Genomic DNA, 72,089 nt, shown 5'->3' on the forward strand with positions numbered 1-72,089 from the left:
AAAGTTGTTCAAACATTAAAAGTTACGCGTATTACATTTGATTTACTTCACGTTCGCAAGTGACACCTGTTAATTTAATTTGATTGTTGTCACACTCATCGTCTTTACAGTCTAGAAGCAAACCCTAATCGATCTAACCTTCCATTTTGATTGTGTGTAAGGCTAAAGTGTATGTGTTTAGTGCACTTCATTGAGAACTCAAAGATTAAATAGCTTGGAACGAGAAGGAGCTTATATATCTAGCATCTACTCAGTTGTAGCAACCATTTGAGGGTAAAAAGTTGTTACCTTGATCATCCTCTTGCTAGCTCTCTCCATTCATTAGTTTAGGGTTCCTTTTAGCCCACCGTGGACCCATTTTTGAAAGTTGGGCCGTAGTTGAATTTGTAACTTCAGATCTGGACTTCTATAGGCCCCCATGGTTATAAAGTTATCGACTTTATGAAGCTTTGTCCCTTCTCCATACCCTAAACCTATTATCAAGCTTGGTTTAGCATTTTAGTCTCTTGAAGCCTTGCATGCACGTAAATTTGGCATTTTTACCTGGTAACTACACCCTAGGGGACTAGATCTGTAGTTTGGAGTTTTGGATTCAATTGGAAGGGACTGAATATGAAAAGGGTGAAGGAACTCAATGAGTTGCTTAGCCAACTTGACGAGTCGAGTAAGATTTTCCTGCTTTTTGAATCCTGGATAAACTTGACAAGTTTATGAGATAACTTAATGAGTTAGTTAGGGTTTTTCCCAGTTTTTTGAATATTGAAGAAAATCGACGAGCTGTAGTATGCACTCGATGACTTGGGGGTCAACATGGGTTGTTAACCTTGACTTTGACCATGGTTGACAAGGTTTGAATTTCAGAGTATTTTGGTATTTTGGCATTTTGACAAATAAGTCACTTGGTGATTGTAGGTCGTTGAGTTGGAGTTGTGGATTGGGATTGATCTTATCGGTTCAGCATTTCTTGAGAGGTGAGTCTCCTCACCATACCAATGGGTCGAAGGCACCAAGCCCGACCCATTATGTGTTATATGGAATGATAATTGTTTACGTGATATGTGATATGATAGTTATCATTATGATACCTTCATGTAAGACCTCAAGGCCTTAATCCATTAAGACCTTCTAAATGATACATGGGGAAAAACTAAACACTTGGAATCCATTTTTATAACTCAAGAGCCTTCCAAGGGTCTGAATGGAGAGCTTAATGGGTCAAGAACATGCACCATTTTGGGACCACACACTAACTTAATAGGGAAAAAAGCTAGATGTACAAGATAAAGGGGAAAGATACTAGCTTTATACCTTCAAGATGTTCCCAACCAAGTAACAATCCTAGATCCAAGATGCACTTCAACTCCAAGATCTGCTCACCACCTGCTTCTTTCTTCCAAATCTCATTTAAGGCTCGAAGTTTCTTATCCTTTTCTCTATGGTTGCTTGAGGGTCGATATTACTGATGGAGGCAGAGTAAGAAGAGGGTTTGAGTCTATAATGTTATTTAAATATGAACCAAAGCCCTAAAATTAGCGTTTGCATGTGTCCCTTGTACTCCCAACATATGAAGTGTATGCACAGCATACTAAGGTGCGCCTTAGTACGCTTAGTGTACTCACACATACGCATGGCGTACTTATTCGGGCAAATTTCCACCAAAAGCCACTTTGGGCCCCTTTTTACCATTTCTCAACTTATGGACAAAAATGCAACATACTAAAATCATAAAGCCCAAGATTAGATGTACCTTAACATTGGTATGTTACATTGTAGTTGCAATCTATTGAGAGTGAGCCCTGGTTTTGAGCATTTTCGATTTGGGCTTCTATAATAATGCTTATAATTGACCAAAATTTCTCCTCGGATAACAAAATCAAGAATAGGTGTGCAATAAAAGAAAGAAAAACTACATGTTGTAAGAAATGATAAATAATTTATGCGTAAAAATCGAAAGAGTGAGAATAACTTAAAGATGAGGAAAATGAGTAGAAGGAGAAACTTTATCGATGAGCTTCGATGATGAATGTAGAAGATCCGTCCAGCTACTCATATCTATGTTGCGCATTATTGCTACTCTCTTGGAATGTTGGTGTTGTGAGGAAGAAATCTTGTATGAAGCGATGCGTCGAAGGGGGGGGGGGTAAAAACTTTATTTTGGGATTTTTGAGCTCAAAACACATGAGCCCTAACTTTTGAAAAGAAAATCTGTTGTTTGTCAATATTCGTGTGAATAAAATAGATAGTTTATATTATGTTGGCAACATAACTACAGTGTTTACTAAATTTTATATATGTAAACGACTATTTTAACGGTAAATTGTTATAACGATTATGTAACTAAATTATAAGTGATATAAACAATTTAGGATTAAATAAGTAAATATTATAAAAACTTGTATCCTCCCCCGTTAAATGACAAAAAGTTTAAAATGGGGCCGTGAAACTCACCCTTGTAACGTATTTTTATTTGACGATTAAATCTGTGTGAAAGTGATCAAAGATTGGGGGTGAAACCTTGAAGTGAGGAAAACTCCAAGAAATAGAGAGAGTTGGTGAATATTTATTCGAAAATGAGCCGAATTTTAAATGTAAAAGAAGATTGTTCCTATTTATAGTAATTTTTATGCTTACCTTTATTGTGACGTAGTCTTCGTAGAATGCCACATACATGCCACCTTATGCCACTAAGTTACGTACACGATAATTCTTATCCACATGATACGTATGTTTGTTTTTAATAACACCTCCATCATATATATCTTGCTTTAATATTCTTATTAATACAATATTGATTTTAAAGTATATGAATCTCTATAATCCTTACAATATTTGTAACAGTTAAATTAAACTATCAATTTGAATATTATCAATACGTAATTAGATAAAATTGATTGAAAGGTTATTTTATGAAATATATATATATATATATATATATATATATATATATATATATATATATATATATATATATATATATATATATATATATATTATCAAGTGTTATATGTCGATTTGTCATTATATAAGAATAAAATTTTACCAATTATATATTAAATATTATTTAATGACTAGTCTAACTTTCGATAATCGATAATTTACAACGTAAAATATAACTAGTTAAACTTTTTTTTGTTGAAATTACGAGGGTTATAACTTTTTTTGTAAACAGAATTTGTATTTTTATTAAAAGTTGTTCAAACATTACAAGTTAAGCCTATTACATTTGATTTACTTCACGTTCGCAAGTGACACCTGTTAACTTAATTTGACTTTTGTCACACTCATCGTCTTTACAGTATAGAAGCAAACCCTAATCTATCTAAGCTTCCATTTTGAGTGTGTGTAACGCTAAAGTGTATGTGTGTAGTGCACTTCTTTGAGAACTCAAAGATTAAATAGCTTGGAACGAGAAGGGGCTTATAGATCTAGCATCTACTCAGTTGTAGCAACCATTTGAAGGTAAAAAGTTGTTACCTTGATCATCCTCTTGCTGGCTCTCTCCATTCAATAGTTTAGGGTTCCTTTTAGCCCACCGTGGACCCATTTTTGGAAGTTGCGCATGAGTTGAATTTGTAACTTCTGATGTGGACTTCTCTAGACCCCCATGGTTATAATGTTATCGACTTTATGAAGCTTTGTCCCTTCTCCATACCCTAAACCTATTATCAAGCTTAGTTTAGCATTTTAGTCTCTTGAAGCCTTGCATACACGTAAGTTTGGCATCTTTACATGGTTACTACACCCTAGGGGACTAGATCTGTAGTTTGGAGCTTTGGATTTGATTGGAAGGGACTAAATATGAAAAGGGTGAAGGAACACAATGAGTTGCTTAGCCAACTTGATGAGTCGAGTAAGATTTTCCTGCTTTTTGAATCCTGGATAAACTCGACGAGTTGATGAGATAACTCAATGAGTTAGTTAGGGTTTTTCCTAGTTTTTTGAACATTGAAGAAAATCGATGAGCTGTTGGATGCACTCGACGACTTGGGAGTCAACATGGGTTGTTAACCTTGACTTTGACCATGGTTGACAAGGTTTGAATTTAAGAGTATTTTGGTATTTTGGCATTTTGACAAATAAGTCACTTGGTGATTGTAGGTCGTTAAGTTGGAGTTGTGGATTGGGATTGATCTTATCGGTTCAACATTTCTTGAGAGGAGAGTCTCCTCACCATACCAATGGGTCGAAGGCACCAATGCCGACCTATTATATGTTATATGGAATGATAGTTGTTTGCGTGATATGTGATATGATAGTTATCATTATGATACTTGCATGTAAGACCTCGGGGGTTCCTAGGGCACGTAGGTGTAAGACCTTGGAGGGTTTCCACGTCATCCTAGGTAATGATCTTGGGGGTTCCCAATGCATGTAGGTGTAAGACCTTGGAGGTTTTCTACGGCATCCTAGCTAAAGACCTCGAGGGGGTTCCCGAGGCATTAGGGTATAAGAACATGGAGGGTTTCCAATGCATCCTTAGTCAAGTCCTCGGGGGGTTCCCGAGGCATTGGGCTAGGATCATGCGGGGGTTCCCATGCCACCTAGAGTAAGACCCTAGAGGGTTTCCAAGACATCCTTATATGTTACATGAATGGCTTATGTGGTTTACGTAGTTGATATAGCTAATATGGATTATATGATTATGTGGATTGTGTGGGGTATGCTCTGGGGAACTCACTAAGCATTATCTTACAATTTGTTGGTTGTTTTAGGTACTTCAGAGCCTAAGGGTAAGGGCCCAACATGATGGCACAACATACACTCTCCGACGTTTTGTTGGGACACCCTGATGTTTTTGGATAATTTATTTGATATTATATATTTTTGAAAAACAAATGTGGTTGAATTATTATGTCTTTAGAATGATTTTTGTTAATTAAAAATCAAAAATTTTTATTGAAAATTTGTGATCTTACAAGTTGGTATCAGAGCCTTGGTTTAAGGGATTCGGGTGTCAGGACTCAAACTAATGAAATGGTAAATTTGTTTTCAAAAATCAAAGTTAAAACTTCTTAAACTAGAAAAGGGAGAGGGCAATGCGCATAATCGGCTGAGGTCATGTAAGTGGTTCCTGAATATGATTAGGCGTGCTATATTGATATTTGGATTATGATAGTCAGATGGATTTGCTATGTGTATGCTTTAAAAATTGGATACGGTTAGGATCTTATAGCCTTAGAATGATTGATTTGGCCTTATTTCCTGTTCCTTGTCTGGTTGTGGTCGTAGGGTAGAGTTTGCTATTTGGAAGTCTATTTGATCCTATTTTGTGTATAATTTGCATGCATAGGGTAGCCTGTTATGTCTGTTGTGATTCTGGTTTGATGGGGTTGACCAAATCTTATGATAGCCTACGATTTGAGTTATGTAGTAGCCTTTGAGATATGTTTTGTGCTGGGACGAATTAGAGTTATCAGGTAGAGCCTTGGGGAAGGTACAAATAGGTGTGGAAGGTAGTATTAGGCATGTACTACTGAAAGCACATGACTTGTACCCAAACTAATGCTAGATCTAGAAGCTCTATGGAGAACCGAGGTGGAAGGATCCTCATTTTGGATATCTTGATCATTTTATTTTTTGGTATTTTGGATCAGGATGGTGGTGATGCGTCATGGAGCGGGGGGATCAAGATCAGGATCCGAGTTGGGCTACGATACCGAGCCCATTGATGAGAGGTTGTGTGAGGTTATGAGAGGCATCCTTGACGCTACCCAAGTGATTTTTGGGACAGTCAAGGAAGGGATGATGGAGATCATGGAGGAGTGGCTCAGTTCCTTCCAAGCTGAGATTGTTGCAAGCTAGGTCAGGGCCCGGACTCCCTCGTTCAGGGAGTTCAAGGCATACGGAGCACCTGAGTAATTCGGGGTCAGGGACCCCATAGCTAGTTGACGTTGGGTGTGGCAGACATAGAGAATGCCCAATGCACGATTTTTTGCCATGATGCGGCAAAATTGGGGTTTGTCGCGTGTATGTTGAAGGACAAAGCCAGGGATTGGTGGGAAGAGGTGACTAGCCAGGTGGGAGCAGACGGTGAGGCTGAGATGACATGGGCAGAGTTTTTCAGACGCTTTGATTTGGAGTTTGCACCACCTATCGAGGTGCAACGGTTAGTTAGGGAGTTGTAGGAGCTCCAGCAGACCACTGAGACTATGGCAGAGATTACCGTCAAGTTTCGGGAACGAGCACTGTTGATCCCGCAGTATGCTGCGGATAAGGATATAAGGAGGACGAGGTATCATTCCATGCTGAGGGATGATATCCACGAGTTCTTAAGCATTACATGGTGCAAAACCCTGAATGAGATGGTGGAGAAGACCCGAGAGCGGGAGATGGAGTTGGAGCTTCGCACCAAGCAAAATCCAGAGTTGGTTCAGACAATTGTAGGTCAGGCTAAAAAGCCTAAGACCTCTTATTCTTCTGGTAAGGGTCGGCAGCGCCGTGGCCGGTGTGCCAAGTTCGGGAGGTCACATGGAGGATTTTTTCAGGTAACGAACATAGTACATTATACCTGTGGTCAGCCCGTCCACGTGAGCAGAGACCCCAAGAAGGGCTTGATTTGTTTCCGCTGCAACCAGACTGACCATAAAACGACCGCTTGTCTGAGGTTGCAGGGAGTGAGAGGAGCGGTGACGATGCATGCGCCGACCACATTGAGGATCACTGATGGTCGCCTTTCCAAGGCGGATGCACCTGCGGTGAAGAGCTGCGCTTTTCAGCTAACTGTCGAGGAGGCTCGGGCAACACCAGAGGTCGTGGCTGGTATGTAATCTAAACTTTTTCATGTTGATATTTAATTTTTATGCTTATATATATATATATATATATATATATGTGTGTGTGTGTGTGTGTGTGTGTGTGTGTGTGTGTGTGTGCACGCGTGCGCGTGCGCGCTTGTGTAGGGACCTTTTTGGTCAACTGTATGTCAGCTCATGTTCTTTTCAAATTAGGAGCCATCCGATCATTTGTGTCTCTTGCGCTCAACAAGAAGTTAAGGGATGCTCCGGGAACCTTGGATTCCTCGTTGGAGGTCAAGATTGTTGATGACTACACCGTGAGTGCTACGAGGAGGGTTATGTCCAGAATGTGTTTGGGGAGAGGTTTTCGGTTGATTTAGTTCTGATTCTGTTGTGGGGCCTGAAGGTGATTATCGGGATGGATTGGTTGGGGGCTAATGGGGTCATGATAGACTGCGAGCGCAAGTTGGTGAGACTTCAAACCCAAAGTGGGGGAGAACTAGTTATTCATAGGGAGAGGACCTCACAGAGGCTAACTCTCTGTTCAGCTGTGACGGCTAGGAGACTTCTCCATCAGTGTTATTCGAGATTTTTGGCATACATCTCGGATACAAGGGTTAAGCCCATGACAGAGTTGGGTAGTATATCGGTTTTACGAGATTTTCGGGGTGTCTTTCCTAAGCAGTTGCTAGGGGTGCCTCCTGAGAGGCAGATAGAGTTTCGCACTGATTTGGTGTCAGGTGCTGCTCCGATATCCAAAGCACTGTACCGGTTAGCTCCAATCGAGATGTAGGAGTTGTCTACGTAGCTTCAGGAGCTGCTTGATTGAGGGTTTATCCGTAGGAGCAGCTCCCCGTGGGGAGCATCGATCTTGCTCGAGAAGAAAAAGGACTGGTCGCATAGGATGTGCATCAATTATCGAGAGCTGAAAAAGCTAACGGTGAAAAACCGTTATCCGCTTCCGAGGATCGATGATATGTTTGATCAGCTACATGGTGCATCTTGGTTTTACAAGATTGATCTTCGGTCGGGGTACCATCAGATGAGGATTAAGGATGAGGATATACCGAAGATAGCTTTCAGAACTCGGTACAGTCACTACGAGTTTGTGGTGATGCCCATTTGGGCTCACCAATACCCCAACAGTGTTCATGGATCTCCTGAACAGGGTATGTAGGCCGATGTTGGATCGGTTTGTGATTGTTTTTATTGATGATATCTTGGTCTACTCTAAGACCGAGGAGCAGCATGGGCAGCATCTGACGGAGGTGTTGGATACACTGAGGATGGAAAGGCTTTATGCCAAGTTCTCAAAGTGTGATTTCTAGTTGCGAGAGGTGCAAATTTTGGGGCACATCATCAACCAAGAGGGTATTTCAGTTGATCCAGCCAAGGTTGAGGCAGTGATGAGGTGGGAAGTATCGAAGAATGCATCAGAGATTCGTAGCTTCTTGGGTCTAGCGAGGTATTATTAGAGAACCATTTAGGATTTCTCCAAGATCATCTTGCCATTGACCCACTTGAACAAGAAGAATGTGACCTTTTGGTGGGGTCTTGGACCAGCAGTTGGCTTTCCAAACATTGAGACAGAGATTATGTGAGGCCCCGATCCTAGTACTACCTAAGGGTTTGGATGATGTAGTAGTGTATTATGATGCATCGATCTCAAGGTTAGGGGCAGTGTTAATGCAGAGGGGGCATGTGATCACGTACGCCTCAAGGCAGCTGAAGCCTCATGAGGCGAACTATCCCACTCACGACCTGGAACTGGGGGCGGTGATGTTTGCCCTCAAAATCTAGAGGCATTACTTGTATGGGGTTTGGTGCACCACTTTTACTGACCACAAAAGTTTGAAGTATTTGATGGATCAGCATAACCTCAACATGCGACAGAGGAGGTGGTTGGATGTACTGAAAGATTATGACTGTGAGATCTTATACCATCTCGCGAAGGACAATGTGGTGGCTAATGCTTTGAGCTGCAACGTGGCAAGTGCTCTGATCGGGAACTTTTGTTTGAGGATGATGGTGATCTCTCAATTGTTGTATATGATCAAAGAGGCTCAGTTGGAGGGTTTGAAGAGAGAAAATTGGAAGTTAGAGTGGATTCGTGGTCAGATTCCCTTATTTGTTCAGGATGGTCAGGGTCTTTTGACACAGTGTGGTGGGGTGTAGGTTCCGATATGTGGGGGAGTAAGATAGAAGATATTGGAAGAGGCACATAATTCCAAGTTCTATATACATCCAGGGGCTACAAATATGTATAGAGTTCCAAGGTTCAGTTACTGGTGGCCTTGCATGAAGAGGGAGATCATCTGGTTTGTGGAGCGGTGCTTGGCCTGCAGGAAGGTTAAGGCCGAATATCAGTGGCCTCATGGCATGGTTCAGCCGCTATCCATTCCTATGTGGAAGTGGGAATTGGTCTCCATCGACTTCATCATGAAGTTACCGAGGACAACGAATGGTGTAGATGTCATTGATAGGTTTTTATACAAACAATCCTATGTGTGCATGCAACCCTAGAGTTGGATCTATGTTTTCACTATTAGTTATACAACTTTATGAACACAAAAAGAAACCTGGCATGCTAGTACTATTTTCGAAATCCACATAAAAGAATAGAATACATACCTTTTTTTGTTATATAGCAATAACAACTAGTTCCTTGAATCTCCTTAGCTCTTGAAAGCAAGTACCACAAGTGTAGTACCTCTAATGGCTCACAAACACACTAGGTGAAAGGATGAATATGGGAGAGAGGAGAGAAGGGTATCTTACCCTAGATTTTGTCCCTTTTAGGGTTCCCTAAGTCTTGGACTAAATCTTAGTGCCTTAGGGTGCTATTTATACTTAAGGCTAACTAGGGTTTCAAGGTGTAAACCCTAATCCCTTAACTTAGGGCCTAAGCAAGTCCATGGACTCATTTCCTTAAGACCTTGGATCAAAACTCCTATATCCTTCTAGAATTTTCGTTCAAGCCTTAATAAAGGTGATCCAATGGCCCAAAGCCTTAACTATTGAATAATTACAAAATAGCCCCTGCACTTTCAATCAGTTCCTTTAATCCCAAAATTAATTCTAAATTAATTTCTGATTAAATACTAATTAATGATATGATTCCAAATTAATATATTATTCATATAATATATTAATAAATCATATTCATACCTTAATTTATTATTCTTAATAATAAACCAGCCTCTCTCCTCAACAATCATTATGTCTAGTCACCAGTGTGAAGGCAACCCAAAAGGACCATGCACAATCGGGTCAAGTACATACCAAAATAGTTATGGACTTAGACACTAATCTAATAGTCTCCCACTTGGATAAGTCTAATAACTATTCTGCATATAACCTTAGATCCTGATTAGCAATCGTAGCTTTCAAAAGCTGTTGTCAACTCTGATCTTATCAGAAGCATTTCCTTTATATAAGGGATCATATATTCATCCATTCTTGATATCGTATAGACTTGAGACATGGATTTAAATCATTCTCTCTGTCTATGTGTTGTTTCCCGATTTCCGATTTACGACGACTGACAATAGACTACAATTTGAAAACATCAAATTAGTCCCGGCTTGGTCAAGTGCTTAGGGTGTCATCACTAAATCATCGAGGGGCCCACAAATATCACTTTCATCCTACTATGGATAAAAGGAACGGATAAACTTTGATTCAATGCTTGCTTGCACTCACTCACCGAATCACACACACCAATATGTTTTATGACACCAAGTTACTAGTGTGTTTACATATTATCAATGTCTTTACCTTGGATGTTGTGGAAACCCTCCGGGGACTTATACCCTAATGCCTCGGGAACGCCCCCTGAGGTCTTTACCTAGGATGTCGTGGAAACCTTCTGAGGTCTTACACCTAAATGCCTCAGGAACCCCCCTCCCCTCCCCGAGGTGTAAGACCTTGGAGGGTTTCCACAACATCCTAGGTAAAGACCTCGGGGAGAGGGGGGATTCCTGAGGCATTTAGGTGTAAGACCTCGGAAGGTTTCCACGACATCCTAGGTAAAGACCTCAGGGGGCGTTCCCGAGGCATTAGGGTATAAGTCCCCGGAGGGTTTCCAAGGCATCCTTAGTCAAGACCTTGGGTGGTTCCTGAGGCATTGGGGAAAGACCATGTGGGGGTTCCCATGCCACCCAGAGTAAGACCCTGTAGGGTTTCCAGGGCATCCTTATATCTTATATGCATAACTTATGTTGCTTGCGTAGATGATATAGCTAATATGGATTATATGATTATGTGGATTGTGTGGGGTATGCTATGGGGAACTCACTAAGCATTATCTTACAGTTTGTTGGTTGTTTCAGGTACTTCAGAGCCTGAGGGCAAGGGTCCGGCGTGATGGTGCGGCATGCACCCTCCGGTGTTTTGTTTGGACACCCTAATGTTTTTGGATAATTTTTTGATATTATGGATTTTTGAAAAACAAATGCGGTTGAATTATTTTGTCTTGAGAATGATTTTTGTTAATTAAAAATGAAAAAAATTATTGAAAAGTTGGGATGTTATTAATTTTATGGGCGTTAGAAGTTGGTATCAAAGCCTTGGTTTGAGTGAATTGGAAGAAACCTCATGTGAATCTAGTCTCAAACTAAGGAAAACATTTTTAAAATGATTTTCAAATGGTTTTAAAAATACTTAAGGAGGATGCGATGTGTATGATCAACCGAAGCCAGTAAGTAGACCCCAAAATATCTTACTGTTATTGGATATTATGATATTTTAGAACAACATGCTAGTGATAGGCTAGGGATCTTTAGGAATTGCATGACAGAATTGTCTGATTATATGATGCATGATAGCCTAAGATTCTCCTTTATATGAAATTGACATCATTATTGTAGTTTCTTAGTGTATGTATCATAGTTGTACATAACTAAGATTCTATATCCTGAGAATATTTGGTTTGGATTTATTTTCTGTTCCACGTCTGGTTGTGGGCTTAGAGTAGGACATAGTATTCGACTGTTTATAGGATCCAATGTTATGTATGGCTAGGATATGCGAGTACTACAGGGTTGGTGGAAGTTTCATGAGCAGGTGCAGTGTTTAGTGGGTCAATGCAAGGAATGGTTTGCCACTCTTGAGAGAGTGAGGTCAGGGCGAAGGTGTACCTATTGTGCTAGGAGTTGGAGATCGAGGAGTTTGCACGAGGATGTGTTTGATTTTATTGCCATTTATTGCTAGTCGGCTTCTCTACTCGAATGATGCTTGATTTGTGCTTTGTGGAACTCATGAGTGTTGTGAGTTAGCCATTAAGTGAATATGTCAAGTCATATGTGGAAAAGGTTGGATAATATCATACTGACAAACTTAACCCTGCTTCACAGCTCTTGTCTGAGTCCAACCGTTGTAGGGATCGGTCTATTACTTGAAGGATGATATGAGCTCTATTGCATGTGATTATATTCATGGAATGGCTAATTGCTATTGTTAGGAGTTTTCAGCATTTGATGGCAGAGGGGTATGGGTGAATTCTAGGATAGCCTAGAGAGTATTCTGGATGTTGAGCAGGTTTCAGGGGTATTTTGTGACTAGGTCTTAGAGGACCCGAGATGATTCTTAAGGAGAGTATGGATAGGTGTGGAAGGTAGTATTAGGCCCGTACTACTGGAAGCATAGGATCCATACTCAAATCGAGAAGCACTTCAGAGATTCTAAGGACTGGTCAGGGTAGATAGAATGGTTGGATACCATGGTTCGAGTCAGTGGTTATGTATCTGTTGATCTTTTGACTTGGGCTGCTCAGGCGATGATGGGTTTTGTGTTGTTCAGGCCCATGTGGTGATTTGGGTGTGGGTTGAATGGTTCATACCCGAATGAGTATGTTGATTGGAAGTTTGGATGGTTTTGTTAGAGGTCATGCCTCGAACCTCGAGACACGAAGAGGAAGTGGTGGATATGACTGGCTCAGAGTTTGCATCTAGGCTTTAAGTGCCAGATTGTTGGTTTAGTTTGTCGTCATCTGTGGCAGGGATTTTTTTTCCTTCATGTTTCCAAGTTAGAGGGAGTAGGTAAGATTTTGACCTCCTGAGTTAGATGGGATTCCCAGCTTGAGGTATGTTGGTCGCGGTGGTTGGGAATAGCATGTCCATGCTGGTGTGCGAAAGTTTTTGATGTGGCATGAGTATCTTAGCAATGCGATAAAGGGTCATATTCTTGGGAAATGGGAAAGCCAGGTGCCAGATTATCATATGGGTTGCAAATAAGGCGTGTATGTTTGGATGGTAAATCAGTAGTTGCTTATGCTTTCTAAGTGGATATTATAGGAAGTTCTGAGGTTTTCAATTGTACTTCAAGTTTCTCGTGGGGTTTGTTTGATACATATCTAGAGGAACATTCTACGAATGATATTTATTTCATGGTCAAGTATAGTTTTACCTGGTTGGGCTGTTTGGGTTATGTTTTGATTTTGCCAACCAGTAGGCGTCGTTCGAGTTCTAAGTGGGGTAGAATTTGGAATTCTCAGGTTAAGCATCGGTTATTTAGGGTTATCTCAGTTTGCTGGCTGGTTTGTTGCTTTCAGATCTATTGAGCAGATGTTGGTTGGTGGACCATTTTTAGAAGCAAGTTGTTCAGCTCCAAGTGGGTTGTGGTTTCTTTGGTTTAGGTGTCAAGGTATTCGAGGCTATTTTTCATTGAGTTCATTAGTCAGTGGGAATTCTCTGAAGGATTTAAATGGTGCTAGTTAAAGGTCAAGGAATACATCAGCTACCCTACTATTCGATATATTCTAAGTCAATTCAGTCTTCAGGTGTGCTTACCCTCAATGGTAGAGGGGAAGCTTGGTTCATAGCAGAATCAGGCGTTGGTAACCTTCATGATCATCTTGAAGGTTTTCTTGAGCTAGTGGGGTAGTGATGGAATTTGTTCGGTCCAATATGGGGTCTTGTTTTTGATGGGTTTTAGCCATAAGAACTTTCCTATGTGCGCATGCAAAACCCTAATGCTCGGATCTAGGCTTTCTAATTAAACATGCTTTGAATCCAAGACTTCTAATGGCTAATTAGGTTAAGTAACAACATTGAAACAGATCTAGAATCATACCTTTGGATTCCTTGTTGATCTTGTTGTCTTGGAGCTTCTAGAGTCACAAATATCACTCCTCTAATGGCTTACAAACACCAATAGCAAGCAAGATGATTTAGGAGAGAGGAGAGGGGAGGAATTCGGCCAGAGTATCTCTACTTTTGATGGTGTGTCGAATTCCCTCACCCCTAGGGTCTATTTATACTTGTAGACTCCTTAAGGATTACAGCTTTAACCCTAATTGGATAACTTAGACTTTAATTTGATCCATATCCTTTCCTTGATAACCCTATGGACGATTTTGGCTTATCCAAGCCCTAGAAATCGTCCATCCTATCATGGATAAGGATTTATAGTCTAAAGTGTAACTATCAAACAATTGATAGTTTATACCCTCTTATTTAATTAATCTCTTTAAGTCACCAAATTAATTCCAATTAATCTATGACTTATATTAATCAAATAACCATATATTATTCCTTATAATATTTACTCTCTCTTAACAAATCATCCATCAAGTTGCTATGGTGAAGGCAACCCAAAAGGACTATGCACAACCGGATCAAATACTTGCCTAATATAGTTGCAGCCTTAGACACTATTCCAACAGTCTCCCACTTGGATAAGTCTAGTAACTATACAAGTACAATTCGGTTTGCAATCGTAGCTCTCAAAGACGCTATCAAACTCTGATCTAATCAATCTTGTCCTTTAGATAAGGGATCGTACAGTCCTCTGTTAGATATCATGCTGACAATCCTATGGAATGGTTAGTCTAGCATTTGATTTCTCGATCTCTGATTTATTCGACAAAGAACTTAATCAAACACATCAATTCAGTTCTAACCGGGCCCGACACATAAGTCAAATCAAATCATCGAGTGGCCAAGATATCTCTTCTAGCCTCTTAGGATAAAATTTACAGATAAACTTCGACTTATATGCATTTACTTATTCATTAACCAACTATACACAACAATGCGTTTTATAACACCAAGTTACTGATGCGTTTTCGCATTATCAATGTACAATCAATTAACAAATAATAAACCATATATCTAGGTTTTAAGACTCTATGATATTATCGTCTTGCGATCACCTTTTATATCATATTCCATAAAGTGATTCCAGCAAGCGCGGGTTTATTCCAATGCTCAAAACCAGTTCATAAGCACTCATGAACGTTGCAGCAACCCTTGCTATGTCTAACACCATTTAGACAATCTACACACCAATTCATGACAATCTTCATTCATATCTACTTCCAACATATGAACGATTTTGGAAAATTTGAATAATTTGATTATTCCTAATAAACTCAATTATTCTGGAAGTCAAAACATGCAAAGTGAAACAATAGTTAAACAATTAACATATGACAGTAACTTTACTTATAAATAAAACTCCCTTATTTAATCATCAAATGTTAATTACATTTATCTATTATACGTTTCTAAATACTATCTAATCTATACTAATATCATCCTTCAGCCCAATACTCCTAGCATGCTGCAAGTGCTTAACCCTACTCAGTCCCTTCGTAAGCGGATCTGCTAGGTTATCCTCTGATGATATCCTCTTAACTATGAGTTGTCCTTCTTCTACACGATGTCTAATGAAGTGATATTTTCTGTCGATATGTCGAGATCTACCATGATCCCTTGGTTCCTTGGTCAAGGCAACCGCACCTTCGTTATCACAGAAAATCTCCATGGGCTCCTTTATGGCAGGCACAACTCCAAGATCACCAATGAAGTTCTTTAGCCATATCGCCTCCTTCGACGCTTCGCTCGCTGCGATGTACTCTGATTCGCACATTGAATCAGCTACGGTTTCTTGCTTGGAACTCTTCCAAGTTACTGCTCCTCCGTTTAGGGTAAAGACCCAGCCCGACTGCGAACGGTAGTTGTCCCTATCAGTCTGAAAACTGGCATCACTATACCCTCGCACCTTCAAGTCATCACTCCCTCCAAGGACTAAGAACCATTCTTTCGTCCTCCGAAGGTACTTAAGGATGTTCTTCACCGCAATCCGATGTGCTTTGCCAGGGTTCCCTTGATATCTGCTAACCATGCTCAAAGCGAAGGCTACATCAGGGCGAGTACAAGTCATAGCGTACATGATTGAGCCAACTGCGGAAGCATATGGTATTCGGCTCATTTCTGCTATTTCAGCTTTGGTACTCGGACTTTGAGTCTTACTCAACTTGGCATTTCCTTGTATCGGTAGTTCTCCCTTCTTTGAGTTTTCCATACTAAAACGTTTTAGTACCTTCTCTAAGTAAGTATTCTGACTAAGTCCAATTAGTCTCTTACTTCTTTCTCTTACTATCCTTATTCCCAAAATGTAAGAAGCCTCTCCGAGGTCCTTCATAGCGAAACACTTCCCGAGCCAGGACTTGACTTCTTGCAGAGTCGGGACGTCGTTTCCTATGAGTAATATGTCATCGACATATAGAACGAGGAAGCTTACTATACTCTCACTGGCTTTGACATATACACAAGATTCGTCTTCGCTTCGTACAAATCCAAACTCTTTGACTTTCTCATCGAAGCAAAGATTCCATCTGCGAGATGCTTGCTTAAGTCCATAAATGGACTTCTCAAGCTTACACACTCTATTTGGATGCTTCGGATCCACAAACCCCTCTGGCTGAGCCATGTAAACATCCTCAGCCAACTTTCCGTTAAGGAAGGCGGTCTTGACATCCATTTGCCAAATCTCATAATCATTAAATGCGGCAATTGCTAGCATCACTCTAATAGATTTAATCTTCGCAACTGGTGAGAAGGTCTCATCATAGTCAACTCCTGGAATTTGAGTAAAGCCCTTCGCAACCAATCGCGCTTTATACGTGTGTACGTTTCCATCCACGTCGGTCTTCTTCTTGAAGATCCACTTGCACCCAACGGTCTTACGTCCGGGCACATAATCAACCAAATTCCAAACTTGGTTATCGTACATGGATTGGATCTCGCTATCCATTGCCTCTTTCCATTTCACAGACTCCGGGCCTGCCATGGCTTCCTTATAGCTATTAGGTTCATTAAGATTTATTAGTGTACCATCACTAATATACGTGTCCCCTTCGGTAGTAATATGAAAACCATAAAACTGGGGATGAACTCTAACTCTATCAGAACGTCTAAGAGGTAAGGATTCGTCAATCAGTTCAACCGGAGTTTCCTCCTCGGGTTGAATGCCAGCGGTAGAGGTTCCTTCATCTATCGACTCTTGAATCTCTTCAAGTTCGATTTGCCTCCCACTGTCTCCTTGGCTTATGAGTTCTCACTCTTGGAAAACTCCTCTCCTCGCAACAAAGACAACATTATCTTTCGGTCTATAGAAGAGATATCCAAAGGATGTCTGCGGGTAGCCGATGAAAATACATCGCTCACTTTGAGGTTCAAGCTTGTCGTGAGTATCTCGTCTTACGAAAGCCTCGCAACCCCAAACCTTGATATGTGCCAACGAGGGAGCTTTCCCCGTCCACATCTCGTGAGGTGTTTTGGCAACCTTCTTAGTAGGAATCGGTTAAGGATATGGGCGGCAGTCTCTAAGGCATACCCCCAAAAGAATATAGGTAGTGAAGCATGACTCATCATAGAGCGAACCATATCCAATAAGGTTCGATTACGCCTTTCTGCCACACCATTCAACTGCGGTGTCCTAGGAGGCGTCAATTGCGAAACTATTCTCACTCCTTGAGATAATCGTGGAATTCAAGACTTAGGTACTCTCCTCCTCGATCGGATCGAAGCATCTTGATTTTCCTGCCCAATTGATTCTCCACTTCATTCTTGAAGTCTTTGAACTTTTCAAAGGTTTCTGACTTTTGCTTGATTAAATAGATATACCCATATCTACTATAATCATCGGTAAAAGTCACATAGAAGCGGTTCCCATCCTTCGTGGTTGATCTAAACGGTCCACATACATCGGTATGTATTAGGTCAAATAGCCCCTCACCCCTTTCACAAGTATTCGTGAAGGGTGACTTAGTCATCTTTCCAAGTAAACAAGACTCGCATGTGTCATCTTCCCTAAGGTCGAATGACTCCAACACTCCATCCTTTTGGAGTTGGGCTATGCGTTTCTTGTTGACATGTCCAAGACGGCAATGCCACAAGGATGCTTTATCCAAACTAGTGGAAGAATCAATATTCAAAACATCATTTCCTAAGATATCAACAATCATAACAGTTTCATATTCCATTACATGGTATAGCTTCAAAGTAAAAGACACTATTTAGATAAGCCAAAATAGAACCATTCTCATTATTAAAAGAAAATCTAAATCCTTGTCTATATAAACCATGAAATGAAATGATGTTTCTAGCCATTTCTGGCGAATAGCAACAATTGTTCAAATCTAAACACAAATTATTCCTAAGCACTAAAGAATACACTCCAATCTTGGTAACAGGCGACGATCTTCTGTTCCCCATGATTAGATTGATCCTTCCTTGCTCCACATCCCTACTTCTTCTTAGTCCCTGCACATTTGAACAAATGTGATAACCACAACCGGTGTCAAGAACCCAAGAAACAGCATGATTAGAATCGTTAGATTTAATTGTGTATATACCTGCGAAAGATGGCTTGATCTTTCCTTCTTTGATTGCTTGCAGGTATTCTGGGCAGCTTCTCTTCCAATGTCCTATCTTGTGGCAGTGGTGGCACTTTGCCTCCTTCGGGTTAGGATAGGGCTTAGAGGGATCAACTTTGGTCCCACTAGAAGAGGCACCATCTCGGGCTTTAACCTTGCGATAGTTCTTTGATGAAGCCTTCCTCTTCTTTCCCTTTCCTTGACCAATTGCCAAGACAGGAGCAGCAGACGGATTGGGAGTAGTTGCAACAGACTTGTCTTTGAAGTTGCTTTCAGCGACTCTCAAAAGACCTTGGAGTTTGCTTAGGGTGACCTCCTCTTTGTTCATGTGGTAGGTCATCCTAAATTGGTTGTACATCGGAGGAAAAGAGTGAAGCACCATGTCGATCGCCAAGTCTTCCCCATAGTCAACATTTAACTTGCGAAGGCGATCGACATACCTTTGCATCTTTTGCAGGTGCACGGTAAGAGATTCTCCATTACCCATCTTAGCGGAGATCATGTTAGTGAAAATCTCATAACGCTCTTGTCTCGCGTTTTGGTGATATCTCTCCAACAAGTCTTGATGCATCTCGTATGGATACATGTCCTCGTAGGACTTTTGGAATCCGGAGTTCATGGTGGCAATCATGATGCAATATACCTTCGTTGCATCTCGCTCATGAGTCTCAAAAGCGGTGATTTCAGCCGGAGTAGCGATTTCGGGGTTGATTTTCTCAAGCTTTTCATCGAGGACATACTCCTTATCCTCGTAGCGAGCAATGGTGCGAATGTATCTTATCTATTCGCTAAAGTTCGTTCCATCGAAGGTGACCTTTTGGCAAAGGCTCATCAACGTGAAAGAACTCGCAGCAGCGTTGTTTGTGTTTGATATCTATAGAAAGGACAAAGATAGATTAGAATAAGAATCCCTAATTATCACCCAATAAGAAAAAATTAGGGTTAGGATCCAACAATAACATTTACATATTAGAAAAGGGATGTCGTAATCTAACATGAAAATAAATTGAAGGTAAGTGAATGACGATTCACTAATTCTCCATAACAAAACCTAGACTATTAGTCCTAAGTGTATTGAGAATTCCTAGGTTCGGATGAGATTCATTGAACTATTCAATGGCATGTTTAAATCTCGATATGCCCCTCTTGTTTGTGACTGGGATGCCGAGGATCACAAAGCGGGCGTGAATTACAATGCAAATTCACATGGTGCCTTCATTGTAACGATCACCTATTCGATGTGCCGGTAAACCACACACGCTCCATCGAACTATGATAAACAATGAATCACCCTTTGCCACCTTTGCTTAGAACCAATTAGTGTGCCGGTAAACCACACACGCTCCACTAACTTCTTAGCAGGGATGCAAAGTGTAATTTCATGGGATTGCATCAATTCACTTTTCCTAAAGTAACTAAGATTGGGAAATTTTTAAAACGTGTAGTTACTTTGTATTTCTTATTATACTTTTAATGAGAAGATGAGGTTGCCCTATCCTACCCGTTCGGCTAACGACCCTCCACCAATCAAGCAAGCGGTGGGTGTGAGTGTACACCCATTAAGCGCCATTTTATAGGCCGCAACCTTATACCCACCTTATAGATCGGCTTCGTGAATGAGGCCTACTAACGGTAAGACTAGCATTTAGTTATACATATATACATTATTCTAGTAATATCATATTAGTATAAGGTTGTGTTTTAAACCTTTTAAAACGTAGGGTTTGAAATTTAAGTTGTCTAAATTAAAACCTTTTAATCACAAATATAAATTTCAAAACTTTAGGGCAAGTTTTAAACATTTTAAAACATGGAGGATCAAATAAAAAATAATTCCAATTAACAATTAATATCCTAATTATCTTTATTTGATTTATCCAAGATTTCTTTTAAGATAATTATCAAAATAATTAATCAATTATCATATAAGTAAATTAAATATTTTATTAGATGATAAATATCTTTAATTAGATCAAGATTATAGTCATATATATCAAAAAAATGGATTAGGGTTGATCTAATATGATTAAGGTAAGTTTCCATAAGATAAACATGAAAAAATCCCGGTTTTGCCTAATCCTGACGCCCGGACTCGCCGAGTACACAAAGGGACTCGCCGAGTCAGACCTACTCGCCGAGTCCACTTTGGAACTCGCCGAGTCCATGACTCATAAACCCAAAAAACGAATTTTGCAGGTTTGTTTCAGTTAATCAAGCAACAATTTAAAGAAAACGAAACCAGTCTCTGATACCACTGATGGGTTTTAGCCATAAGAACTTTCCTATGTGCGCATGCAAAACCCTAATGCTCGGATCTAGGCTTTCTAATTAAACATGCTTTGAATCCAAGACTTCTAATGGCTAATTAGGTTAAATAACAACATTGAAATAGATCTAGAATCATACCTTTGGATTCCTTGTTGATCTTGTTGTCTTGGAGCTTCTAGAGTCACAAATGTCACTCCTCTAATGGCTTACAAACACCAATAGCAAGCAAGATGATTTAGGAGAGAGGAGAGGGGAGGAATTCGGCCAGAGTATCTCTACTTTTGATGGTGTATCGAATTCCCTCACCCCTAGGGTCTATTTATACTTGTAGACTCCTTAAGGATTACAGCTTTCACCCTAATTGGATAACTTAGACTTTAAGTTGATCCATATCCTTTCCTTGATAACCCTATGGACGATTTTGGCTTATCCAAGCCGTAGAAATCTTCCATCCTATCGTGGATAAGGATTTATAGTCTAAAGTGTAACTATCAAACAATTGACAGTTTATACCCTCTTATTTAATTAATCTCTTTAAGTCACCAAATTAATTCCAATTAATCTATGACTTATATTAATCAAATAACCATATATTATTCCTTATAATATTTACTCTCTCTTAACAAATCATCCATCAAGTTGCTATGGTGAAGGCAACCAAAAAGGACCATGCACAACCGGATCAAATACTTGCCTAATATAGTTGCAGCCTTAGACACTATTCCAACAGTTTTGACCAATCACGAAGATGTTTTCTGTTTTTATTAAGGTGGCGTGACGATTATCTCTGGTGTTTCTTTTCTCTTCGGATGAGATTATGGGTCTCTTAAGTATATGTATGGGGGTGATCCATGTGAGCTAGGCAAGATGGCTTTGGAGATCTTGTTTCGAGTTATGTGCATGGTTCTCTTGGGTTGTAGTTTCCGATTTAGATCAAGAGTTTGAGCATTATCCTTTCGGTGAATCGTGTGTGACTGTGTTTTCATAAAGATTTCTTGGGTAGCATATATGTGGTGCTCAGTGGCGCTGTGAGAGTGTCGTCAAGGCCTTCATGATCAGAAGCGTTCCAGTCATAGTCTGTGGGCCTAGAGATCATATGGTTCATTTCTTATACTTGTGGTGTTTTTGGGGTTGACGCGTTAATGGGTTTCGGGCGAGTCGTAAATATGTTTATTGGATAAGGGAAGTAGCAAGGACTGAGGGAAGTATCAGTCAGGTATCAGAAGGTCTCGGCAGATTTTATGCAATAATTCCAGTTGTTCGCAAGCGTTAGTTAGATTTGTGATTATCGAGATGGAAATTCCTTATGTCATCATAAGTCTTAAAATTCTTGGTGATTGTATCGAGTGGGTGCCCAGGTGGGGGTGCATCAGGTTCGGTAAGGGTTTGGATCTTGAGTTACAGGTTCATGTGGATAATCAGTATGTGACACAGCAGGGTTTAAGCTAAGTAGCCTTGTTGTGTGGTCTCCTGGGAACCTAGTGTTTGGGCCAGTTGCGAGACTGGTAGTCTCAGGGATGGTTTGGGAATATTATTATATCTCGTTCTAGTGATGGGATGTTAGGAATCAGAAGGTTTTGAGTGTACTACAAGTGCAGCTTCGTGAATCTCGGGTTATAAGCAAAGTATCTGATTGGATTTGGTTAAGAACTTGAGTCGGGATTTTTTTTCTTCTGGAAGTCACAAGGGGCGATTGTATGGGAGTATTTTGGCTTAGCAACCGGGCAGGAACCCGATATTTCAGAAAATTGGCAGAGGAGTTGGACCAGGGAGGTCTCGATAGATTTGGAAAGCGGTATCAGTGTTTCGGGCAGTATCAATGCATTGGGCAATATTAGCAATTTGGATTTTCGTGTGTATGTGAAGTATCTGGGAGTTTAGGAAATGCTAAGTCACTCACAGCGGGATTATATAATCTCATAGTAATTGATTTGACCATGTTGCATAGCTCTTGTCTGAGTCTAACCGTTAAAGGGACGAATTTTCTACTCGAAGGATTATTTGAGCCTCTTGTCGAATATCAATGTTATGTAGCAGTATATGGTAAGTGACTTTATTCCCTTTAAAGCATTGGTTGGTTCAAAACTCTATGGGGTTGGCTTGGTGGTGGTTCGGTGTGTGAGGTTTGACAGGTAGTTAGACCATTTAGACGGTAGGTTTCAGAATTCAGGCGAGATTAAGGATTCGTTCTTAACCAGGCTTGAAGAAATATTTTTAGGATGGCTTCATTAGACCTAGATAGGCCTTTGTATGATCAGAGTTGGATGTTATCATTGGTATGTTGTTTGTTGAAAGCCTGGCATGGAGTTGCTTCGGTGCGGGCGGTCTGTCAGGGTTTCAGACCCGTTTTGAGTCTTGAGGTTTCGGATAAAGTAGGGTTGGTAACTGCATGGGATTTTGGGTTGTTTTTCTGTAGGTTGGTAGTTTCTATTGGGTTTGATTGTTTTGGATATGTTCTTTTGCGCAGAATTTGTGGTAGCATTCATTGGGATGTTGTTATGATATGAGGGTTAATGAGGAGTGATTTCGCGGACGAAATCTAATTTAAGTGGAGGAGAGTTGTAACACCCAGAATCTAGAAGGTCATTTATGAAAATAAATCCTCTTTTATAAGGTCCAACTCGTCGAGTTCTTGGAGGAGAACTCGACGTGTTGGTAGTCTTTGGCACGTGCATTCCTAAGGACCAACTCAACGAGTTGGTGGAGGCAACTCGATAAGTTGGACGCTGTTTGAGAAACCCTAAATTTTAGGGTCTTACACCATATTTAAAGGCCTTAAGTCTTTCTTTTGGTGTCCTTATGAACCTCCACTGTTCCTAAAAAACCCTAAATCGAATTTTAGCCTCTACTATCAAGCATTTTGGAGAATAGTTTGGTGTCCATTTTGTGTCTTGTGAAAGGGAGTAGAAGATCTTGAAGTTTTAAGCTTGGAGAAGGAAGCCTTAGATCCATAATCACTCCATTTTTTTGCAGCCATTTCGAGGTATCAAGTTCAAACCTTGATTGGTAGATGATTAGATCTTCTCATTTGGGTTTTATTGTGATTTTGCCATCCTTTTTGAGTTTATGGATAAGATAGGTGGTGTAAAGGTTCATCCTTTCATATCTGAGTTTATTTTGCTACCTTTAGCTTAAAGGTGCAAACTTTAGGAGGATCTTGATGTCATGCATGCATTAATTCGAGTGTTAAGTTCATTTGAAGCTTAAGAACTTCATCTAGACATGCATGGATGTAATGTTAGCAACTTTACGTGGTTTTCCAACTCAAGGAAGTCAAATTTATGCTTTATGGCCATGCCTTTATGGATTAGATGCTTAATGAATTAAGTTGTTGGGCTTTGAGTGAACTCAACGAGTTTATGGATAAACTCGACAAATTGGATTAGTTTTCCTCGATATTTTCAGATTAATAGAGGAACTCGACGAGTTGGTGGGTAAACTCAGCAAGTTGACTTGGGTTTACTCGATCTGTGCAGATTGATGGAGAAACTCGACGAGTTGAAGAACAACTCGGTGAGTTGGGTCAACTTGGGCCGCTGAGTTTGACTTTTGACTTATGTCTTTGACTAAGTTTGTCTAAAGGGGTGTTTGTGATAACCTGATTTGGATTTAATGAAATTATGGGCTTAGAATAAGACCCATATGGGGTTGGGCCTAATTCGGAAAATTGAGCCATTAGTGGGCCTTTATGGATCTTTAGGTTTTGGCCTCAGTTTTGGTGTATGTTAGGTCAGGGGTAAAATAGTAATTTTACCCCATGTATGGATTATGGATTATAGCATGGAACCTAATTGTTAATTGGGTGAGTTATGGGTATTGATAGCTCGGGAAGCCAGCAGGGCAACAGTTAGGGATTTTCTTTCGGGGAGCATCTGCATTTGAGGTGAGTTTTCCTCACTGTACTTATGGGTCGAAGGCACCAATGCCAACCCTTTTGGATTTTTATCCTGGTTGATCTTAGGACTGAGTGCTGTTATGATCTATTAGATTAGTATCCTGGCAGATAGGATGATGCTATGCTTATTGATATGTATGATCTATACTTGACTGCTGATTGATTATGTGTTTATGAGTTATGTATATGTCAACATGTGTGTATGTGTGGTTGGGTTGAGGCGGTCCTGCTTTGTGCTAAAGGCCAACAAACCCATGGCAGCCCAGATAGACTGAAGGCCTGCGAGGCTGTCCAATCAGGTCGAAGGCCCGACGAGCGGTCTGGATAGGTTGTAGGCCCTGTGAGGCGGTCCAGTCATGTCGAAGGCTTGGGATCGGTCCAGATAGGCTGAAGGCCCTGCGAGGCGGTCCAGTCAGGCTAAAGGCTCATTTATGCATGTTGTTGTCTGTTATGTTTATATGGTGTTATTTTGGGGAAGACTCACTACGCTATGGGCTTATAGTTTTGATTATGTATCATGTACTTCACTGGATCGTGGCAAGGTGAAGGCGAGACCGTACACATCCTCGTGTTTTGGACTTATGATTTCTGGGAAACTTTGATAATGTAAATGTTTTGAAACTATGTTGAAAGAAATTTTGATTTTTAAATATGTTTTGGGAATAAGGTTTTTTGTAAACACTTCTATAAAAAAAGGAGTTGTTTAGAAAAGTTTAAATTTTATTGAAATTTTATGGGTGTTACAGGCATAAGGCCCAATAATGGCCCAAACGTCCTAAAACCCAAAAAGGGTTCTTCGTGAGTACGTTTAGTGTACCTCCAGTACGCCCCGCGTACTAACTTTCGCCAAAGGAAATTGGGGACTCGGGTAAGTATGCTCAGAGTATGCTTATGTACGCTTGATGTACGACCCGGATAGCCAAAACAACATTAAGCACTTAATGTATTAAGTCCAAACATCCATTTTGTAGATCTGGCTCTTACGGGATGTCTTAAATGATAAATTAAGTCACTAACTTGATGCCTTTGCATGGCTCAGAGAGACTAAAACCATAGATTTAGCATTCTACTTACATCAAATGATCATTAACTCATGCATGGTTGATCTACAACTATCAATATCAAACTTTATGGACTATGAACCTCATAAACATCAAAAGGAACATCTCATAACTTTCGGAGTAACATTTACTCACAAGAACTCATTCATGGGACCAAAATATGCTAAAATCTCAACTAGTTCTAGATCTAAGCATATAACAACCAAGGTTAAGACTTTATAACTCTAGGAAGCTGAGGAAGATGAGTAAACCATGGATCTACAAGCTCCTACTTGATCAGTGCTCCTTCACCAAGCTTCTTCTTCTTCAAGATACACCAAACAAATACAAGGATCAACTCTATCTAGAAATGGGTTAGGGTTTCGATATATTGCTTAAAGGGGCAATGGAGGTTGATAATGAGAGAGCCTTAGGACATAAGGTGTTTAAATAGGGTGAAAACCTTAAAATCCTGGCTCACGTACGCCTAGCTTACCAAAGGTATGCCCAACATACCAGGTGGTAACCCCATGTCTAATATCCTTCGAGGTACATCTAGCGTACCTCATGTACGCCCAACGTACGAGGTCTTCATGCAAAATAAATAAACATTTAATAAAAAAGAAATTTACTTGAAATACCGGACATTACATTGTTACATTGAATTATGATCTTTCTAACTTTCGTGTATCACATTGATATCCTCTTTTGGGTTAAAAATATACAGTTTGGGCTTGTTGCCAAGATACTCATCGTGACAGACATACTTTTTCAATCTTCTTAGGTCTAACATATGGACTTATGGAGCGCTAAGAAGAATCCTATAGTTTTACACTCTGTCCCAAAATCTGAATATCGTGCACGGGTGAATGTCGCAACAAAATTCCTTTGGTCACAACATCTTATTCGGGATCTTGATTTTTGCATCTCTAGTCATCCCATCCTCCTCGTTCTTAACATCTTTTCTTTTGTCACAAGTTGTGGATTTTAACTAGTTCACCGATTACCTTGGGAGGGGGTGTCAAACTTGTGTGACTAACCTATCATTTTCCTCTACATTAGTCACCTGCTACTTTGTGATGATCACAACATCATTTTCTTTGTGCAAAATCATTTTGCCTACAAATGAGCCTCTCCTCATTCTCAATTTCGTTTCTTTCGTCACAAGATTTTTGTATTAATCAATTCATTGCTTTGGGAGAAGAAGAGGGGGGGGGGGGGGGGGGGGGTCAAGCGTGCTTGACTAACCTATAGTTAATTTTACTTAATTCATTTATTTACTGCATTTAGTTCTATTCCCCCTATTATTTACAATATCTATAATGATGACTTCAATGAGAGTTAAATGATGGCACATGTATATGTATCATTCAATTAATAAAACTTTATCATTGTGGGATGTCAAATTGAAATTCAATGAATTCATAGTTCAATGATCATTGAACTTTTCAATGGAAAAAATAAAAGTTTTTAATTCTTAAATATATACTACAAATTACCTTTTGAAATATTCTATTGAACTTTATAGAGTTTAATATATTGTAAGAAAGAAAATAATATAATTTTATAGATTGTAGAAAAATGATATGATAATCCATTGAAATCTATATAGTTCAATGTACTATAGATACCCTTAGTTAAGTTATTTTAGTGTTTCAAACTTTGTGTTCAATGATGACTAATTAGTTATTTTTAGTGTTTCAAACTTTATATATCTCATTTATCTATAAATACTAGATACTCGCATGTATTCCTGGTTGTGAAAAAATAACTTTCCTGTCAATTTCATTAGGATGAAATTTGTTGTTCTCTACATTACTTTACGGAACTGGCATAATAAATTATCAACAATATATCACTTCGCTTTAAATACCTTTAAATTTCAATATATATAATTAATTAATATATACATAGATAAATAAACATTACAAAGAAAAGGAAATAACAAGGAGTTAAAGTTATAAACTAAAGCAAGAGATTATAACAAAAACCATTTAAACTTTCTATTGCTATATATTATATATGTTTATGCTACAAGGGTACATCTCGTACAATCAAAATCCTAATCTTGATTATGAAAGAAAGGTATATACAAAAATAAACCTTACTTGTATGTTTTTACACTAACTGGCTCATGCATGCATATTTTGCTATTTCTTGTCTGTAATTTATTAGTTTGTTTGTTTATTTGGTCATTTGGTATTTAAAGGAAGGAAGTTGTTGATGGACACCTTGGTCGAACGTTAAGAATAAGTGGGTTAGCCATCTCACATGATAGCTTCAACACCTCCGTCAAGTCAACGTCGTTTCCATCCAATTCAAACTCCTGCAACAATGACGCCACCCAAAAACTTACCGTCGTCAATCCAAGAGTCTTCCCTGGGCAGCTCCGCCTACCCGACCCAAACGGAGCCACCCTCAAGTCCGAACCCATCACCGAAAAATCCTTGTCAAACCTTTCTGGACGAAACTCCGACGGCTCCTTCCAGAGATGTTGGTCTCGACAGATGGCCCACATGTTGACCATTGCGGTGGTTCCCGCTGCCACGTGATGACCGTCAACGGTGGTGTCGGAAACGGCCAGACGAGCCCAAGAGAGGAGTGGCCCTGGTGGGTGTAGCCTGAGAACCTCTTTGACAACCGCAGGTAGATAGATCAAGTTGGCAATGTCAGATTCCGTCACGGGACGACACCTCCCCACCACCCTGTCCAGTTCTTCTTGTACCTTTAACTGAACATCAGGATGCAGTACCAACCTCGCTAGAATCCACTCCATCATTACAGCCACCGTGTCTGTTCCTCTGAATATCATCTCCTGCATGCATGTCCATATTCATTACATATATATACATGTACAATATATATATATATATATATATATATATATATATATATATATATATATATATATATATATATATATATATATATATATATATATATATATATATATATATATATATATAAAAGAAAATTCAAATTGGCTTAATTAATTACCCACCCAGAGAACGGCAATCATGTCTGAATCCGATAATCTCTCTGACCCTTGAAGCGAAAGCAAGACGTGGGTGAAGTCGGCGTTAGAGTAATTAGGCGTGGTTTGCGATCGGTGTTCTTGGATCATCCGGTTGACAAAGTGTTTGACTTTAGGAAGAAGATTGGAGCACCTGAACCGGATCCCTTGCGGGTCAAAGTCCGTCAGCCATGGGAGGTGGTCGGTCCAGTTAAACATTCCCAACACCTCGTAACCTTCATCCACAAGCTCCCTCAGCTCCACCAGTTGGACGTCGTCTGAATCGGCCAACCGGTGCTTTCTTCCAAAAACAGACCACATCATGTTGCAGAGAGAGGCTCGCCTAATCAAATCTCGGACGCATATCGATTCTCTCTTTTGATGATGCATCATCTCCACCATCTCTTGGGAAATCACCTTCCTCTGCCATTCGGAAGCTCTCATCTGTTTGGGGCAGAAAAGATGCATGGCGGCGATCCGTCGTAGAGTCCGCCAGTAAGCTCCATAAGGTGCAAACCCGATGGCCCGGTCGAACATCAAAGTGCGAGCCGACTCCTTGACTGGACGATCAACAAAGGCGGATCCGTTGAGTATCTCCTTGGCTACGTCCGGATGACAGGTGACGATAACCCTCGTTTGGCCAAGACTGAAGGCCATGAGACGCTTAGCTCCGCAGGATTGAGCTGCAGCGTAAATCTTCCGGTGAGCCAAGCCGGTCATGAGGAACATGCTACCGATGAAAGGAAAGCCCCTCGGACCAGGTATTACGCTGTGGTTAGCCCAGGCTGGACCACCTGGATGAGCCCAGTGAAATATGGATTTGAGAAGGAAAAGAAGAAAGAAAACAAGCGATGTGCACTTCGAGAGGAGAGGGAAAAGGATAAGCCAGAGGGATTCAATGTCACTTGTAATGTTGTTATGTTCTTTCATTTTGTGTATTATGTGTTGTGTATTGGTTTGAGATGAAAACCAGAGGCGTAGTTGGTATTTATAAGGAACAAACAAGCTAAGGTAGCTAGGCAGTAACCGCCATACTAAGTTTTCTGTTTTTGTTTTTAGTTTTGTTTTCTGTCTTGAGCAGAAGTGTATTGGGTCCCACAGTTTTATCTAACGATATTTTAAATTAATACCAAATCCTAATAAATGGTATTCCTACTTTTAGTAAGGAAGGATTTGGAGAGTGGAGGGCACGCTCCTTCAAAATTCCATACTAAAATATTGTACTAAGTTATAACTGAGGCATGTTGTGTCTACGAGGTTGAAGGGCGAGTGGACTATGATAGAATGGTAGGACACGTGAGGAAAGGGGTGTAGCACATGAACGCCCACACTCTATCCTCCATCCGGTTCACCGCTTATTGCCAAAAATGTAGCATGCCTCTCACCTGCATCCAATCTTATGAGTCTTCTTCTGTATCGATTATTATGGATGTTTATATGTATTTTTTTAAATCAAGAGTCGAGGCATGTGGGTATAAAAAGACAAGCGAACCGTGATACGTGAATCGAACCTTGCATTCGCGACTTCCAATGAAGCACAGGCCATGGTTTTTCCTTTATAACTCTATATATTAACTCATATCAAGAGTTGAAAAGTGAAAGATTTTTATAAATAAACGAGAATCACATAGTTTTTAACGTGATGCATTCCATATTGTATAGGTTTATGTGTGATTCATAAGCTTGAAAAAGATAGTAGTAAAACACAATTCAAAACACTACCTATATATCAACCTTAAATATAGACCATACTAAAAAACAAAGCTTTAAAAAGTTTTTTATGGTTTTGTTAAAACCCGTCATTAAGGGTTGTATTTCCCATAAAACTTTAAAAAAAAATTATTTAAGTTATATATAATATCATAAAATATATATATATAAAATTATTAATTATTTATAAATTATCATCTTAAATCACACATTACAAATGATATAACTTGTGAGAACTTGAAAAAACTTAAAGTTTAACATTGTCTTCAAGTCATGTCTACGTTATGTTGAACATTGCTAAAAACATACGGACATAACCCAACTACACATATCAACTTGCTAAAGATATATATCGATATAATTTTTTTTGACAAAAAAGGGTGGAACATTCAAAAAAATTTATTAATTAGAAAAAAAAAAAAAAAAAAAAAAAAAAAAAAAAAAAAAAAAAAACTAATACAATTATAGGTTGGAGACTCTTCATCTATAGGAAAAAAAAAAGAAAAAAAAATTGAGAGACCCAAAAAGCCAAACAATCTAAAACAATTAATGCAAAACAACAAAATAAAAAAACCTATAATGTGCTTTCAACCCTATTACATAAACGTAAACTAGGAAAAAAAAATTCTAATTATGAGTTATTTTAGAAGCAAAGTAATCATAATTAGAGTATATTACTGAAATCGTCCCTGTGGTTTAGTTAAAATTGCATATTTGGTACCTAATTTTTATTTTACATTCGGATCGTTCCTATGGTTTGATTTTGTTACATTTTTCGTCTCTATGGTTTGGTCAAAATTGCACGTTTGGTCCCTAATTTTATGTATGTAAGAGACGAAAAACACAACAAAATCAAACTATAGGGACGATCCAAGTGCAAAAGAAAAGTTAGGGACCAAACGTGTAATTTTAACCAAACCATAGGGACAATTTCAATAATTTACTCTCATAATTAATATAATGTCAATTTTTTCCAACATATTTTTCTGAAGCAACGCATAACAAACCATTCAATCTTTCTTATGAAATAAATTATCTTAAATAGTTTTTTAATAACTTTAATTTTGATTTTTTTTTTCTGTTGATATTGCGGTAACATGTATAGTTAATAATATTCGATATGTAATGAAAACATTTTAATAACAATCTTACGTTTTAACAAACTCTATAATTTCAAAAATGAACATAAAATTTGTTTTGCAAAGTCATTTGTAATACTTTAAGTTTAGAAAACATATTTTAAATCTATCTCACACATGTCATGAGAAAATTGTTTTGTGAAATTAATACAACTTTTTTAAAGTTCAATGTCATCCAATGATTTTTAACTTTTTAAAATCATATAAAAATCCAAAAATATTTTCAAAAAGTATTAATTGTTTAAAAGTACTCATGAATGAAACAATTGAAACATCAATAACAACTATAAAATATTAAATTCTAAACGATTCTTCAGTGAGTGTAATTATTATGCATTATTAGTTTCATCAAAATGCCTTTTTATAATAACTTGATGTCATATGATGGGTTTTGATAACTAAAAATGATAGTTTTCTCAAAAACGGCAACGAAAACATTAATAAAAGAATTAGTTTATTTTTGACCATTTAAAAAAAATCATTAAGAATCCATTTACATTGGTTACAATGATATTAAAGCAACCATAAAGCATTTTATAAGGAAAAACTCTAGAGCCTTTAATCTCACTTAATTTGTTAATCCACATCCCCTCCCCCAGACAACTGTTGCAACGTCTTGTATGTTATACTTCAATGCCATCGAAAGCTTATTATGTTGTAAATATAACAAACTATATCATCTAATTCTACTCGTTGACTCAACAAAAGCATCCATCACTCCCAAACTTATGACCTATCTCAGTGACATCAACGAGAACAAGATGGTTATTGTTATATGAGTAGCATCCCTAACATATATGATATCTTTAAACAAATATAAAACAGCTGGAAGCAATAGCAAAACATACCAATAGGTCTTTATCGTTTTTTGTGTAGTAATATGGTTCGAATTTATATAAGTAAGCTTCTAAATCGTCTAAGGTGTAAGGTGATAATCCTTCGTTTAAAACAAATGAATTTGAACCATAAGAAATCTTCTATGGTGGTGAAAAGTGTGGAGTGTTCTCGTTCTCTGAGCAGGCGATCTGCAGGACCAGGATATGAACGTGTATACAAGTAATTTTTTTGTCAAATGGTCCTTGGTCTGCTCGATCGCCCATACGCAACATTTTTTCACAATCTTATGTAAGAATGGAAGTGGTTCCTACTATGTTTGAGATCCATTATGTAAGGTGTTAAAAAAGAGTGAGATAACTAATGTGCTTTTTTATTTGATGAATTTAATGAGGATAAAACTTAATCTAGAAAGATAGAGAGTTGTATTTCTTTTTTACTTGATACAGATTGATATGCTTAATGGGCTAAGTGAGAGGAGTGTGTCTTTACTCTTTACCTATTAAGACCTCATTTTTTACACCAACATATCTTCTTTTTACATTTCTTTTAAAAATATTATTTATATATGTAACGTCCCAAATTTTAAGGTTAAAAATTTCAAATTTTAAATTAATAAAACCATTATTCAAAATAATATCGTAAAAACCATAGTGAATCAGTGTGTATCAATAAACATCCAAGTACATCAGAATCATGTAAAATGTGGAAACAACGTGGTGTGTGTAATGCAGTCATCCCGAGCTCTTACCCTTCGAACCAGAAATACCTGAAACATAAATTAAAAACCATAAGCACAAATCTTAGTGAGTTCCCTAGATTACCACATACCATACATATCAACATATAATGGGTCATGTCCGGTATCGATCCCCGCTCAGAACAGAATTGTCAGTCATCAGGGCCCGCTTGGCATAGGGCCCCGCCTGGTATACATACAAACACAAAAACACATGCAAAATCACAAAGATAAATAGCATACAATATAATCATCAGGCCGTGCCCGACATTGGGCCCCACCCGGTAAACATATCAGAAAACATACATGTAAAGTCACGTAGAAAACTAGCATCATAATCATAAATAACCATGGTCGGCATTGATGCCTTCAACCCACTAAACATAGTGAGGAAATTCACCTCAAGCTGCTGAATCTATCAAATAAAATCTCGGTCTGCTGATCATGAAAATCCTCATACTAGCACCATCAAATAATATTCAATTAATAATTGGACATTGATCCATAATCAAGAATCTAAATTACATGTTCATCATCTAGGGTAAAAGACCATTTTACCCTTTTCTTACTTGGCCCAAAACCAAGTCCCAACCCATTTGCTCAAAAGGCCCATATTCCTAAGTGACATCCCAAGGCCCAATATGGCACAACTTTCTAATTAGGCCCAAAAATAATCTTGGGCCTAATTCCAAGAAAGCCTATAGTCTATCCATGGACTAAAGTCAGAAGTTCAATGTCCCAAAAAGGTCTAAATCCTAAAAGCACAAAATATGGCCCAAACCAATCAAAGTTATCCGATGCTCAAACCGTTGAGTACGTTGGGCGTACTCAGGATTACACTTGGCGTACTCCTTATGGGGACAATACGCCCAACATATGTGCTAGGTACGCCCCACGTACTCTACAGAAAACCAAATCAACCCATTAAGCACTTAATTGGTTAAGCCATCATACTAAAATCTCAGATCTGATCCTAAATGGTGACTTACCACATAAAGTTGGCAACTTTACTCTCATGCATGTCCTAATAAGACCCAAAACAAAAAGACAACCATAACAATGAACCTAACACATGCGTGGACCAAAATAACTCATGCATTTTATGGACAAGGGACCTTAAATGTGCAAAGATCTAACATCCATGGCTTCTGGAGTAGACCATAATCTTAAATATGGCTTAAAAGACCCAAAAATGCACAAATAACACCCTGATTTGGATCTAGCATAAAGAACCATCAAGATGAGAGCTTTTTACCTCAAACGTGGCACACCCTCGAACCGTCAGAACAGACGACGGAAACGTCCGGGGGCGGGTGACGTCATGCGTAGTATCACAACAATCGTATCATAGCAATCAAAGTAAACACAACCAATACATTGTAATATGAATATTTACATCTGTTTGAAAACATAGTTTGTATACATCAAAAGTAGCAAAAGATAAAGACGAGACTCCAAAATGCTCCGTCTTCTCCAAAAGCTGGCAAAGGTACCTGTCTATCATTGTCCTGAGAATACAAGTGGTTTTGAAAACGTATCAGCATAAAGCTGGTGAGTTCATAAGCATGTTTTTGTATTGAAAACTAGTCACTGAATTTGTACAAATGATTTCTTTTCATTATAAGTAAAATATTGTTTGTATCAAAACCCTGGTCAATCACCAGTAAGTAAGATGTGTTACGTTGGAAACCCTGGCTACCACCAGTAAGTGATGTATGTTCTGTTGAAAACCCTGGCTATCACCAGTTTGTAAGGTAGTTTTATTACTTAAAATAAAACCAAAGGTTGTGTCCCTGGAATACCCTCCAATATAGTATGTAGGTAGTCTTATTAATTATAATAAAACTATTGAAGAAGGAAAATCCCGTAAATAAAGGTTAGTTACACTATTGTGAGTTTGTATAGCCATGCTAATGTGACTGATGACCTCCGCGACGTTTCTTCAAGCGTCGTATGTTACAAAATTTGTCACCCCACGCATGACTGCCTAACTGTAGCTAATAGTTTAGGTGTGGGATTGTCGATCCCAAATAGATCTATTCACAAATTTCACGCTCTCCCTCCAGGAGACTCTGGCTATACTAAATGTAGAGGATTTGCCAGTACCCCAAAGGGTACGATGAAGAGATATCTCACAATCCTGTATTAACTAGTTTATGTGTTGTTCAGTTGTTCTCGTGTTCGAAATCGTTGTATACGGTGTAGAGTATAAATAATTATATGCAAAAATAATTATTTAGAAAAATACTCTTGTTTTCTATATGTAGTAATGGATAAACTAAATCTAACATAGTTTATGTGTTTGACTTTGTACGAAATTTAAATCTGTAAAACTGGTAACGAATTCCCCAAACTATACCTATTATAGTTTGGCTGGTAAGTTGTGTTCATATACTGTTCTGAAAACTATGCAATTTTGTTTAGAAAAACGTCTCGTATGCTCCGCATATTACAAAATGGATAAAGTATCTAAATGTTTGGAATAAAACCATTGTAATTGCATCGGTTTTTAAGTTGCGAAAACCTTTATGTTTGGCTTGTATTTCCCTCCTGAAAATGTTTTAAAAACTATAAAAGCATAGGGGTATGAACTCACAGTTGGTTGGATGCCAAGGATTGAACTGGACGATCCTTGAGTTGATGTACGTTGCACTTAACGGAATCCTAATACCACATAAATACATATATATGTATCTAAATTAGTGAATTCGTTAGATAAAGTATTAGATAAAAACTTGGTTTTGGTTAAGGAATGTTACCGGGACTTGGTTGGATCGAGGAAAACAGACTTTTCCCCATGAAAGAGCATTTTACGGCCGTATATGGAGTTTACGGCCGTAAATGGAGTTTACGGTCGAGAACCGGGTTTACAGTCGTGAACAGGGTTTACGTCCGTGAACTAGGTTTGCGGCTTTTGAAGATCTGGGGGATTACGGCCATAAACTCAAGAAAAAGAGTGTTGGTTTTCGACTAAAGTGTTCCAGAGGCTCCCAAATGGCTCCAAATGATGATTTCCGATGTTTTTCGGGTGAAATGATGGATTTATGGAGTTTACGATCAAGAGGTTAAGAGAGAGAAAATGGGTGTTTCCGGCCAAGAATGTTCAAATGAGGGTGGGGTCCTGTATTTATAGGCCAGGGGTATGGTCGGTGGTGGGGTCCACCTGACACTGAACGTACACGAGTTTACGGCCGTAAACTTGTCTTGGCCTTGAACTCGTTGTTTTTCTAGGAATCATGAGTTTTTCGTATGATTTTTGGTTTTCCGAGTGGTATGAAATTATAACTATAACCTTAGTTGATTTACTTAACCCAAGAAGTTAACGGAAAAAAGATAAAAATTAAATTTTATTGATGGAGGTGGGTTAAAAATAACAGAAGAAATTTCGGGTTGTCACATCATCCCCCCGTTAGAGGGAATTTTATCCGAAATTCGAACATAGAATACTAATCATGGATTTGGAAAGAGATGCGGATACTTCTGTTTCAACTGATCTTCGCACTACCAAGTGAATTCAGGTCTCCGCTTGGCATTCCAGTGAACCTTCACTACCGGGATGCGACTTTGTTTCATTCGTTTGATTTCTCTATCCATGATTTCTACTAGTTCTTCCACAAAGTTTAAGTTTTTGTTGATCTCAATATCATCGAGAGGGATCATAAGGGTTTCGTTGGATAAGCACTTCTTAAGATTCGAGATGTGGAAGACAGGATGAATGTTGCTAAGTTCTTGGGGTAGACGAAGTTTGTAGGCTACGGTACCAATCTTAGCAAGGATCTCGAATGGTCCTATATACCCCAGATTTAGCTTTCCACGCTTTCCAAAGCGTATCACGCCTTTCCAGGGTGAGACCTTCAAAAGAACATGGTCTCAAACCTGGAACTCAAAGGGTTTTCGTCGTTTATCGGCGTAGCTCTTTTGTCTATCTCGTGAGGCTTTTAGTCGTTCTCAGATTTGTACGATCTTTTCTGTGGTTTTGCGGATGATTTCTGGACCAGTGAGAGTGCTGTCAGGGACTTGCCCTTTTGCTAGCTGCGTGTTGCCCACCTCAGCCCAGCACAGAGAAGATCTACACTTGCAGCCATAGAGGGCTTCGAACGGTGCAGTCTTGATGTTGGTATGATAACTGTTGTTGTAGGAAAATTCGATCAATGGAAAATGGGTGTCACACGACTTACCAAAGTCGATGACACATGCTCACAACATGTCTTCTAAGGTTTGGATGGTCCTCTCACTCTTCCCATCTATCTGAGGATGGTAAGTTGTACTCATATCCAGCTTAGTTCCAAGAGCTTTCTATAGGGACTGCCAAAATCTCGAGGTGAGCCTGCTACCTCGATCAGAGATAATGGACACATGTATACCGTGCAATCGAACTATTTCTTGGATGTACATTCGTGTGAGTCTCTCCATCTTGAATTTTTCTTTAATTGGCAAGAAGTGGGCAGATTTAGTCAATCGATCCACTATTACCCAGATGGTATTGTACCCACTCAGATATTTGGGTGATCACGACATGACCATTGGGTAGTCACGACGTGTCAAGCAAAACATGAGAAAGCATGTTTTGGATCATTCTCAAGATGTGAGACATAAGGGCTCACAACGTGAGAGATGCTGCAGTCCAAACCCGTGATCTTTTAGGGTGTGCTTCATATTTAAGCACCCTAAACTTGGTTTTAGGGTTCATTTCTCAATCTTCATCTCTATAAATCTCAGAAATGCTAACCCTAGTTCTTCATGGTGATGTTTGGTGCTCATTTAGTGATTTTTGGTTCTTTAAAGAAGAAGAAGACTCTTTGGGTGCATCCTTTTGCCAATCAAGCTCCTACCTCATCACCTTGAAGTGATTTTGGGCCCTTATATGTCATAAAGCTTCTACTTTTATCTCTAATGCATGCTAGATCTAAGATTTATGCTTTCCTTTTTATGGATGGGTTTGATAGCATGCATGGGATCCACAAAGTTAGCAACTTTGTTGATCATTAAGGCATTTCCTTTTAGTATGAGTTCATATATAAGTTTTATTATTAATTTAGACTTCAAGCATAAGTCTTGATCGTATTTTCCCACTTATTGGCCTAATCGGTGTTCAAGTCATGCATGTTGTAAAGCTTCGGTTTTTATGGTCCTTAAGGTTGGGGGAGACCCTCTAGAAAATCTCAAGGAATGGATTAAGGGATTAAGAGCTTAATATTTAAAGCTAGATAGAGTAGATCTCACGATGTGAGCAATAGCCTGTCACGTCGTGAGATGTGGTGTTTGCAACTACTTTGTCCTTTTCTAGTCATGTCGTGACCATTGGCTGATGTTGACTTTTTTAACCATGGTTGACTTTTAGTCAAACTAAGGGTTTTGGATTTCAGACCGATAGGGTAATTAGTCTTTGCTAAGTGAGAGTTGTGGAATTTAGATGCTACTTGCATGGTGAGTTCTCAGACTATACTTGCATGTGTGGTAGTATGTGTTGACCAACTGGGTCTTATTTGTTGATTATTGTTGCATGTGAATTGAGTTGTTGATAACTCCTGTACGGGTGTAAGTTCATGTGACTACTGATAGTCCCCAAGGTTGCTAATAACCCGTGAGGTGTGTTGTTAATCCACAGGGTGTGTTGTTAGCTACTAGGACTGCTGATAGTCCGTAGGGTTGATGAAGACCCATATATTCTATATTGCATGTTGTATGTGATATTCAAAATTTTTGATAGTTCCAAGGTTGTTGTTTTATGTTGTGTTATATGAGATATTTGTGGAACTCACTAAGATTTGTTCTTACAGTTGTGGATTATATATTTTTGAAGATAGCCATTTGGTTTGTGAAGGCGGGTCTGTACACACACATCAGTAGCCTTATGATTCGAGATTCTTCGTTGTCTTCATTATATCTCGGATTTATGAATAATGGTTTTTGAACAAATGATTTATTTGAATGTATCATTATTAAATATGAAAAATTTCGTATGGGTTTTCTGGATTTTACAAAAGACAATGAGGGTAGACCATGACACTTGGATATAACACAATAGGGTAGCCCATGACATTTCAAGTAAAGACCATGGGGTAGCCCATGTCACTAGTATGTAAGACCATGGGTAGCCCTTGGAATTTCAAGGGAAGACCATGGGGGTATCCCATGGTACCAGATGTAAGACCATGGGGCTAGCCCATGACATTTCAGGGAAAGACCATGGGGATAGCCCATGGTGAATGTATGTATGGTATATGGTATTTTGGGGAACTCACTAAGCTTTGTGCTTATGGCTTATGTCTAAAATGTTATCGGGTACTTCTGGTTCCAAAGGTAAGGGACCATATTGACCGCACTGCATCCCCCAAAGATTTATTTCACATTATGATTTTACTCTTATTATCTTTTGAAACAAATGAATGAATGGTTCTGGTTGATTAAAAATGAATTTTGTACTTAGTATTTTTGGGACATTACACATTGGTACTTAGTAAAGTGGAAATACAACTCAATCTATGAAGAGAGTCCCTTTTTCCGTTTTGCCAGTCATCTTGACAAATAGAAAAACAAGGCATTTAGTATTAAAAAAAGGTCAACTGTGTAACAACTTGATATCAAATTACCTAAAAACATTAAAAATTAAACAAAGGGTAATTTAGTAAATATCAAAATACAAAACTGAAGAGTAACTTTCACTTTGTGTAGCAACTAACCTCTAACACTATCATCGTGTAGTCACTAAATGTTTTGAGATTATCTTTTTGAGCTTCCTAAACAGTAGAAACCATTTCCATTTCATGAACCTGGGATTATGAAAGTATAACATAAAGATCATGAATATATATAACCATGTGAGCCAAAAAAATAGGTTATTGATAGCATAACAACATTCAGATAGAACATTCTGACATAATAATTCAATTGGATAGAAACTTGGAGTCATGAAGTTTAAATTACGTGATGTAGGAGAACCTTGATCGTTGGAAAATTATGACTAATTCATTGATCACATGTTTATGTGAGTCACGTGAAGTACTAATGGATATAGTACATGTTGATGTAGACTATTCAGATATGCTACAAAGGACGATAACTTTATTTGTCATGATTTACTAATGTTTCAGTAAATATAGTTATGTTTATAAGATTCTGACACTTTGAAAAGATTCAAAGTGTAGAAGAACAAATAACAAGAATTGATTAGGCAGAAAGATAAAAGATCTCTAATCTGAGAAGAAGGGAGAATGCTTTAGTATCATGTTTTCTGATCACCTTAATGACTGTGGAACTATATCACAATTGACTCCTTGAAGAACATCTTAGTATAATTATATGACTAAGAAGAGGAATAAGATATTGTTGAAATAGTTTAGTCCAGAGATAAGTCATACTTCGTTTCCAATCAAGTTCTAGAGCCATGCTCTAGTTACTACAAAGCGTCTCTTGAAAACTAATTTCATACTAAGTAGGTTTATAACACCTCATGAAATGTGGATTAATAATGCTTTCATACTCTAGATCATTTGGAATTGGAAGTTGTGATGTTTTGTTTAAAATAAAGGATGAACTAAGACCAATTCCATGACGTGTTTATTGTCAAGAATCCACACGAACTTTTGAATATTTGTTTTAGTCATCAAGGAATGTTCATTGAGAGAAAAATCGTATATCAAGAAGTTAGTGGGAGTCTTATTGATCTTGAGAGTTTCAGGAGTTAGTTGACAATAAACCTTTTTCATCATCACTAGCACACAACCTGAGGTTGATAAGCTATCACTTTCAGCTGACACATTCTTGTTTTTATGCACCTTCCAGTTGAGTTGACAATGTTGATGAGTTATATGTTTTCCATTTAACCGCAAAAGAAAAACATGTTGGTCAGTGAAAGTACTTTGATCAATATGGGCGAACTGCTTAACAACACGAAAACATTGTAGGCCCTTGTGCTACCAGAGGGCAATAAATTAAGAATAAGCGAAGTTCGGTCCATGAAAGGAAGGCTAAATTTAAATTTGGTTTTGTCCTAAACCTTATCTTATGATTGTAGGTTGGAATGATAGATTCACATGGATAGGAATGTATACACCATAAAATCTAGGTGGCAAAATGTTTCGCTCTAATTTATGAGAATAATAATGTTAGGGTGCAAAGTCACGCTTGGATGTATTTATGCTTACCCACTTGTATTGTGTAATGAGTTATATTTCCTATAAATAGGAAGTGAGTAACACTCATTTATGTAATTATCATTTTGGAGTGTTAGTTTTAGAGAGAAATAGCAAACCCATTTGTACCATTTCTATCAAAAACTAATGAGAGCTTAAAACCATATTTATTTACTCCATGTGTTCATGATTTATATACAATTCACTAGATCTTTCATATTCCACACATGTCATCATAATCATCACCACTATAGTTATGAGGTTCAAAAAATCCCTCTTCGTATTTTGAATTGTAAGAAATGGCAAAGAATTGTTTGATCCTTCAAGACATATAGCCACAAGTTCTAAAGGGGTTTAAACACACATATATGCTATCTAATTAAGGTGTATAAGCCTAAGAAGTCTAGTTGGAGATTTATCGAAGCATCACATATCAGAAATTTGCACTTTAGTAAGAAAGTCAAGAGTATTAATTTCTGGAAGTCTAGTTGATTTCTGGGTACATATCAAAGCTAGTGGGAGTATAATTGTTATGCTCGTGGAAACATAATTGTTCTGCTAGTATTACAAGTTGTCAATATTATTGTAGGGAACAAAGTTTTCAATTTGCAAATTGTAAAGTTTGGGAATTGTTTCTCTATGATAGACTTAAGGGAGAGGGCACTCATACTTCGTTTCGAATCTAAAAGTTTAGATTGCATAGTTAAATAGAACTTAGTCATAAAAATATATTAATATCATGTTGAAATGAATCAACATAGGAAATTCAATATTTGGAAATATTCTAGCAAGAGACAGAATAGATATCAGGTCATAATGAATCAAGTCCCATATGCTTCGGATATATATGATCGATTACATATGCTATAATATTTGCTTGGTCTGATATTTACAAATTCCTTGGTCATTGAGAGAGAAAAGAACTAGAATTTTGTATGACTAAAGTTGTTAAACAACTGCCGAAACATTCTAAGGTTATACCAAAAGATTGGTTGCTTTTAGACAGTTGGAAGTATGGTATAGTTTGGAAGGACCGTAGTGACATGTTTTGGATTGGGATGATTCTTGGTCAAAATTTGATGGTCATATGGGAATATGGAAATGTTTCCATAGTGAGAGTTGATTGTTGAATCTATAAGTGAGTTGGATACTATAATGCAGAAGAAATGTTCAAGGAGTGTACCTTTAATTTAAAACTTCATTACCATGGAATTGTTTTTAGTAACAAAGTTTCAATGGAACATTTTGTAATATCATTGGCTAAGTCTCTGTGACTTTTAATCCTCGACATCGCAGAAGGATAATGCATGTAAGGTTGGAATTCTAACACGTTTTAGTAGTGACAAGAATTTGGAATTGTGAAATGAGCATCATTAGAATAGTCTCCAGTCGATTTGTTCATAAAGAAAGGACCATAAAGAGGCATATTATGCATGTTCATAACATGGATTGATCGATGTTTAATTTAGATGGTTAGTTGATTACTCAAAACATTATACAATGAATAAAGTCTAAATTGTTATGGTGATTAAATAATAAAAGTTTTATTTATATTCAATTGTTTTGAGACCATAGTTAATTATGTTATTATTGTGTTTCACTTTATATGTTTTACTTCTTGAATAATTTGATTATTTGAAATTCCACAGTCGCTCATACTTTTGGAAGTAGGTAGTGAAATAAGATTGTCATGAATTTAATTGTAGATTGTTTATGGAGATTAGACATTGCAATAAGATTGCTACAATGTTCATAAGTACTTAGAAAATGGGGATCTTGAGTATTGGATAAATCCACACTCAGAGAATTAGTTCATGGATGTTATCACGAATAATTTTAAGATGATAATATCTTATATTCTTGAAACTAAGATATATGAATTGTAATTTACAAGTTGGCCGTACGTTGGTAATGCGTAAACGCATCGGTAACTTGATGTTATAAAAGTACTGTCATGTATGATTTGATGAGTAAAAGATGCAAGCATATAAGTCAGAGTTTATTCATTCCTTTTGACCTAACATGAAAAGCGATATCTTTGGGCCCCCCCCCCCCCAGTGATTTGGTGTTGATTTATAAGTTCTAGGCCTATCTAAGACTAAATGGTGTGTTTAAGTAGAAGTCTTATGCCGTCATCACAAATCAAAAATCAGGAAAAAAAATCTTGGACAATGAGATTGATTATAATCCATGTCTCATGTCCGTATGATATCTTGTACAATGGATGGATATTTGATCACTTATCTTAGGACACGTAATTGATTGGGTTAGAGTTCGACAACGAATTTTGGAAGCTACAAGTTGCTGATCAGTTTGGAAGTTATACTCGCAATTATAGTCACAGACTTATCTAAGTGGGAGACTGTTGGATTGGGTGTCTAAGACCATAACTATATTTGGTATAAACTTGAATTGATAGGAGCACAGTCCTTTTGGGTTGCCCTCAATCCTAGTAATTGAATAAGATTACTTTTCTAGAGAGTGATATTGATTTATTAATTTATTATATGATTAATAAATTAATTTGAAAGCAAAATAATTGATTTTTTAAAATATATTGTGATAATATATTATTAATTATAAATAGTGATATTTGACTAATAATTAATCAGAAATTAATTAGAATTAATTTTGGGATTAATGGAATTAATTAAAAGTATAGGGGTTAAAATATAATTGTTCAATAGTTGAGAAAGAGGCATTCCTAAATCTTCATAGAAGCCTTGGATGGTTTTGTAGGGATTTTGGATTCTAGAATTATCATTTGAAGATAATTAGGAAGCTGGATAATTACCAGAAGGAAATAACATTATTTTATTCATTTTAGGGTTATCTAGGGTTTCCTTCTTACACTATATAGTGACCCCCTGCAATCCTAATTTCAGCCATGACCTCTAGAGAATGGTTAAGCCAAAATCTTGCTCTCTTTCCTCCTCTCTCCTCTCTTTCTTCAAGTTCCTTGGTGCTAGGGTTTGAGTGTGAACCATTAGAGGCACAATACCTGTGGTGCTTGCTTCCAAGAATATTTCAAGAAGGTTTTTATTACTGCAATAACAAAAGGTATGCAAAACCATAACTTGTTTGTCATTTTCAAAATTAGCATAGGGTTCATAGGTTTTGTTGTTCATTAGAATGTTACTTCAATAGTGTATGACATAGATCTAATATGTTGCGTGTACCGTTAAGTGTTAATGATTTATCCACGTTATTGCATGTAAAACCCATCACACACACACACACACACACACACACACATATATATATATATATATATATATATATATATATATATATATATATATATATATAATACAAAGGGTCCCCCTCTCTCCCCTAAAAAACACATGCATACATAATCTCTGTATTAGCTTTAACACAAAAATTGGTGTCAACCACTTTGTTACCAGGAGTCAAATCCATCTGATCATCATCCTTAACAAACCTAAATAGATCGTTGTCCTCCATCATGTGAAAGCTTTCCATTTAAACTAAAAAAAGCTTTCAACTTTTGAACATAAACCAGCACTTCAAGCAGTTAGGCTTTCGGCACACAAAAACTAATTCCTCTGAAGACTCCCCTCTTTAATGGCACTTTATGTTTCCTCTGGTGCAAATCCTTTATTCGAGATTAGAAATTGAGTAAGATCAAGAATCATATTACCAAGAAATCTATACAAACGAAATTTTGGATGGATTTGGATAAGGCTACAAATGAGGTCGTGCTTCGTGTCTAACCTGATGAAACAATTTATCTCAAGATTAATAATAAGATTCCAGGTAATTGAATGAGATTTGACTAGAATGATATTAATCTACTTTACAACACTAGGCAAAAAATTGAATTGATTTAGTTAATGATAACAAAATTAATGATAATTTGGGATTAGGGTTTCTGATTAACAAGAATTTTGGGGGGTTTTGTAATGGTAAAGGTATCGAAGGAAAAATCAAATATAGCTGCCTGAACTTATGAATTCTTTTGGTCACCCATGCATGGAAGAATTCGAAAAGATCAATAGTTTACCTTCAAATCCTCAAATAATTTGTCAAGAAATCAATAACAAGGTCATCATGAATGCAATAATCATCCACCTTCTTACTTCACCTGCTTTGAGAGATCCAAACATGATATTCATAGACCCAGTTTGACCCTAAAAAATGTGTCGCAATATTGATACCTTATAAAATAATAATAATAATCAAGAATTGAGATAATGAAAGCATCTAAGATGGATTAAAGCCTTTATCGTTTCTTTCAAATTTTTCAACAAACAAAAGCAAGATAAAATTAAAAAATGAAGAGAAAGAGAGACCTTTTGTAGATTAGATAATTATATTTTATTTTTCTTTTGTTTAAATAAGACAAAAGAGAGAGAGAGAGAGAGAGAGAGAGAGAGAGAGAGAGAGAGCTTTTGTAGATTAAAAAAAATTTATTTTTCTTTTGTTTAAATAAGAAGAGAGAGAGAGAGAGAGAGAGAGAGAGAGAGAGAGAGAGAGAGAGAGAGAGAGAGAGAGAGAGAGAGAGAGAGAGACTTTTTGTATATTAAATAATTATATTTTATTTTTCTTTTGTTTAAATAAGACAAAAATTCATAAATGGTCCCTGTGGTGGTAAAATAACGGAAATGCTCAACGGATAAAACTTGACGGAGTAAACAATAATGACTAGGGGTGGAATTAGTATGGTACCGATTTTTTTTTTCTCTAAACCGTGTACCGTACCAATAATAATTGGTATATAAAATTTTCTACCAGAACCATACCAAGTATACTTGGTACCAATATGTTTGGCTACCAACAATTTTAATTGGTACAAATTAGTAATGGTATATACCAAATTTTAATATTTTATTGTAAGATTTAACAAAAATATCGAGTAATTTTGACATTTAGTAAATAAATTAGTTTCATAAACAAATTAGTTTCATAGTTCTTTTAGCTTACAAAAGAATTCTATTGAAAAAAAGTTAAAGTAACATTTTAATTTTGTGTTTTAAAGTGATAACTATTAATTAATGCAATCAAATGACTTATATCATATTCTTAAAACTGCAAAAATTAAAGACACTTGTTAATTGGAATATAGGTACGATTTCGTATGTATGTATGTATATATATATATATATATATATATATATATATATATATATATATATATATATATATATATAATGAATTGGTTGGTACAATATTACCATGGTATTCAAACTTTTGTACCATTACCGTGTCAAGATTGCTTAATTGGTACGGTACTACCGACCAAGGATGTTGGCTACCAAACATATTGACTACCAACTTTTTTGCTTCGGTTGGTAACATGTTGGTTGGTTTTCCATAGTACAATTTTGTCAGCTCTAATAATGACATTTTTTAAAAAGTTTTAAAAACACATGGACCATATAATAAGTTTTTTGAACTTAAGGAGCATATATCATATTTCTAAAAAGATCACTAAGTTTTCCTTTCATTAAAATAAGTTATGAATGTCAAACAAAAATAAATTAAAAGAAAGGAAACGCCACTCCCTTTTTGTTTGCCCGTGTATGACATACTCCACAAACAAATGGTGACAGCTAGAGGTAAGCATTTGGATCGGATCATACTGACTCTTGGACCGAACCGGTTTCAGAGAATCTTGTGGACCGTGGATCGGACTGGATGCGACTTACCAGGTCTAGGTCTAGGTTTTCCGATTTTTGGACTTGTTTGGATCGATACAATTTAAATGCATACGGTACAACTTCTTAAAACACGTTTTTGGGTTTGATACAACTTATTAAAATGAGTATGTTGTTGAATTTGATCCGTTATAACTCCTTAAAATGAATATATCTTTGGTTTGAAATGATAAAACTCGTAAAAATAATATTTTTTTCAGCAGCCAAAATGAAATGTAGCTAGTCCACAAAGTTGAGCCCAACACCTTTCTAATCTTGCGCGTCCGGTATCACACCAGCAAAATCCATCGACAGCCTCCTCCTTAGCTCCTTCTTCTAGCTTCGATAATAATTATACACAGATCACAGATCTCGTTCTTTCCCCTCTCCTGTATCGCTCTTTCTTCACAAACGATCCACACCTCTGTTTTTCTCCCACCGACGATCCTCCTCCGATCTTAGCTCCAGACCACCGCTGCCGGCGTCGGTTGCTACCTCCGTTTCCGATCTGGTAAGTCACCTCCGATCTTCGTTTTTCTTGACATTGCATCTGATAATCTATGCTTCGTTTTTGTTTTTGTTTTTTGCATATGGTTTTTACCCATTTGATACACAGTGGGTTTTGTAAAAGAAAACGATTTGGTTGTTGGGTGATTCTGTTTTGGAACCCCAGTTACACGGTTTTTTTTTTTTTTTTTTTTTTTTGGTAATTGATGAACCTGGTGAGTAATCTGAAGTCTGAACCAGTAACCGGTAGTTGCAAAAGAAATCGATTTTGAGCTGATTTTGGTTGTTGGGTTAATCTGGATTGGTGATGTTTTGATTCAGTATCACAATCGTAGAACATGCAAAGATTCAGTATAATGATTGTAATTTTGGCTCACGTTAAAAATCTTAGAACTTGTATTCTACATGCTTATACAGTTAAATGAACCTCTAGCAAATAGCATATGATCAAATCAATCGAATTCAATGTTTGGTGTTAATTTAGTTTAACTGTTGTTGGTTCTTTTTTTTTTTTTGCCTAAAAATAATAACCAGCAATTGCATATAACTTGTAATTACTTTTGGTATGTGGTTAATTTTGAGCTGAATTTGGTTTGATAATGGACGAAAGGCAGCATAATGTTGTTGATTGTGAAAAGAAATTTATATTACAATATATATTTTGTAGTTGGTAACGGCAGATCAGAAATGGGTTCAGAGGCCAAAGTTCTTTCACTTGAAGAGGTTTCAAAGCACGCTACAAAAGAGGATTGTTGGCTTATTATTTCAGGAAAGGTCAGATCTTTTCACAAATTGTCATTTTACTTTTTTGAGAACCTTAGTAACCTGATTTAATGTCTGATCATGCTTGTTTTTTTTTCTTTGTATTGTGACATAATAGGTGTATGACATTACACCTTTTCTTGATGATCATCCTGGAGGTGATGAAGTCCTAGTGTTAGCCACCAGTAAGACACTTGACACCAAATTCCTTTCCTCTTTCTCTCTCTTTCTTGCATAATAAATATATCATAATAACACATTTAATTTTTTTTTTTTTGAAGGGAAAGATGCAACAGAGGAATTTGAAGATGTGGGGCACAGTCAAAATGCAAGAGACATGTTGAAAGATTACTATGTTGGTGATATTGATGTGAACACTTTGCCAAAAAAAGGACAATACTACAAGCCACCTTCAGCTTCTGGTTCAAAACAAGCTTCTGCTGGTGGATCATCCAACAACACTATTGTAATGTTGGTTCTACCTATAATCATCATGCTCTTGGCATATGCTCTTTATTTTTATGCCAACAAAAGATGATGTCATCACCATTGCTTGAAATTGGTGTCAAGTCTTTTGCTATTTTAAAAACTATAGTTGCTCACATTGTAATTGAATGAGGACATGGTTTGTGTTTTTTTGATGAACTGGGTTGTTTTTGGACCTTAATGGCCTTTATATAATGTTATGTAGAAGGGGGACATAAAAGGGTTGCTTTTTGAAGCAATAAAACTCACTCATATATTTGGTACCAGTCCCAAACATTTTCCATGGTTCCAACATTTTAATGGTTAAGAGAATATAAGATTGTTCAACTGTTCATAGACAGTTTCATAGGAGGTTGTTTAGGGATTGTACCAAACAACGTATTGAATGCTGATCGATTTAGATGTGACCTTTGAATGGTTCTATTCAGAAGTTACCAAAACAAGCTCATTTATTCTAATTAAGAGTGGCCGGAAACAGTGGTAGCATTGTCTACAAAAACTATGCCCTTCACAGTTTTGATATTATTTTGTAGGCCATCTTCTTTGAAATGTAAAGCGTTAAATCGTTATGTTTGTTTTGATATTTTTTCATATAAATAAATTTGGTTTGTTGGTAGAATGTTGATGAAGTTGTATTATCTAAATAAATGGTTTTGTTTGCTTTAGTATCTTGAAAGAATTGCACATTTGAAGTGTGTTTGGAAATAAGTGTTTCAAAGTTTTTAGGATTTTTTTTTTTTTTTTTTTTGAAAAAAATTATTTGAAAATATGAACTTAAAGCTTATTTTAGAACAAGAAACTCATAATTTAATAGCTATTTTAAGTAACGTCTAAAGAAAATATTCATACCCATCATAACAAAATTACTATGTTGCCCTTAAAGAAAACTCGTGTTTGATGTTATTTTATATAATTTTATATATTCAAAAAAAAAAAAAAATACATATACTTTTATCATATACTTCTAAACAAATAAAAACTACTATTTCCGACGCAAAGTAAAAGCTACAAATTCTAACGCCAAACTATAGTTCAATTTTTTTTTCAAGCATACACTTAGGGGATGTCTGGTTCACATGTTTCAAAAGAATTTTGAGGATTTGAAATGTAAATTCAACTAAAAATTTGTGGTTATTGTCAAAATCATTGGATAAAGGCAAAGATTTTAGGTTTTAATCTTTATGTATTATTATAAAGATAAAATTTCTGACACCTCTTTATTTTAGTTATAATTCATCAAATCAAAACATATTATCATCTTCCTTACGCCCTAACTATTCATATCCACCCCACCCCACTGCTTCCACATTATCATATAAGCCCATGACCACCCCATCCCACCGCTTCCAACTTACCAGACCATCCACTCCCATATAAGCTACCTCCCAATCTTATCCTACCCACTCGTGTTGGTAATTTTAATATTATCAATATATTTTAGTTTAATTATAATTAAAGTCGAGACAAGTTGAGTTTGGTTTATTACCAGAGACCGGATGTGCGTGGTTCACACTTAGAGTGTTAAATTTGAACTCAAGTATTCAGGGTCACCCAGTCACTTGGAATGATGTGGACATTGACCTTTGTTTCACTCCTCTTAAACAACTTGTAATCAATTCCACATGTACTAGTCCATATTGAAATATTTTAAGTAACTAAAACGAATTTAAGTAACGGAAATTAAAATTAAAATCACCCAACCCATCTCCCACAATGGCCTATGGTATACCGTGTTCATCTTCATGGTCAATCCTCAAACTTTACACCGCCCTTAATTTTTAAAATCGATTTGGTTTTGTAAACCTATTTTGTATATTGATTTGCTATTTTAGACATTAAATCTCTCTTTAAATCTATCACACCCTTAGCCGGTGGTGGAAACGCCGAACCGCAACGACATGGTATGTTTGATTATCCAAATCACAGAGCATAAAATGAACCACATAATTCCATGCTTCTTGTCCTTCCTTTCAACGATCTTCTATTGTTTCGATTTCCTAAGAATACATGGGTTTTCAAACGGTCAACATAATGTTGGTGAGTTCACATGTTTTATATATTTAAAAGTATTATTTGATATACGATCTTGGTTTATGAATACACAGACATTCGAAACTTTTTTTATCACTATAAGTTTCTAGGGAATATTTCTTTTTCTTATATTTAATTCGTAACTTGTCAAATTCTCCTATAATATTTGATTTGCTTATTCCATCTTTCAGAAGGGATTTGGTTTATACACTCGATTAGTTTCGAGTAGTTATATATATATATATATATATATATATATATATATATATATATATATATATATATATATATATTTCTCTTCCGTACTTATCTTATAACTTTTTCCTTTTATCAAAATAAGTTTGTTTTTCTTATCTTTTCATACTTTAATTATCTCTAGGCATTCTCCTCTAGGTAGTATAATTAACGGCTTAAGTTTGATGTGCTAATCTCAGATTATGCTCTTCGATTTGTAACTGGAATGCCGATGATCACAAATAAGATGTGAATAGCCATGCAAACCCGCACGATCCATCAATTAATAACAATTAATAACCTCGAAATGCCGATTATCTCTAGGCATTCTCCTCTAGGTAGTACAACCTCGAAATCTTTTATCATCTCAAATTTGACGTGCCGGTAAACCACACACGATCCATCAATTAATAACAATTTTCAAGTTATGCCATCATAACAACCTTATAGTCCCAAATTAGTGTATTGGTTAACCACACACGCTCCACTAATGACTCATAAACATTGATGTGTGTTTACATGGATTAGCATACAATTTCACATTTTTCCTAAAGTAACTAGAGTGAGATTTTAAAAAAGGTTCTATTACTTTATATTATTATACTTTTAATGAGGTTATGTCCAATCGAACCCATGACAGACATTTTATAGGTCGTTTCCTTATACCCCTGCCCCTCTTAGAGTATTGCTTCGTGAATGAGGTCTACTATAGATTCGACTGACACATGTTATACATATAGTATTAGACTTTTAATATATATGTATAATGGTGTATTTTAAGCATTTTAAAATATTGTTCACAAACTAATTATTAAATATTTTAATTAATTAAATCAATTATTGATCTAAAAAATAACCTTTAATTAACCAAGTAGTTAAATATATTAAATTATGAGGATAATTCAAAATTCAATATAATTAGGAGATCAAATTACTAAGTTAAATATTTAGATTTTATCCAATTAAAACATATTTACTTATGCTCTGATACAATTGATGGGTCTTGCATGTAATAATGCGGAAAATCATTATACTCTTAAGAAAACATGTGACCTAACAGATGTATGTCATAACACTATTAAAGCAACTTACTCTTGAGCAACAAAACTTATAAACCCTAGATGAAATCGAAATTCACATTAAATGGAGGGTTGCATACCTTTTTTGTAACGCCGAGTATTTTAGGTAAATTCCTTATTTTTTTAAGTGTTGGTTTATCTTGCATCGAGACCGCGTATGTTGGGCATAAATTAGGTACGCTGGGCATACCTTGAAGAGCCTTGGATACGGGGTTGGCCCCCAGGTACCCTGGGTATGCCAATGGAACGTTGGGCGTACATCAGCTAGGGGAAAACCCTAATTGTTAGGGTTTTCACCATATTTAAACACCTTATGTGCCCAGGATCTCTCCTTATCAATATCTATTCCCCATTTTAACCACTATCTCGAAACCCTAACCCATTTCTCAAGATATTGGCACTTCTATATATTGTGGTGTTTGTGTGTGTGTGTGTGTATTTATGTGTGTGTGTGTGGTGCATATTGAAGAAGAAGATATTGGATTAGGTGTCTAAGCCCATAACTATAATTGGTATATAATTGAAATGATAGTAGCACAATCTTTTTGGGTTGCCCTCAAGACTAGCAACTAAACATGATGTTATTTAGAGATAGAGTTTTGATTTATTGTTTGACTAATAAATTGAAATAAATATTTTGTTAATATATTATGAAAATAGTATATTAATTAGAAATAGTAATATGTAATTAATATTTAATCAGAAATTAATTAGAATTAATTTTGGGATTGAATGAACTAATTAAAAGTGCAGGTACTGAAATGTAATTGTTCAATAGTTGAGAAAGAGGCATTACAGAACCCTCTATACGGGTAAGACGGTTTCTTGAAGTCTAAGGGTTTCTACTAGAATTGTCCTAGGTGGATAAATAGGAAATCGGATAATTACCTGGTTTAAGATGATATTAGATTAGGGCTTATCTAGGGTTTTCTGATTGCACTATAAATAGGGCATAACTCTATGATTTTCGGCCACTTAATCCTTTGAAGAGCTAGCCAAAAATTTGAGCCTCCCTCCTGTCTCTCAATTGTCTTCCTTTGCTAGTGTTAGGTATGAACCATCAGAGGCATGACATTTGTGATGCTTGCTCTCAAGGCTTCATCAACACAAGGATTTGCATTGTTATTATTATATAACAATCTAAGTATGATTCTCCTAACCCTAACTTTGTATTTCAAAAATATGCTAGTATGCTAGGGTTTATTTTGTTGTTCAAGTTGTATGTTCAATTAGAGAAAACATTGATCATTTTTTAGGGTCTCATGCACACATATGATTTATATGTTTTGCATAATACCCATCAGAGGTATCAGAGACTGGTTTAGTTTTCTATTGAATTGATACAATCATTAATCTTGAATGAGAAGAAGCAAATAGAATCGTCATTTTGTTCCGCCAACACAACGTGGTGTTCTTCCACCATGGCGTGTTGACCTAAGAAATCATCTAAGCACGATGTGGTGATTGTTTATCACAATGTGTTGGACAGTCAGATCCACAAAATTTCGTTTTAAAGATATCTTATGAATTGATTAGGATAATTACATTTAATAATGTTTTAATTGTAAAAAACTGAATATTTTTTAAAGTAATTTGATATCCTTATCTTGAATTCATGATTGGTTTATTTTTAATTTGATATCCTTATCTTCCACAACAACAAGGCATCAAAAGGAGATTTAGTCCCAAAAATGGCAACCTAAGTTCAATAACCCCAAACTGATTCATAAAGCTCCAAGGGTTAAGGTCTCTGGACCTCTTTGAGTCCAGATCCAAGGCACAAACTCGAAGAGGGACCATTTGCTCCACATAATCACTCTCCAAAGGGGTTAGAAAACCCTAACTCTAATGATCAACACCAAAACTAAAGGATGTTCGAACTATTACCTCAAAATGAAGTCTCTGAACTCTGGAACTGCTAGAATCGCACCTTCCCTTTGGTCTTGTTCACCTCTTTCTTGCTAAACCAAAGGTACAAGGATCAAAAGTGACTTCTTCTTCCTCACAACGATTTGGCTCACTTAGGGTTCTCTCAAGGGATGGGTAGCCGCAATGAGAGGCTATAAGTGCCCTTAAATAGGCTCCAAACCCCGGGGTTAGGGTTTCATTAAACAGCATGGACTTGCCGAGTCCGGACGTGATTTCGGATGAACATCCGCGACCCTACTCGGCGAGTCTTGGCTCCAACTCACCGAGTTCCTCCAAAAACTCCAAAATAATTAAATAAAATAATATACCTGGAAATCCGACTGTTACACATATTCAAATAAAAGCATGTATTGGGTCCGCAGATAAAAGATTGGGTTACCCTTGAGCCACAGTATGATTTTGGCTTGCCTATCGGTCCCACAACTCATATCTGGCTTACTCATGAGCCCACAACATAAGTTTGGCTTGCCCTCAGCTAGTATCTGGAATGCATCTGAGCCCACAGTATAATTCTGGCATGCCCCACCAGGCACCAGGCCCTCAACTCATATCTAGAATGCTACAATACCCTTAAATCCTCAGTATGAATCTAGCATACCACGCGATCCACAGCTCGTATCTGGAATGCATCTGAGCCCTCAGTACGAGTCTGGCATGTCCCACCCGGCCCTCAGCTCATATCTAGAATGCTCCAGGGTTTTTTGGATACTTCATGGAGGTTAAAACCCATAGAGCATGAGGAATGTGGAAAGTCATGCATATTAGGGTTTACATGGTGTAACGCTAATGTAGCTACACTATATAAGAAGCCCTTTGGTTCAAGAAATCGGGACCTAGAGTGTGTGTAAGAGTGTGGCCGATTTTGTGAGTAAAGGAATCCTCTTAAAAGTCTTCTAAGTGTTAGTGGTGATTTGTAATTCCACTTGAGGAATTCGTACTATTGGTGCTAGGCTCTTAAAGCTCCAAGCAATAAGCTACAAGAAAAGGTACGTTATCTAACTTGTTTTATTACCCCAAGTATCAAAGTTTTGTATGCTAGTTAGGGTAATACCTTGGAAATTGAAAGTTTGCATGTATAATAGAGAAGACATAGATCCAAGGTATTTAGGGTTGCATGTACACCTTAGGAGTGTTAAAATGCTTAAAACCCTACAATATGTCAACAAATAACAACATATACAGATAAGTACGTAGACAGAATCATAGCTAGTCCTACCAATCTACCAGACTAGCATACTAATAACTAGCATAATCATGCATATCTATTCCATACTCAACATATCAGCAAATATTAGGTTATCAAACCAATAGGTCAGCCTTGGTACCTTCGACCCGTAAGTACAGTAAGGAAAAATCACCTAGCAGATTGAACACAACCAATAGGACCGACTCCGAATCTCACAGAAAGAATCACTCGCTGCTGGCTCGCAAGAATACTCGCGCTAGCAATCACAAGTTAAACATCCATCAATAATCGGATCCGACCCACACTAAGTGTTCAAACTAGGGTAAAAGATATTTTTACACTCTTCATGACTTGGCCCCAAAGCTAAGGCCCAATTTAACAATCCAAAAGGCCCAAACATGCCCCAAAACATCCCAAGGTCAACACTAATCAAACTTTTGGTCAAAGTCAAAGTCAACAACCCATGTAGACCAAACACGTCGTGTTGGCCCTTGGACACGCTGTGTTCTTCCGTCTTTCAGATAATCGGGAAAACCCCAGCCAATACGCCGTTTTGGCTTGCAAACATGATGTGTTTGCCCGATATTCAACAACTTAATACAATAAGCTGTTTTCTCTGATACCAAGAGCTCCGAAGCTCAGATCTAGCCTCTCATGTGGTCTAGAAAGATAAAGTTTCCAAATTTATACATTGGAACTACCCAAAAGGTTCAAAAGTCAATCCATAAGCTTAATAGTGCAAGGGGTTAACTAACAATCACTTAATCCATCAAGAAATATCACCAAAACATAGATCTGTCTTCCTTGAGCTGGAAAACCATGGAAAGTTGCTAACTTTACGTTCATGGATGTCTAAATGAAGCTCTTAAGCTTAAAAATAACTTAATAATTGACTTAATGCATGCAGGACACCAAAACTCTCATAAAGCTTGCACCTTTATGCTGAAGGATACCAAAAGAAACTCAGATCTGAAAGAACAAGCCCTTAAATGACCTAACTAATCCATTAACCCAAAGAGGGACCTAAGGCACAACAAACTAGCTATGAAGAGTTCTAAACATAAGACGAGATGCAAACTTGATACCTCAGAAAGCTTCCCCACAAGATGATGATTCTGGAACCAAAGCCTTTTCCCCAAGCAAAGCAACTTCAAGATCTCCTCTTCCTTCATAAAGACCAAAAATGAGCACCAAGAACTTCTTACTAGCTCAAGAACACCACCAAGAGACTTAAAGATCGATTTTAGGGTTTTAGTGGTAATGGAGGCTGGTAAAGAGGCCAACCATGAGGACGTAAGACCTTTATATAGGGCGCAACACCCTAAAAATTAGGGTTTTCTCTACTAGTAACCAACATGTCATTTTATGGAACACACACACCGTGTTGTCCATAATGAAAGCCATGTTTTTTTATCCATACACGCCGCTTTGGTGCCTCCAACAAGTCGTGTCGAATCCTCAGAAGGTAATTATACCTAAAGTTGCTCCTGAAGTTTTTGGGTGTTACAAATCTCTCCCACTTAAATTAGATTTTGTCCTCAAAATCATTCCACCCAATCTCCCCTACCAAACCGACGATCCTGACTGAACTCCTTGAATCAGAAAAATGACTGGGGAAGTCACCCCACTCTTTATACCTCCCGTGTTTCTGGGCTAAGCATTAAAGATGATGTAATAGTCCAGGTCAACAATTGTAACGCGTTTTGAACTAATAAGAATGAATTATGTGAATTTATGTACCTTATATTTAATTTTGATGATATAATAAATTAAGGATAAAAGTAAGCATCAAAAGTAAAAATCTTAGATAAACCCACTATCTATGAAGAAAGTTGTAGTGGTCATAACAAGGATTCTGGAGATATAAAGAACGCCGATATCCAAGTTATAACGAAGATGTTATGACTTGTCGAAGTTTCGCGACGGAACCGGCATGACGATGCGTGACGTAAAAAGTGAGTTTACCATAAAGTGCTTTTTAGCCTTAGAAATCTAAAGGAAAGTCATAGTATTTGTTAAACCGAGACCGTGCATAAAAAGAATGTCCAAATCTGACTTCATATGATGAAGTTGTGAATTTTCTATGATTTGGCATAACAGTATGCAGCCCGAAATTCGAATTATAGATCGAATGATATTTAGCCGACACAACCTAAATGAGAATTGAAAATGTTGTCGATAGTAGTTCACCGGTAAAAAGACAGACAAAAACGAACGTCGGATGAAGAAGTTATGAATTTTTAATGAATTTTTCCTGTCCAGGCCTGTTAAAAATATAACTTTAAAAATAATGTCAGATTTAGCCGACCGAGTCTAAACAAAAGTTGTAGAGCACGGTCTCACCTACGCGTGGATATAAAGAACGTCAAAAACAGAGTTTGTATGCAAAAGCTATGAATTTTTGAAGTTTGAAAAAAAATCAAATCTGAAGCCGTACGCCAAGCGTACGAGGGTACGCTTAGCATACTCGGACTAGCTTCGACGCATATTAGTAGCCTTGACACATCTGCTCGGAAATCAAACCAGTGCCACATTTCATGGTACGCCCAGCGTACTTGAACATACCTAGGTACGCTAAGCGTACCATAATTTACGCTCAACGTAATTCAAGGCTTCAGCCACCTATAAAAGGGGTGCGAGGCTGCCCCTAAATGTTTTACAAAATTTTCATATTTTCACCCTCTAGTCTCTCTTAAGCTACACTAAAACCCCTCAAAGCCTAGGGTACCTTCGTAGCACCAGAAGAAAGCCCCGGAGAGACCTAAGTCTTTGAGAAAAAGAGTTTTTCGAGTCAAAACTCTTCCCCCGCAGAGCCCAATTTTTGAGCAAACCTCCGGTTTCATCGAAAAAGATTGTTTTAAGGAACGAAGTGTTGTCCAATCACCATATTATAAAGTGAGTGTATAGTCACTTTTATCTTACACATAGATATGAAGTATATTATATAAATACGTGTTATGTGTATATATATTGTTTGTTTGTTTATTTGAGATGGATGTTGAATGAATGTTTTATACAAGTTTAAAATGATTTAAACTGTATATGTATTTTTATCTACAAATATATCGGGTAAAAGATGGATTGATGAAATAGTTGATATGTGATGAAATAAAATGATGAGAGGCCTTGAAGTTGTCGATGTTCCAGTCATCTAGCGGAGTATAGATGACGACCACGGACCTTTCTAGACCGTCCAGTGGAATGCTAGCAGGCTCACAACCTGTAAGTGTTTGTGAACGATATGTTCACCGATATACTCCATCCCCCTCATGGTTTCCTTACAGACGTATATGGCTGAGGAATCCCCTTAGCAATATTGTCCATCCCAATGACGATCCTTAGGCTAGGTCCCTTAAGATAGGTGTTTACGGGATGTAAAGTGAGGATAACATGAATGGATAATGATGGTTATCGTTGGTTGATGAAATTAATAAATTTATTGTTCGTTGATGAAATTAATAAATTTATTTATTGTGGGTTGAAAACATTATATGCTCACCAGGCTCCCAAGCGTGACCCACTCAACTTTCTGTATTATAGGTAGTGGAACAAGAGCATAGTTGGATGATGACGAGGGATTTTGGATTATAGGCCAGTAGATGTAAATAAATGTTGTAAGGCCTATATTGTGTTGTTTATGCTTTTGGGTTTTGCTCCATGTTTAAACGAATTAGGAGGATAGGGTTTGCCTATCCTCAGCCTCCATCAGTTCCTTCAAGCCCCAAAGAAACCCTAATCACTCTCCTCTATTATTGGGCTAGTTTTGGTGTTCCTTGAAGCTAAAGGAGGAAGAAGGAAGAAGAAAGAAGCAAAGATCAAGCAAGCGTCTATTCTTCACCCTAGCACTCTTCTGGACCTTTCTAAGTGTACAAGACTCAATTTGTTGAGATGACAAGATCTAATAAAGTTTGCAACTTTATGAATCTCTAGGTCATTTGGAGTATTTTGTGCCATGGATCTGGACTTTGGTTGGGTTTTTGGTCCATGCATGAGATTAGGTTATAAAACCCTCATTTTGACCTAATATGGGTTCAAGACATGTATTGAACATACGTAGCCAAGGAAGACCACATCCTGGTGACCGATTCTATTTAACATTGACTGTTGACCTTGAGGGTTGACTTTTGACTTATAGACTTTTGTTCAGATAATGATAGGTAGATTCTTGCCTTGTGTGACTATCTAGGTGGTGTAGCACCTGTTGTGGGATTTTGAGAGCATGTTGATTTTTGAGCCGATTTACAAAGTAAGTTTCCTCCATTATAGTCATGGGTTGAAGGCACTAATCTCGGCCCAATAGATTATGTTAGTAGGATGATAGTTATCTTCATGACAATTTCATGCTATGTATGTTTATGCCTATTGTCTTCATCACTTTCACTGATATAATTGTATGCTTAGATATAGGGGTGAAATAGATCTAGTACCGGTAAAAGATACCGAAGAGGGTGAACTAAACCCAGTACCAGTTGAAAGATACCAAAGGGGGTGAAATAGACCGAGTACCGGTTGAAAGATAACGAAGGGGGTGAAATAGACCTAGTGTCAGCTGAAGGATACTGAGGGGGAGATGAAATAGACCCAGTACCGGTTGAAAGAGACCGAAGGGGGGGGGGGTGAAATAGACCTAGTTATGTTTTGACTGTTATGTATATATGGTATGGGGTATTTTGGGAGCTCACTAAGCTTTGTGCTTACAGTTTTCAATTTATGTTTCAGGTACTTCCAGCTTGAAAGGGAAGGGCCCGACTTAATCACATTGCATCTCCCTATGTTTTCTGCATTATGTGATTTTAGGATGGGAACTCTGATTTTATTTCACTATATACACTCTCGATTGTCATGATTATTGGATGTTTTGCAATTAATTTAAAATGATTTTTTTGTCTAAAATTTTTAGGATGTTACATTATTGATGAAATCCTGGTCTATTCCATGACTCATGAACAACATGAGGAGCATCTAAGACAGGTGTCAGAGACCTTAAGGAAGGAGAATTTGTATACGATGTTCTCCAATCATGAGTTTTGGTTGCGCGAGGTGCAGTCTTTGAGACACCTTGTCAACCAGAACGACATCCTTGTCGATTTGACCAAGGTTGATGCAGTGATGAGGTGGGAGGTTCTGAGGTCTCCATATGAGATTTAGAGTTTCCTTGGGTTGGCAGGTTACTAGTGGAGATTCATTCAAGATTTCTCCAAGATAGCGGTCATTTTGACGCGGTTAACGAAGAAAATCGTCACTTTTCGTTGGCGGCCTGAGCAACAGGAAACTTTTGAGACTCTAAGGAAGAGATTGTGTGAGGCACTGATTCTGACCCTGCCTGAGGATGTTGAGGATTTTGTGGTATACTGTGATGCATCAGTCATGGGGTTGGGTGAAGTATTGATGCAGCGGGGTCATGTGATCGCTTACACTTAAAGACAACTGAAGCCTTGTGAGACGAACTACCATACGCATGATTCAGAGTTGGGGGCTATGGTTTTCACCCTTAAGATTTGGCATCATTACTTATATGGGGTCTGTTTTACTATTTACATGGATCAATGTTAACATTTAGATCATCTGAATCTGATATGAGGAAGTGTAGGTGGTTGGATGTCATGAATGATTATGATTGTGAGATCCTTTATCACTCGGAGAAGGCCATTATGGTGGCTGATGCTCTCAGCCGCAAGATGGATACCACCCTGATCAGGGATGTGTGTTTGAGGATGACCGTGATTACCCCACTGTTAGAGCATATCCGTGAGGATCAGGTTGAGGCTATGAAGGAGGAACACCGGAAGAGTGAGCGCATAGTGGGTTAGGTAGCTTCCTTTGATTAGATAGGCGAGGATCATTAACCCTTCATCAGAGAGTTTGGGTTCCATACTGCAATGGTGTGGGGTACATCTTGATTGCAACAAAGATGTACAGAGATCTCCGATCTGATTATTGTTGGACCTGCATGAAGTGGGATGTGGCCTGGTATGTGGAGAGGTGCTTGACTTCAAGGCCAAGTACGAGCGACCTCACGAGAAAATGGAGTTGTTAGGTATTACCGTTTGGAAATGGGAAGAGATCACGATGAACTTCATTACGAAGTTACCATGGACAATGTGTGGAGTGGATTTGATTTTGGTCATTGTAGATCGAGTAACCAAGAGTGCGTATTTTATCCCGATTCAGGAGAGTATCTCTGTGGAGAAGATAGTAAACATCTACATCCGGGAGTTTGTGACACGATACGAGGTACCCGTTTCAGTTGTTTCAGATAGGCATATTCAATTACTTCCAGGTTCTAGAAGAGATTTCATGAGGATCTAGGTACTCGTGTGTATTTCAGCATGGTTTTCTACCCACAAATTAATGGTCAGAGTGAGTGGACTATTCAAACTTTGGAGGACATTCTTTATGAATATGTATCAGATTTTGGTGGGAGTTGGGATACTTATCTTCCTTTGGTAGAGTTTTCATATAACAACAATTATCACGCTAGTATTGATTGACCTCCTTTCAAGATGCTCCATGGGAGAAAGTGTAGGACCCCGATATGTTTGGGTGAGGTTGGCCAGCAGGTGATGGGAAGTACGAAAGTGGTACTTAAGATAACGGAACAAATTCAATAGGTTTGTAGTAGATTTCATACATCATAGATCGGACATAAGAGCTATGCCAATAGATGCTGGTCGGACTTAGCGTTCCAAGTTAAGGACATGGTGCTCCTGAAGGTGTCACCTTGGAAAGTTGTCATCAGATTCAGGAAGCGGGGCAAGCTAGGCCCCATTTATGTTGGTCCTTTCATGGTTTTAGCCCTAGTGAACAGGATTGCATATCATTTGGATCTATCTGAGGAGATCAGTTAGATTCATAGCACATTTCGTGTCTCTCAGCTGCAAAAATGTTTGGTTAACAATATTGTGGTGGTTCCGTTGAAGGATATTCAGGTGGATGAGCTCTTGAATTAAATAGAGAAGCCATTAGTGATCCTAGACAAGAAGACGAAGACCCTTCGAAAAAAGGTTGTGAAATTGGTAAAGGTGCAATGGCAGCACCAAAAGGGGTCAGAATGGACATGGGATCCTGAGGAGGAGATGAGAGAACATTACCTAGAGTTGTATGTAGATGCGAACTTCGAGGACAAAGTCTAATTCAAGCGGAGGATAGTTGTAATGCCCATTTTTTAAGGTAAATTCCTTTTATAAGTATTTGTTTATGTTGCATAGAGACCATATACATTGGGCGTAAATGAGGTGCGTTGGGCATACCACGAGGAGCCTTGGATACAAGGTTACCCCTGGTACATTGGGCGCATGTCAGCTAGGGACAAACCTTAATTTTTAGGGGTTGCACCTTATTTATGCAACTTATGTCCTAAGGCTCTTTACTTATCATCCTCTATTACCCCTTTTGAGCACTATCTTGAAATGCTAAAGCATTTCTCAAGAGACTGTCCCTTGTGTGTGCTTTGGTGTATGTGTGTTTGGTGCATATTGAAGAAGAAGAAGCCTTCTAGAGGAGCATTAAACAAGTTGGAGCTTGTAGATCCAGGGTTTAGTCACTCTTTTCAGCTTATTAAAGGTATAAAGTCTTAACCTTGCTTATCCAATGTCTAGATCTAGAATTGGTTGAGATTTTAGCATATTTTGATCCAATGAATGAATTCTTGTGATTAAATGTTACTCCAAAAGTTATAAGATGTTTATTTGATGTTTCTGAGGTCCTTAGTGCATAAAGTTTTCATCTTGTTGGTTGTAGAATGCTAAATATAGGGTTTGAGTCTTCTTGATCCATGTAAAGGTATCAAGATGGTAACTTTATTGTTTAAGACGTCCGTAAAGGCCTAGATCTGATAGACGGACATTAGATTTGAAGCATTAAGTGCTTAATAAAGTTGTGGTTGGATGGGGCGTACGTCTACCTAAGTGTACACCGAGCGTACGCGACTGAAGCCCTGATGTTTCTCCTACGAAGTAGTACATTGAGTGTACATAGTTGGTATGTTGAGCGTGCTCACTAGGGACCATTTTTTAAGCTTTTGGCCTTATTGGGCTTTAGGTATTAGGCAGTTACTGGGCTTTAGGTATTCAACCAGTATTTTGCTTTAGGTAATGGGCCATTATTAGGCTTAGGCTTTAGGCTTTAGGACCTTTAGACTTGGGTCATGGATTGAGTGACCCATTAGGGGAAAGGGTAAAATGGTCTTTTACCCCTTGCATTTAAGAGGGTAATCTGAACCATTCATAGGTCATTACTATGAGTATAGATTAAGGTTAATGGGAATGTTTTGTGTGAGAAGCCATAGTAGCAGCAACCCAGGAGTGTGATTTGGAAATATTAACAAAAAACTCTCAAATTAACATTATAAAACAAAATTTTTGATTTTTTTTATAAAAAAAATAATTTTCGTTTTTTTTAAACTGCAAATTTTTTAAACTTTTTTGGAAAGCATAAATTTTTAAAAATTTTGACTTTTTTTTTTTTTTTTTAAAACTACAATTTTTTCAAAAAAAAAAAACTGCAATTTAAAAAAAAAACTGCAATTTAAAAAAAAAACTGTATTTAAAAAAAACTGCAAATCTTTTAATAAAACAATAATTTAAAAAAAAAACTGTAACTTTTTCAAAAAAACTGTATTTTTTTTCTAAAAGACTGCAATTTTTTTCAAAAAAAGTGCAACTTTTTCAAAAAAAACTGCAATTTTTTTAATAAAGGTGCATTTTTTTAAAAATATAATTTATTTTTTAAAATCAGTAAATTTATATATAAAAAAAAAACTCTAATTTTTTTAACAAAAAAAAAAATCAACATTTTAGGTGCTTATATATTCATATTTTTTCAAATGAATATATGCATATTTCTTGTACTATAATATTCGTAAATAAATCATAAAAAATCTCATTTTTATTAACCAATCTATAAAAATAATAGTACAAGTATTTTATTCGATAAAAAATAAAATAAAAAAAATAAAAAATGCTATGAAGATTCACAATGTTATCATTTCGTCATATCATGAATTTCATATTTTCTTCAATTTATGACTTTTGATCTCTTCAATATTTTCTACAAATTCTTCAAAATCTACAAGAAAATTAAAAAAAAATTGATTAATGCAAGAACACTCACAAAAATGCACATGCATATATCATATAAGATTTATATGTGATTCAAATGTGAATTACATGTGATTTAAATGTGAATCACATGTAATTCATATATGAGTTACATGGTATTTATATGTGAATCACATGTAATTCTTATGTAATTCACTTGTGTCTACATATGAATCACATGTAATTCATATGTGAATCCCTTATGATTCATATGTAACTCATATGGGATTCACTTGTGATTTACATGTGAATTACATGTGATTTTATATGTGAATTACATGTGATTCTTATGTGAATCACTTGTGATTTATATGTGAATCACTTGTGATTTATATGTGATTCACATGTGATTTATATGTGAATCACTTGTGATTCAAATATGAATTACCTGTGATTTACATGTGAATCACTTGTGATTTACATGTGAATTACATGTTACTTACATGTGAATCACATGCAATTCATATGTGATTCACTTATGATTTACATATGAATCACATGTGATCCATATGTGAACTACATGTGATTTTTTTTCTATAACTATATGAGATTTGATGAATTCCAAAACACAAATTCAAAAATAGCATACTAAAGAAGCAGATGGTGATTATTAATGCACTATATAATTAGTTTATGTCCAAAAAATACTATAAATATTAGAATGTTTGTAAAGATTCTTTATATCCAAATTATTAGTTGAAAAACTAAAAAAATACAAAAGTACCCAAAATATTCAAGAACCCCGACAACCTGATCAACTAAGTCATCAACAAATAACAACTGATCATTATATGACATTGCTGCAACTCCCAACTACAATAACTCTTAAAGATGTATAAAATAAGATAGGAATACAAATTGTTTTACTATTGAATTGTTTATATATCTAAAAAAGAATAATAAATAATAAAAATGAAGTTTTGATTGCTGACCTCATGGCTGGGAGGGCTAATATGGTAAATGCAGAAATTATGAATCAGTAAAGAAAATGCTTCAGGGCATAAGAAAAGACCTTGGAAACATGACATATATGTTTAAACATGCAAACAAATAAGCAAGATTTCATTTATTTTCAACAAAATTTTGTTGATTAACAAATGAAAAATAGAATCACTTACAATTTAAAGCTAAATCAGGATATGTAATAAGAACTGGCTTCTCTTGATATCCATATATGGCAACAGAAACAAATCCACTGGAAGTTTTTACAAGGTGTTATCAGAAATTAAATTATTAATTTGTGTAACAATGAGAACATGAATTTAAGATATATATTCAATTCAAATTAGTACACAATGAATAACATGAATCCCCTTTCAAAGAAAACGGTGGATTCATGGAATCACAGATTACCTCAAATGGTTTAGGACAACATAGTAGTTGAGTTTCTTCATTGGTGTCAATACCTCAATATGCTGCAACCATAACCATTTCAAACATTTACAAGATATCTCTTTTTCAATGATTTAGGATCCTTTTCTTTTAATTCGATCAATCCAGATAGCTATTATGACTTTCTTTTTTACTTAATCTTAATATGGACACAATGTATTAATAAGTTAAGTAAAAGAACCAGGATTAATGTATCAAGACACTAACATTTAACATATTTGATGAATATAATGAAGATTTATCCAATCATACATACATCACTATAAAAAAAACAATAACTCAAATTTCAGCCACTTTAGGTAGAATGATATAGTTAGTACCTATGTGATGACTTTCTTGGCAACGAGTTCATCGACATTTTTGATGTTAACTTGTACAAAAACCTAAATTGGAATTGGTTTATCATTCATTAAGTCAAAGTGAAGTTAACATGTGATATTTCTCATTGAGGCATTTCATCGAACATGTTGAGTGCAAACAAATATCTATATTTTTCAATAACTCATGTGTCTATTTTTATACCTACAATTAACACAAGGATTTAACTCTTTATAAAAAAACATATTGACTAAACAGGTTTAACTAAACGATTAGGCAAAAAAATTCATAAAGGTCAAACAAAGGTCAGGAGTCAACAATAGAAACAAATGATACCTAAATTTTGATCGACAAGGGATCATCTTCTTCGTTCAGGTCTTCAATCCACAGTGGAGGCCGAGATGAAGTCGACAATTATAGTGTACTTTGGAGAACGATTTGATGGAGGATAAAATGGTTCAAAATCAAAGCATCTTCACTGGAGTTTTTAATATGAAGAACCTGAAATCAAGGAGTTCAGCAACAATGAAACTTCGATCGTTGGGGGATTTCCAATTTCATATAGATTGATGATCAATGATGATAGTTTGATCGATTGGAATCCGGAAATCGACGATAAATCATGTTCGTTGTTTATCTTCACCGTATTCATGTGAGTAGAAGCAATTTCATAATCAAAGGCATAGAATTTGATGAAGGATTAAAGGCAATTCTACGGAGGTGAGTCATCGAAGGTTGGATCGTAGGTTTGAGCGAGAGAGGAAAACGGGGAGGAGAGAGAGAGAAATGAAATTTTATTTTATCAGATATTAGATTTAAGAAATAATTTAATTATACTTTTATTCCTATAATACCCTTGACTGGATTAATTAAGATATCATTCCTTCTTTCTTTGTCTACTTATTTACAAAAACATCACCTTACATCTCGACCCTTCATTTTTTTGATCCAACGTTCCACCTTTAGTTCTCGGGTTCTTGGGAAACTTTGAGTTTTCAAATGATCCTCTCTTTCTCTCTCTTTCTCTCTCTCTCTCTCTCTCTCTCTCTCTCTCTCTCTCTATATATATATATATATATATATATATATATATATATATATATATATATATATATATATATATATATATATATATATAACAGGTGGGTCTTCTTTGATTAGTTCAGCTTGAGAAAACAGGTGCGTGCAGCGTGCCATTACGATTTTGACCTTACAAAATGGGAATTTTCTCTTGGAGATGCCAGATGGGTTGTGTCACCAAACTGTAACAACCACTTGCCAACTACTAGAGAGTTTCGAAGGTCATTGCCAAGTACAGTTGACTTTAACATTAAAAAAATAAAAAAACGCATATAATATTAGCAATTTTGATATGGGTTTTGAACATTCTTCTTACTTTAAGCACCCTATGATTAATAATTTCCATTTTATAAAGCATTGCTAGCTAATATGTATTTTCTTTTTGTATTAGGGTCTTCACCAATTCTGGCTGATATATGTAATCCCTCCATCAAAGTATTCAAGCTTTATCTTGTCGAATACTTGTATAAGAAAGAATGTCCGTAAGAACCTCTCTTGTGATACTATTCTTTTGGGCAGCTCTCACCATTGTCACGCCTATCCTTGTTCGCATGTCCTCATCAGATTATAGCGGTATGTATATTCAAAATATTGGCAATTATACTCTTTTTTTTTCCGATTAATTCCCTAATTGTCTGGATAAATGATTTTTAAAAAATATTAAGAAATTGATATCAGAAACGTCTGTATTAAGTCACATCTTGTCTTCATAAAGTTGGACACATTCATAATTGTGTATGATTTGTGTAGATAAACTGGAGGAGGTTGAGGGGATGACTTTCTTGCCAAGAAGAACACTTGTATCTATCGCAAGTGCACCTGCACCAGCACCAGCACCTTGCGGTTCTGGTAGAGTTGAAATTGCAGTAATGCAAAGATACCCGAGAAAAGCTTTAGTGAAACATTGATCGTGATCAGGTTATCTGCAGCTGGGTGTATATTTTTTTTCTCTTTTTTATATATGAGCAGTTATTCAAGTAACGATGTTTGGTAAAAGGTGAATGAGCTAGCATCGAATAAGAATCCTGTACCTACCATATCACGATCTTAATTTTGTTGTTTAATTGTGAATATTTGTTTAGGTGTACTAACATATTTAATCAAATAACCAAGCACAATCGAATTGTCTATTTATGTTTTGTCGCTGCATTTACATTCACAATGTCAATGATTGAATGGGTGTAAATGATTGAATGGTAAACAAACACAAATATAGTAGGTATTATCATCAAATCACATTTAGACTCATGGGTATGGGTAGCCAACGCCGTTGAGGAGCCGGACCACCTCCACAACGCCGTTATTGCCAGAGGAACACAGCCCTTGTTTCTGGTTATGTTATAACTCGTTGCAATGGTAACGTAGCACATCGGGAGAGAGCAACCAATACGGCCAAATTTAAAAAAAAAATAATAATAATAAAAATAAAAAAAAATAATATATTTTTTACCTTTAAAAACATACATTCTTACCCAATATATCTTCACACTATTTTTTTTTTCTTTCTCTATATTTTATATAACTTCAATACCTCTTCAAAAAAAAAAAGTATGGATTCATTTGTCTCATCCTTAGTGAAGATGATATCTTCATCACCATGATTACAAGTATTATACTAACAAGCACGATGTTAAATACAAACTATGAGGAGGTGCACAAACATCTATATCGCGCTAACTTTGCGGATAATTATACCTACAGGTTAAAGAATTTCAAAAGAAGGTTTTGTTTGCGTAAGAATATGTTTGTATGGGTAGCCAACGCTTTGAAAAACAAATAGCATTTCTTTTATTTTTATACATATTAGATATATCTTTATACAAAATAATACATATTTTTACCTATTAAATATATGTTTAGGTATTGTTTTTTCCAATTGAGATATGATGGTAGATGTAGATAAGGATTCACAGGGTTGCAAAAATATGTTGCGGCAATTCGTTTGATGGTTTACGGGGAGTCACCCGATTCCATTGACGATTATATGATAATGTATGAAAGAACTGCAAAAGAAATTTTGTATAGATTGTCAAAAGGTGTTGTTGAAACATTCGATGATGTTTATTTGCATAAACCTTTATTGGATGATATGCAACAACTATATGCGGTACATGAAGAAATACATGATTTTTTCGGTATGCTTGAAAGCATTGATTGCACACACTGGAAATGGAGAAATTATCCACATGGAGAGGATAGTATGTAAATGGTCATCATCGAGCGCCTACATTGGAATTAGAAACCGTTTTTTCCTAAAATTTATGGATTTGACATGCTTATTTCAGGGTTACGGGTTCCAACAATGATATCAACATTCTTGATCAGTCACCAATATTCAATGATATTTTGCTAGGAAATGCATTTGATGCTCATTTCATAGTGAATGTAAACGAATATAAGTTTGGGTATTACCCTGTGTATTCTATATTTGTGAAGACATTGTAACACCAATGAAACCAAGAGAAAATTTATTCAAGAGAAAACAAGAAACAACATATAAGGATGTGGAACGTGCTTTTGGAGTTCTAAAGATGAAGTGACACATAGTAGAACATGCGACACAACCATTTAAGATAGAAACTTCATGATATATTATGTATGCATGTATCATAATATGTATAACATGGTGGTGGAAAATAAAAGACAAAATATTACACAATATATGTTAAAAGAGCCTACACACACAATTTCAAATAGGTTCAGCAAAATATTTACTTAGCGTCGTTGATATTCAAGATACATAAAAACCTAAACAACTTTAAGAAGATTTTGGCGGATTATATCTACAATGGTAACGATGATAATGAATAGTGTATTTTAAAAAAAGACGTATATTTTTCGACTTGTAATGTCTTTTTTCAATTTAAATATTATGGTTTATTTAAACAGTAAGTTTTATAAAGTTATATTTTTTTTTATAATTATTAAAAAACACTGAGAGAAAAAAAGGAAAAAAATGATAGACATGAAAATTATTTTGTGTTATAAGATGGTGACCATTTCTTACGATGATATTATAATATGCGGACGAAGATATGGCATGTAAAATGACAATTTTTTAGTGTTATAACATGAGTTCATACTCATCAGTCTTATATTTTTCCTAGTGTTATTGTAGGGATGAGCATCTGGAACGGGCAACTGTCCGGAACCGGTATCGGAACTAGAACTCGAACCCGATGGAACCAGTCGAGCCAAGATCGGGACAATATTCTTGTGAATTTTTAGAACCGGGAACCAGTAGGAACCGCACCCGGTAGAACCGACAAAAACCGGTAGAAACGACAAAAATCGGAACCATATGTTGCTATTTCTCGATGACCGGTTCCAACATTGAAGATATGACAAAAACCTGTAGGAACTAGGAACCGGTAGAACCGGCGGTCCGGTTCGGTTCATAATTTCAGCCGACTTCGGTTCCTAGGCCGGGTCTGGTTCGGGCAGGTTCGAGTCGGGTCGGTTCCTTTGCTCATCTATATCCCTATGTTATGTTATTGTAATGAGTTTGTTATGAGGACATGATTGGACAAATTTTATAGAGTTATTTTTATGATAATTAAGTATGAACAAGAATTTGACGTCTTTTTTACAAAACTAGAGGTCGATAACAAATCATTATATGTCCCACTATAGAATTGCAATTTTTGTTTCACATGTCTCAATCATTATCTAATGTAGAACGTGTTTTGTATATTAGAGAATGTTTAAGCATAATGGTTTTATAGTTTGTTGGAGGTCTTTTTGTATCTTTCTTGGATGTTTAAAAATAAGGGTGTAATTGTTTGGTTCGAATAAGAAATCAAATTTTTTAATCCGTATACTTGTCATATATTATATGATGACAACGGTTATAAGAATAGTTTGATAATATAAAGTTTCAAAATATTCAAGAAACAAGTTTAAAAGAATACGATTATTATTTTTTTAACGGTTTGGTTAATGGTTAGAAATTCAATTTATCTAGCTAGTTGGATCTCTTATGTCCGGGTTTGAACCCAGAACCTTCAATCTAAGAGGTTTCCACCTCTACCAAATGTGCCGGTGCTACATTAGCAAAGAATGCAATCCATATTGTCAAAGTTATGAATGTTTTTTGTATTTTTAGAGAGGAAGGGGCTATTTGATAGCCTTTTAATTTGTAAATTAAGAGACAGAGTTTTAAAAATTTAAATTTAGATAGTTTGTTAGCATCTTATATTTTGCCACTTAATTTTCCAAATTCCTCTTAAACCTTTAGATATACAACCATGTTTGAACTTTAAAAAACCGTGACATCATTTTGTGCCCAAAAATTTCAATGCTCCTTTTCTTCAATCTATTCTTCACGAGACCAACACCCACTTCTCCCTCTTTGAGCTGCCTCCCTCCATAAACAAGGTCACCAACAAGTGACAACCCCTACAACATTGTCAATGGCGAATATCATAATGGATTCTTATTCTTCGTCTTTGTTGTCTAACTTTTATCCTCCCCTCAAGGTCCCGAAAAAGCTTCACGGTGAAAATTGACAAAAATTGTTGGAACACTGTTGGGTGTATATTATGCACCTTTCTAACATGTTTCGTATCCTTTTTTGCATTGCTTTTCAATAATAAACCATGCATTTTACTTGCTTTCGAAACAATTATTGGTGCTTTTTATTTCCATATTTTTGATGTCATTTCAGGTGGTTCCAGAGGTTGGAGCTAATTCGAAATGGTGAAAAATTGCCATAAGCAAAATTGCAGAATTTTCAGAGCTCAAACGAAGAAATCAAGATTTCATCATAGAACGTGTGACACGAGTTTTGTCAATTTAGGCATAAATTTCCAAACATGTCGTGTCCACTCTGATTCGTAGTTTGTCATTTTAGTATAATCCGACACACGGTAGTGTCAAATGAAAAATTGGTTTGTATCAACCGGTTATTTCGGTTCAATATAAGCCAATAAAAATCTAACTCTTAATCATGCATAAGTGAGACCACATTGTAACCTTGTTACATTTAAATCACCTCTAGTAATGAGGGCATGATTTATATATATGTTTATAGATATATATAAATTAAGAAGCATGTTTATATAAGTTAGCAATTTTACTTTAAAAACCATACTTATATGAGTTATATATACACTTATATATATTGAAAATCATGCTTATATAAATTAATACAAGTCAACAC

The 72,089-nt window shown here is 36.7% G+C and overlaps 3 protein-coding genes and 1 long non-coding RNA gene across 4 annotated transcripts; 3 read left to right on the plus strand and 1 right to left on the minus strand.

The window, feature by feature from the left end:
* Window positions 1-27,731: 27,731 nt before the first annotated feature.
* Window positions 27,732-29,561, minus strand: LOC145048365 (cytochrome P450 78A3-like). The gene is made up of 2 exons (XM_078996831.1): window positions 28,601-29,561; window positions 27,732-28,414 (listed from the first exon to the last, which is right to left on the minus strand). The coding sequence occupies exons 1-2, from the start codon at window positions 29,540-29,542 to the stop codon at window positions 27,803-27,805; spliced, it is 1,554 nt and encodes a 517-aa protein (XP_078852957.1). The 5' UTR covers window positions 29,543-29,561; the 3' UTR covers window positions 27,732-27,802.
* Window positions 29,562-47,106: 17,545 nt separating this feature from the next.
* Window positions 47,107-48,847, plus strand: LOC145013024 (cytochrome b5-like). Its single transcript, XM_078971855.1, has 4 exons — window positions 47,107-47,337; window positions 48,001-48,107; window positions 48,214-48,280; window positions 48,377-48,847. Exons 2-4 carry the CDS (start codon window positions 48,021-48,023, stop codon window positions 48,631-48,633), a joined length of 411 nt encoding a protein of 136 aa, XP_078827981.1. The 5' UTR covers window positions 47,107-47,337; window positions 48,001-48,020; the 3' UTR covers window positions 48,634-48,847.
* Window positions 48,848-67,267: 18,420 nt separating this feature from the next.
* Window positions 67,268-68,001, plus strand: LOC145048373 (uncharacterized). Its single transcript, XR_013682815.1, has 2 exons — window positions 67,268-67,501; window positions 67,679-68,001. It is a non-coding gene; the product is annotated as an uncharacterized LOC145048373 (long non-coding RNA).
* A 917-nt stretch (window positions 68,002-68,918) lies between these two features.
* LOC145002861 (uncharacterized) lies at window positions 68,919-69,373 on the plus strand. The gene is made up of 2 exons (XM_078962049.1): window positions 68,919-69,130; window positions 69,214-69,373. Exons 1-2 carry the CDS (start codon window positions 68,919-68,921, stop codon window positions 69,371-69,373), a joined length of 372 nt encoding a protein of 123 aa, XP_078818175.1.
* Window positions 69,374-72,089: the final 2,716 nt, after the last annotated feature.

This window comes from Lactuca saligna, chromosome 1 (genome assembly GCF_052625555.1).
Source record: "Lactuca saligna cultivar CGN05327 chromosome 1, ASM5262555v1, whole genome shotgun sequence".
Lineage (NCBI taxonomy): Eukaryota > Viridiplantae > Streptophyta > Magnoliopsida > Asterales > Asteraceae > Lactuca > Lactuca saligna.

Bases quoted from the DNA above. Each gene is read 5' to 3' on its own strand.
- LOC145048365 (XM_078996831.1), bottom strand. From the start codon at position 29,542: ATGAAAGAACATAACAACATTACAAGTGACATTGAATCCCTCTGGCTT. The intron at 28,415-28,600 runs GTGGGTAATTAA...ACATGCATGCAG, and splicing joins ACATGATTGCCGTTCTCTGG to GAGATGATATTCAGAGGAAC.
- LOC145013024 (XM_078971855.1), top strand. From the start codon at position 48,021: ATGGGTTCAGAGGCCAAAGTTCTTTCACTTGAAGAGGTTTCAAAGCAC. The intron at 48,108-48,213 runs GTCAGATCTTTT...GTGACATAATAG, and splicing joins GGCTTATTATTTCAGGAAAG to GTGTATGACATTACACCTTT. The intron at 48,281-48,376 runs GTAAGACACTTG...TTTTTTTTGAAG, and splicing joins AGTCCTAGTGTTAGCCACCA to GGAAAGATGCAACAGAGGAA.
- LOC145002861 (XM_078962049.1), top strand. From the start codon at position 68,919: ATGTATGAAAGAACTGCAAAAGAAATTTTGTATAGATTGTCAAAAGGT. The intron at 69,131-69,213 runs GTAAATGGTCAT...TGCTTATTTCAG, and splicing joins CCACATGGAGAGGATAGTAT to GGTTACGGGTTCCAACAATG.